At 39.0% G+C, this 72089-nt stretch overlaps 1 protein-coding gene across 1 annotated transcript; it reads left to right on the top strand.

Annotated features, from left to right (window-relative positions):
• Positions 1-33949: 33949 nt before the first annotated feature.
• BARHL1 (BarH like homeobox 1) lies at positions 33950-62537 on the top strand. Its single transcript, XM_044057785.1, has 3 exons — positions 33950-34977; positions 41773-41995; positions 60324-62537. Exons 1-3 carry the CDS (start codon positions 34524-34526, stop codon positions 60616-60618), a joined length of 972 nt encoding a protein of 323 aa, XP_043913720.1. The 5' UTR covers positions 33950-34523; the 3' UTR covers positions 60619-62537.
• Positions 62538-72089: the final 9552 nt, after the last annotated feature.

Raw genomic sequence — 72089 nt, 5'->3', positions numbered from 1 at the left:
ATTTATTTCCTATGACTGACTCATATTGGTAATTGTGATCTAATGACCCTGAGTGAATGTGTAATGTGGCAGATCCTAGCCCCTGAAAAGCAAATGACCGTAACATTCTCCTTACTCAGCCTGGTAAGAGGGACATCAGTGTGTCTTACAATGGAGTCTCCATTGACTAGAATGTTGGATTGTGTGGTGACTTGCTTTATGGGTTTAGAGGTAAAGGCTCCATGAGATGTATTTCTATGTGTTGATGTGGGTGTTGTTTTGAAAGAGTGTGTTTGGGGCTGCTGAGGGTATTTCTTATGTGTACTTCATCTAGGAGGTCTTTTTGGTTTAGGAAGGTTACATGTAAGTGCCTCAGCATATGCGGGTCTATATGTCTGCTTTGAATTTTGTGTGATGGGTGCAGCATGTGTACTTCTGACAACCTTATTGACATTAGGAGTACTTTTATGTGAGAACTTTGTCTACAGAGACGTTGTGTAAATACATCTCTCACATACCATATCAGTTTGCTTGAGAATTAACTGGTTGGCAGTAATCATGAAGAAATTTCTACATTGCCACAGGATGTCCATATCCACTAAGCCAGTAATGGAGACAGTAGGAAAGTTCATATCCATGGCAACAGATTATTTTTATTGATTAGACAGTTGGAGTGAGAATATCAATTGTTGTCAGGAGTATCCAGTTTGCAACTATGTGGACAGTGCTTATCACGGCAAACTAGTTGTCCTGTGTGCAACTAGGTATTGGAGAAATTTTAATTGTGCTTTTATAGGAAAAATGTCAACTCAGTGCGTCTAAGTGTATACAGAGACTGCCAAACACTTGAGGGGAAACTAATACATAGACCCTGAAAATTTAAGGATGAAGTATTTAGGCAGATATTCTGAAGTTAGAAAGAAATCAAGAGGTGCTTACTGAAAAATAAAGAATTAGCTTGTCAAGAATGATGAAAAAAGGGGAGTCGCATGAATGGCTACTGCCTGGCTACTACTAATGCTGGTCTCAGCACAGCTTCACTCTGTTTAATTTCTGAATACTGATAGTGTGACCCCAAGTAATCATTTCCTGATCACACACCCCTAACACCTTGCACCCAGACCAGCTGACCCCCTTTGCCCCACCCTAGCTAAGCCTCTGATATGAGTTTAATAAGATGCTGACTGCCCAGAAACCTTCCAGAGGTTGGCAGATTGTATCCCAACAGGAAATAAGGGCTATACATTTGATCAGCTAAATAAAATTGCAGTCTACAGCCAGTCCTGGCAAGAACATGTTCGACATTTTGGGGAGGTATCAGGCAAACTAAAAAAAATGGAATGGTTAACTGTTAAAGTCAGCATTTATTAGGAATGGAAGAGGTGTCTTATCTGAGACATACAGTGGGTGGTAGCAAAATTCAGATAGAGCCCACCAATGTGGAGGCCATTCAAACATGATCTATCCCTGTTACTAAGAAACAAGTGAGGGCATTTCTAGGACAGTGAGCTACTACAGAAGGTTTCTACTCCACTATTAGCATGATGGCCATTCCTTACAGACCATATCACAAAGAACAGATGATATAAGGGTATCTAAATTCCAGGCTGAGAGCAGACATTCTAAATGTTTAAAGAGGCCTTGAGTTAAACCCCTGTGCTAGCCAAGCCAGACTACAAGGAAGTATGTATTGTGAAGTAAATGTTTCAAACCACAGGGTTGGGGTTGTCCTTAGCCAGGTTTCTTAAAAGTACCAAGACGACCACATAACGTATCTTATCTGCAGGCTTCAGCCCAAGGACAAATCCCATGCAGTTCTAGAAGGGCTGTTTCTAGGCATTATTTGGACTCTACAAAAGCTTCAACCCTACTTTCATGGTAGAACGTTAACTGTGGTTACAGACCTCTTTAAAGTGGTTACACAGGGTAAGCAGGCAAATGAAAGCTTCTTAGATGGAGCTTAGCACTGCAGTCCTATAACATGAATGTCCAACATTAGAACAGCACGACTAATTCCAATGTGATGGCCTGTCAGAAAAGGGAATGGGTCAGTATACCAAAAGGGTGCAAGAGAATCTCAAGTACAATTTTCTTGCAAGAGAATCTCAAGTACAATTTTCAAAGTGTCTTAAGAAAACTAGTTTGAGATCTAGATGGGGAGAAGATGTTGTTCTAAGGTCAAAGCCTGCCACTGTTTCCACTGTTTTCCGAGTCATATTATAATAGATGTGTGAGCTTCCCTTCAACCTGATAAGAGATGTAGCAGGTAAACTAAAATATGCAACATATATCTTAAATTTGTGTTTTCCTGTGACATGAAAACATTTATGAACTTGTGATCTTTTTATACGCAATATATAAAAATGTACTGGATATTAGTAACTGAAGTTTATAACTGTGGCTTCTACTGTGAAATATGGCAATTTTATATATATAATAGATAATGTATGGCAGACATATGAACTAGGAACTGTAATTATGCTGCCCACTGATTACAAGATCTATGACTATTCCTAAGATAGAAAGCTAAAGAACTGCAAAAGTACAATTAAAAGATTATTTAAAAAGAGAACTTATCAAAATCAAGTAAACAATGCCATTAGTATATAACTGTGAAGCAATGATATGTTGCATATGTAGTCTATATGAAAATATATAAATCAAATACCTGATGAACAGAAAGGAAAGGAAAAGACAGACAGAGAGGCAAAGAAGAAAAAATCAAGAAAAAGCACTACTATGGGCTTGTGAGCTGTAAGTTTTGTATTTTACCCTTGTATTTATGCCTGAAAATTCAGCTACTGGGACTTCCAAGATGGATACACATTGAGTAACAGCTTAATTCTGGCCCTCCTAGTCTGAAAACAGAAACTTCTCAGAGAAAGCCAATGGACCTAGATTTCTGGGTAAATTTAGGCAAGTGATTATTAAGTGCACTGCCTGGATGCCAGGAAAAAACAAATATAAAGGTCCTAGAGGAAAATCAGATACAAACGCTGAGAAAAAAACATAAACTGGGAGAAGTACTGCAGTTGTTCAGAAAGAAGCAGTGCACGCTCCCAACATGACTTCCAGCAACCTAGAGGAAACTATAAAGCAGCTGCACACAGGCCTGGTTAAAATAAATGAAACACTGATGGAGTATATCAACACAAACAATAAAAAGCTGGAAAACTGGAAGAAACTTTAAAAAAGAAGTTATGTCTTACCATAACGTTCCATCTGTGTTGTAGATCTTTATTCATTCTTTACAGTTAGGACCTCGTTTCCATCCTCAGAACCAATAGGGCCGTTTCCCAGCTCTCGCAAGCCAAAAACTCTCAGCTAAGAACCTACCCATGATGCCCCTCTCTTAGATACTCCAGATCGAGTTTGCCCACCCTAAATAAAGATGTAGTAATAGGAAAAAAGTAGGAGGCTCTGTCTGAGCAAATACTCTAACCAGGAGTACCTGAAGTCCGCCAGGAGTCTAGGCAGGGGGAAGGAGGGCAGGAAGTAAAGAATGAATAAAGATCTACAACTCAGATGGAATGTTATGGTAAGACATAACTTCTTTTTCTGAAGCTGTAAATCTTTATTCATTCTTTACAGTTAGGACCGAGTCTCCAGCTACTTGAGTCCTGGGTGGCCCTAAGGAAGGATATTCCTGAGCACCATAGAACCAAAAGATGCTCGTCCCCTGGAGGCCAAATCCAATTTGTAATGAGATATGAAGGTATGAGGTCTTGCCCATGTGACTGCTGGGCATATGTCATCCATAGAGGCTCTGGAATTAAAAGCTACAGAGGTAGTCATAGATCTGGTAGAATGAGCCTTTATTCTGGAAGGTAAGGATAGCTTATTCTGTTGGTAGATAAAGGTAATGACGTTTCTAAGCCAAGAGGATAAAGTCACTTTGGAAACAGGTTTACCCAATCTGGGTCTTGCAAAGGCCACAAACAATTGGTCTATTTTCCTGAAAGATTTAATCCTGTCCAAATAACAACAAAGCTGTTGGTGCACATCAAGGGTGTGCAAAAGGTACTCCCCTCTATTAGAATGCCTTGGGAAGAAAACCGGCAGGTCACTAGATTGATTAATAGAAAAAACAGAAATCACCATGGGCAAGAAGGAAGGGTCAGTACGAAGGGACACCCTATCCATGTGGAAGATCATGTAGGGACTCTTGACACTCAAGTCCTGCAGCTCAGATACTCTTCTCACTGAGGTAAGCACTGCTAGAAGTAAGGTTTTCCAAGACAAAAATTTCAATCACATGAATCAAAGGGCTCAAAGGGAGAGTCTGTAAGAGATTGAAGCACCAGAGTCAAGTCCCAGGGATCTAAGGGAGGCTTGACCAGAGGTTTAACATGTAATTCTCCCTTAAAAAAGTCTTGCATAGGTGGTGTGACATAATTGAAGAATTTTCAAGACCATTATAAAAATTGGCGATAGCTGCTAAATGTACAGTGATCATTAAAGCTGAGGATCCTGCATGCAGGAGAGTAGTCAGGTATTGCAGAATCTTTTGAATAGGCATAGAGAAAGGGTCTAAGTTCTGGTCTTTGGCCCAAATAGAGAACCTAGTCCATTTACTAGAATAAACCTTTCTAGTGGAAGGTTTGTGTGAGGCCAGAAGAATTTCATGAACAGGAGATGGGATGTCAGGCAGTCTGGCAATCACTGGAAGTGGAAGAACCAGGCTGTGGGCTTGAGACTGTGCAGGTTCAGATGAATCAATCCCTGAGGATGAGATAACAGGCCCTGGGAATGATCCAGGATCCACAGGCTGTGAATCAGATGAGGCCATAGAAACGGGATCCAGACTTGACTTGGCCAGTAGGGAGCAATGAGGATCACTTTGCTTTTCAACCTATGAGCTTTCTGGAGAAATTTTAGAATGAGAGGAAATGGGGGAAAGGCATACAGAAGACCCAGGGGCCAATCGTGCATTAGAGCATCCCTCAGTGGTTCCCCCTGAGGGGGGAACAAGGCAAAATAGCTCCTGCATTTGTAATTCAGGGGGGAAGTAAACAGGTCACAGCAAAGCTTGCCCCAATGTTGGAAGATCCGAGCTGCTATTACAAGATTGAGGGACCATTCGTGAGGCATCAGAATGTTCCTGCTCAGATTGTCCGCAATAAGACTGGAACTCCCGGGAATGTGCGTTGCTATAAGAAACCGATTGGAAGCTATCGCCCAGTGCCAAATCCTCATGGCTTCCTGACAGAGGGGGTAAGATCTGGTTCCATCTTGCTTGTTGATATACCAGACAACTGACATGTTGTCTGACTGGATTGCAATGGTCCCCGAAAGCAGGGATGCATGGAACGCTTGCAATGCTAAGAGAACTGCCCTCAGTTCCAGGACATTTATGTGCAAGTTGGCCTCGAGGGGGAGGTCCAGGTGCCTTGGACAGTCTTTCCCTAGAAATGCCTCCCCACCCTAATAGTGAAGTGTCCATGGTCACCGTGGCCGTGGGCTGGGGAAGACAGAACGTTCAACACCAAAGATTCTTTTGTGGCTCCATCCACCATAGCATTTCCTCTTTTCAATGGTTCATAAGGCGTATCATGTGGTTGAGTGGGTGTGTTAACAATGACCATTGTGCAGAGAGGAGCCACTGCAGGATTCTCATGTGCAGTCTCACCAGTGGTATCAAAGTAATGGCAGCTGCCATGGAGCCCAAGAGTTGCAGTACAAGATGTGCTGGTACAAACATGTGAGGAACAAAGTCTTGAATTTGGTGTCTTATTTTCAAAAGCCTGTGAGGGGGGAGAGAAGCTTGACAGGATGTTGTGTTGAAGACCGCTCCAATAAATTCAAGTGTCTTCATTGGAGACATCCGAGATTTGTCTTTGTTGATTATAATCCCTAAGCAGAGAGCAAGATCTTGAGTGTAAGAGAGGCTGCGGACTAGGAGATTCCTGGTTGGAGTGGTAAGGAGCCAGTCATCTAGATAGGGAAATACCTGGAATCCTTGTAGTCGAAGATGAGCTACCACAACTGCCATACATTTGGTGAATACTCGGGGGGGGGGGTTGCTGACAGACTGAATGGCAGTGCCCTGAACTGGTAGTGATTGACTCCCAGCCGGAAGCGGAGAAACCTCTGGGAGCGGTGATCCATTTTTATGTGGTAGTACACATCCTGTAGGTCTATAGAACACATCCTATAGAACACATCCAATTGTCCCTCCCTAGGAAGGGAAGAATGGACTGTACTGTGCCACCCAGAATTTTTGAGGTTTGATAAATTTGTTCAGTAGGTTGCGATCCAGGATTGGTCTCCAACCCCCTGTCTTTTTTGGCACTAAAAAGAACCTCGAGTAAAACCCGAATCCTGTCTGTTCTGGTGGGACTGGTTGGATGACTCTTTTTCTTAGCAATTTTTCTATTTCTAAGGCTGATAATCCCCTCTGGGTGGTACATCGGGGATTCATTTGACGGATCTGGGAGTTAGGTTGAAAGGTATTTGGTAGCCTCTGGATATTATTCTCTGCGCCCAAATATCGGTAGTAATAAGATGCCAGGCTGGTAGATGCAGAGAGAAACAACCCCCGGCTGCTTCCAGAGGAAAGCAATCAGGCAGCTGCTTAGGAGCACTGGTACGGTCTGCCGGAGAAAGAATATCTGGCTCCCTGGTTACGCGGACCCACTCTACCCCGAAAGGGGCATCTTCCATATGAGTAGCCCCCTCTGCCCTGGGGGGATTGCTCACCATGAGTGTCATGAAAGGATCCTTGGGATTTCTTGAACCATATCTTTCTCCCCTTCTGGTTCCTGGAGAAGGGCCTCTGGGGGTTGGAAAAGCATATGCCCACAGCAGACAAGGTATTTCCGTCTTTCTCACTACGTGCAAGTGTGTCATGTACCTTGGATCTAAAAAGTGCAGATTCGTCGACAGGTGCATTAATGAAGGAAGATTTAAAGGGGGTCTGTGAAATCACACAACCGCATCCAAGCATTACGTCTCATGACAACACCAGATGGGCAGCTTGAACTGCCCCCTCAGTGGTGTGAGATATCAGACACATTGAGGAGTTCGAGATGGATTCAAGGGTAGCTAGCTGTGAGGTGACAGTGTCACACACCTCATCAGGCAGTACCCCCACCAAAGAGGAAGACATTTCAAAAATCCGGTCTCTTTAGAGGCGAGTAAAGTGCGCCAGATAATTCAGCGACCGAATGGCGAAGGTCACTGAAGCATAGGTATGCTTCCCTAGTCTGTCCATGGTCTGGGAATCCCTGTTTGGAGTATGGACAGTGGAACTATCTTCTGCCAGTTCCCTCTTAGTGGCCGCTGCCATGACCATAGAATCAACTGTCAGCTGCTTGGACCAGTGGGGCTGGTCTTCAGGTGTAGATAAAATTTTGTCCGGCCTCCGGGGGACAAGTTCTACATTGTCCGGTGCCTTCCAGGCATGCTACCCAATTAGTTTAACAAGATCATCTATCTGATGGTGGGGTCACCCAGGAAGTAGATGGCCGGGAACGGAAGGCCTGCAGAAACACTGATTCCTCAGAAGAAGGGTTAGAGGACTTCCATTCCCCCTGCTGTTTGAGGATTTTGAGAATGTCTACAAATTAAACGTCATCTGGGGAGAATGAGGGGACCTTTCCCCTTCATCACAATCAGTGTCTTCTGTGAGGGGTTTGGGAGGGTGGCCTAATGGTTAAGGTGTTTGCCTTACAAATACAAGGTGCAGGGTTTGAGTCTCATAGGGAATAATTGGTTAGGCTTAAAATGGCTCGCAAGGGCAGTTAGCTTAGTACTAACCTATGAACCTATGAACCTATAGATTCCTCCAGGGAGTCAAGGTGCTTTCTCTTGCACTGTTTCTTCTGGGGTGGCTCTCCAGTGGGATCTTCTGAGGAGGACTCTGGAGAAGGGGTTTCCTTCATAGGGGGTTCTGATACTGGTGTCCTAGGGGCTGGTTGTGAGCCTTCAGAGTGAAGGGCCCTATCCATCACCTGTACAGCAGGTGCAGCCAAGCCGGGTTAGGAGAGAACTGGGAGCCATCGGAACCATGGACATAGATGGTGCCAGTGAGAAAATAGGCACTGGATTAGGTACCAAGGTACAGACAGTTCAAGCACTGCTCTGAGAAAGCATTGGCTCCATCGTAGCAGATGCTGCAAGGGTGGTGGGTGCTGACAGGGGAGGCACTGCTGTCGGAGCCGAGACAGTATGTACTGAAGCAGGTGCTGGGGGAGGATAAACAGGGGAAGATGAGATAGAAGATTCTGAGCCAGGAGGGATGGAAGGTCTAGCTGCAATGGACAATCCCCTAGCTACCAGAAGCTGGTCCACAACCCGCACTAGGTCTAACTCAGAAAAACTCCTAGTGGATCTAAAAGAGGCTGCAGAAGGGGAATCGAGTCTTTCTGAAAAGGACTAAACCTCTGTCCCAAGAAAGGGTCATAAGTAGGAGAATATCTTGTCCTTGGCAGTTAATCGAATTTTGGAGCCAATGGAGCAGAAGAAACTGTCGGCACCATGGCCGGGGATGGTGCCAAGACATGTACAGTAATCGGAGCCCATGGAGCTGAAGAAGCTGTCGGCACCATGAACAGGGATGGTGCCGAGGCATGTACAGTCATTGGAGCCCATGGAGCCGAGAAAACTATCGGCACCATGGACGGGGATGGTTCTGAGGTAGGTACAGTCATCAGAGCCCATGGAGCCTAGGAAACTGTTGGCACCATGGACAGGGATGGAGCCGAGGCATGAACAGTCATCGGAGCTGATGTAGGAGCCAAAGACAACACCAAAGTCAGTGATGCTGTGTTTGGGAGTGAATACCATGGTCAGCACCAAGGAAGAGGGCACAGATCCTGGTGCCAAAGAGGTCTGTGCTGAGGGCGCCAGTGAAGCACGGAGCCGACTTGGTTCCGTAACTGACAGAGATGCAGGAACTGAGTGACTCCATTTTCCTTATATGTTTTGGTCTTAGGAGGTGAGACCTCCGACCCAGATAGAGCAACTGAGAAAGTTGTCTTGAGAAAACCTTTTAAAATAAGTTTATTCTTATGTTCTGCTAGTGTCCAATTAGAAAAACCAGCACAAACGTCACAATCAGCTTTCAAATGATCCACACCCAAACAGTAGACAGAATGAACATGTGGATCTGAGTTAGGCATCTTACATCCACACCTGTCACACTGATTAAAACCCAACTTAGCATTGTCTGACATGGTAAATGAAACAATGCTATCCTGTAGAAAAAATTAAGGAAGAAATACCAGTAGAGTTATGTTAAGGAATACCGCTAGTAAAAGGGGCCTGTCAAAGACAGGAGAGCGGGACAGTCAAAAGAGGTAAAAAATTAAATTACCAATAAAAAGGATAGGGAATAGGCCTAGGTTATAGGTGACAGTGATAAAAGACTAATCTGACTAAAAATGTTGAAATTCAGAAGAAAAACTGTCATAAAAACAACAAATTACTACTTAGCTTGAGAGAGATGGCTAACACATCTGACTAGGAATGTGGCAAATGAGATCTGGAGTATCTAAGAGAGGGGCATTGTGGGTAGGGTCTTAGCTGAGAGTTTTTGGCTTGCACAAGCTGGGAAACGGCCGTATCAGTTCTGAGGACAGAACCAAGGTCCTAACTGTAAAGAATGAATAAAGATTTACAACTTCAAATCAGATATTCAGATAAGGTGACAGAAGATTTACAACTTCAGATCAGATACTCAGATAAGGTGACAGAACTGCAAAACTCAGAGGATGAAATTAAGAAAAGGCTGGCTGACTATGAGACTGCACAAGAAGATATGTTTAAAAAAATAGAATTAGAGGACAGAGCATGTAGGGAAAACCTTGGATTTTCTGCTGTACCAGAGAAGATGGAAGGAACAGGCTGTATTCATTTTATTAGAGTACAAATAAGCACCTGGACTGGTATTTCACAACAAGAATTGTTAATTGAAAGGGCACATCCCTCCAAACCTGGCTATGAGAAAACAACTTAGATCTTTAACAGTAAAAATGCAATCTTACCAGCAGAAAGAGTGGATTCTGAAAAAACTGTGACATAAGGACAAAGCACTAAAAGTAGGAGACAGCAGAGTGTTTGTGGAAAATGACTACTCGTTGCACACCAGGCAAAAGAGGAATAAATGTATTCCATTATATAGGGCATGCCAAAAAGCAGGTGTGAGATTCAAACTGCTGTACCCAGCTATCCTCAAAATATTTTCCCTGGAGGAATAAAAACATTTTTGATGAAGTACATGCTAAGGAGGAAATATAAAAGCTTGTCCAGCAAAAAGTGAAATGTGAAATAGTAGGAGTTTCTGCTTCTTGTTCTTCTGATAATAAAGACCACAGAGAGACTGTGTCAGTGAAACCTTTCTTAGTGTTTCAACAGAAAATGAGAGAGAGAGAAAAAAAGCATAGAGGTTGACTAGAAGAATCAGGAGTGCACTGAAGATGAAGCAGAGACAGGGGTTTGGAAGATGGAGATGAACAGTAATAGAACAAAAGAATCTGGAAATATTACACTTTCTTGGACTTTGTTAAACTTGTAGGGGACTCTAAAGCATATGCCCTACTTCATGACATTAATGTTTGGAGACTAAAATCAGTAACCTGGAAACTGATAAATGTGGAATTACAAAGTAATAATTATATTTGTGAAACGGGACAGAACAAGAAAATCTGGAACTATCAGACTTGTTTGGACTTTATTAAACTTGCAGTGGACTCTAAAGCATATGCTCTACTACACATCAATAATGTTCAGAAAAGTACTCAGGAGAAGGGAAGAGAAGGGAGAGTTAACTATAAGTAAAACATGTTTTTCTTAACAGTATTACTTATGTGGTGCATGATTTTCTCTGCACGTTATGAAGTTTTTTTTCAGTTATTTTTAAAGCGTAATGGGGATACTAATGTAAATACGTGCTTCTGTTTACTCTTTTTGTTTCTTTCTCCCTTCTGTCTTTCTCCTTGTTTAGTTTTAAGAAATGTAGGCACTGCAATGTAATAACAAAAAGGGAGTCTGGTTAAAAGATCATGACAAAAGAAAAAATAGTGTTCTTTTTTCTCATTCTTGCATAGGGGAATGACTGTGTTTAGACCTTTAGCTTTATATAGTAACAAGTTTTGACAGAAATCAAGTAAATGAAAAAGAATATTGAATATTATAAGGCTTTTTTCTAGTACACAGTCCTGTAAATGTTTCTCGTATCACTAGCAGACAATCTGATAAAAAGAAATTGCTTAGAGAAAAATTATCTCTGAAAGCATTCAAGTGTTTTCCCAGCTGGGAGAGCTATAAAGATAAGGCAAAACCAGACAGCACTTAATAGAATCACAGGCTCTACCATGCGTCTTAGCATAGATAAGCTTTCTTTCTTTTTACTTGAGCCTATGTGTGTGGCTGTCAGTTTGGAACTTTTGTTTCTATTAAGGGGGCAGATAGTTTTGTGTGTTATTATTAAGTTAGTAGGTTTTATGGGGTAGTGTGTGTGTGTGTGTGTGTGTGTGTGTGTGTGTGTGTGTGTGTGTGTGTGTGTGTGTGTGTGTGTGTGTGTGTGTGTGTGTGTGTGTGTGTTTTATTTGAGGATTTTCAATAAATCAAAAAATTCTGCAAGATGTGACTTAGGCTCAAATGGATATGACACTAAATAGTTGTATAAAAGATTAACCTGCCAAACAGCGCATATATGTAATACAAACGTTGGAACTAGACACTTAACAAAATGTTGTTATACATAAAAGGTGGGACTAATAATCCCTCAAGAATATAATTCTTTCTATAATGTCTTTAAATGTTAATGGTCTCACAGATACATCCAAAAAAAGAGTAGTGAACTATATTAAGAAATATAGAGTGCAAATAGATATGCTACAGGAGAGACATTTGGAAAGAACTGAACATATAAATCTGATAAAGAAAGGTTTTCAGGATGGTTATTCAGTGGAATACCTGAGGTAAAGGAAGACAGGGGTACTCATATTAACTGCAAGAGGAGATCTAATAGTAATGGAAGAGGAAAAAAGGCTGTAATCATCACGTTGTAGTACTAGGGTGCTACTGGTAAGAAAGGAGGAGGATTACACTGCCATGTACTTATATTCCACAGAAAACTGCTATTATAAAGTTAAAGAAAATTCTGGGATTAAATAATCAGCTTTCAGCAGGGAATATTACTTATAGATGGGAACTGTAATTTGATTTGCAACAGTGAAGATGTGTCTGGTGGGCCCAGAAAGATAAATATAAAAAAGGAGGGTAGATTGTTAAAGAAATTTAAGAAAATATTTGGCATGGAAGATGTGAATTCAGTACTGGGAGTTCAGACTGAATTTATATATTATTCCCCAAGATACAAAAAGTGAGCTAGGCCAGACAGAATTTACATTTCACAGGAACTTGTGCATTTAATTGAAGGTCTTGATATGCACCCAATAACTACTTCAAATCATGCGCCAATAGTAATCAAAATAAAAACACAGGGTGATTAAATAAAAATGAGACTCTAGTGCTTTCCCACCTATCTGCTGAAAAGAGAGGAATTTAAGGAATGATGTAGTGGAGATTATTCAGGATGCATTAGAGAGGATATGAACCCTTTCTGAAAATATAGCTAGAGAATGGAATAAAATTAAAATGGAATTTAAAAATAGGGTGGAGATGAACAGGAGATATGATTAAGAAGTAACAAAAATTATTTAGAGGGTTTGACAAATATTAAAGTGTTGCAAAATAGGGGGAATCTCACACAACAAGAAGAGGAGCAACTACAGAATACTAAACAGAAAATAAGGGATTACCTCGCTAATATGCATGAGTTTAGAATGATTGCTGTTAAGCAACTGTTTTTTTGATAATAACTCTAGAGCACAAAAACTTTTAGCACAACAACTCAGACAACAGAAAGTAGAAAGGGCTGTCACCAAGCTTAGGGAACCTCTTAAAAGGAAGATAACTAGGGATCTTGTAGAAGTATTAGAAATATTTTGGAAATTCTATAAAAGTCTGTATAAAGCAGATAAATATGGAAATCCAGAAAATGTACAAATGGAAATGTGTATGGAAATCATAAATATGCCAAGGTTAGAGGTAGAAGAGGTGATGAATCTATCCCTCCGTGTCGAGGTTTAAGTCTCCCGCCCTTGTGGCTCTGAGGGTGGCCTTGAGGATTGAGATGAAGCATGTTCATCAAATCTGGGTTGACATGGCCTTATGTCAGGCATAGGTCTCTTGTCTGAGCAGCGGTAGCAACTGAATATAACTGGAGTTCTTTCAGTCGGGCAGCATAAGACAGATTTTTTGAGACCCTTTATCGCTTTGGGAACTTTTTGTGGCCTCTCCAGCTGCTGCAAGTGTCGGGTCAGATACTGTCCGAATGAGGGCATTGTGCCTAGATATTGGTCCTTATCATGATGAGTATGGGGAGTCTATGACTTCCCTTGATGACTCTTGTGAATCCCTTCCTTGATAAGGTGGGCAATGTAGAAGGTCTTCTAACTACTTTAGCAATATGAGTGTCGAATGAAAGGGAGGCTACACTGTGTCAACCTGGGTTCCCAGGTCCCTAACACTTTCTTCTGTGTTCGAAGTTGCCACCTATATGGTAGCTAGGGGTAACCTTATTTTTCCCAAAGAATTTATGACTAACTAGGCTGTGGCATTTAACTTTAGGCCATGTGGCTCTGGCATACAGATATCCGTTTCTGTGAGACCCTTCAGAAGGATATCTGTGTGTTGGATGTGTTTTCAACTTCGACGCAGTTTTGCAGTCATCTGCAAACTTTTGTCAACTCATAACCCTCCTGTGTTTGCTTGTTGAGGTGAGACTAACTGTGAGTTTAATTCCTCGTTGAGTTCATTCCTCACACAGCCGAGAGGACACACAGCAGGTCCCCACCATGCTGTGTTCCTTGCCTTGGAGAAGGCTTGGTGAGAGACCTGGAAGTTGAGAGATGAGAGGGGGCTGGGGGCATTTGGTATAGATATCTATACTCTCCTTTAGGGAGGGGGAGGAGGACTGCACTGAACCTGTCAGCCAGTATGTTGGCAATGTGTGTAGGATCAGTAATCTTCATCATTTCCTTTTAATTCTGAGCCCTGAGCATATCTGGGAGCTGGGTAGTTTCTGACATAGCCAAAGAATGCCTTATGGTTGTCTTAGAGTCTTAGCTATTATTTTTTCTCAAAATTAGCTTTGGATGATTTAGCACCACAGGCAGCTTACTGTGATCTTCTCTTACTCAGTCTGGTGGCCGGGGCGTCAGTGTGTCTGACTATGGAGTCTAAATGACTCAGTGTGTCTGGCATTGTGTTTGGCCTAAGGCTGTGGCTGCTGACTTGACCTGGACTGTGTGGGTATGTGTTTGCGATTGTTTTGTCATTCTGAGGTTGTTGGTGTTTTGGGTGTCTTCTTTGGTGGCCTCCTGCTGTTTTGGTAGATTTTTGATCAGAGCCTCGGTATGTCTTTTGTGTGTTATGTGCTTATATTTGAGGTTGTGATGGTATTATGAGACTGGGGTCTATAGTGTGTGTGTAACCTTCTCCTCCTGTCTGGTCATGCCAGTCCTATGTTGAGAGCACACAAGAAAATGGGACAGAACAGAAACCAATATAAAGCCCAGGATCAGCAAAATCTGATCACTGATTTTTTGTTGGTCAAAGGGAGGGAGAATTAAGGATGTCAGCACTAGATTTAGGTCCCATTGAGGAGGGAGGACTCTGACAGGGAGGTTTAAGGAGAAAATCCTTTAGAAAGCAGATGCACGCTGCACAATAGGTGGCGACATGGAGGCGGGAAACCAAATTTGTCGAGGCCAATAGGGGCAAAAAAGTCATTTTGGCTCCTCTCAACGTGGCTTTCTGGGTACTTGTGGTGAATCAATGAAGGAGGGGAGGCAAGGTATAAAAGTCCCTGGGGCCAATCCTGGGTAGGCGGGGATGGCCTGGCAGAGAGAGAAGAGAGAGCTCAGCATGCTGTTTTGTTTGAGGTAGCAAAAAGTCGCAACATGGGCGGCCCCATTATAGAAAAATCTCCTCCACTATAGATTGTTTGAGAGACCACTGAGGGCTTGCAACTAAAAAAGCACTGCCTTATCATCTAGGGACATTGTGCAGGGTGGTATTCAATGGTTGCCACGCCCCATGAACCATCCTGTCCTGATACCCCCCCCCCCCACCTGATCAGAGAGGCCCGTGTGACCGCGGCTACCGGGCTGGGGATACAAAGGGTCTGCCCTGATGAACAGGACCAGTCTGGCTTGCACCTTTACATCCAAACAGTGTCTAAATTTGCAACAAGGAGGATTTTTCGTGAAGTTGATCAAATTCCTAACTGAGTGCAGAGATTTAGTGGTCCCTTGACGCCTCAGGTGAGCCATGACCACTGCCATACATTTGGTGAACACTCTGGGGCTGTGAAGGGCAGGGCAGAGCTCTGAATTGAAAATGACTGGACCCCTGAGCAGAGAGGAACCTTTCTGGGCGTCTGTGAAATTTTATGTGATTCTCCAATCTCCGTCTTTTGGGGACCAAAAGAACCTTGAGTAGATTCCGGCTCTGAATGGTCTGTTGTAACTGGCTGAATGGTCCTTTTTGTGTAGAAGCTTTGATACTTAACTTAACTTTGCGATTTTCCTGGTGGCGGTACATGGAAGGGAATTTTTTTTGTGAGTGAAGGGACTTCTAAAGGAATTTTGTAACCTTCTGTCCTTTGGGGTCTAAGGTCTAGAAGAAAAAACGGACCCCACGGCAGAAAGAGTCTTGCCGCCCTGCTCACACCTGGTCAATGTATCCTTCACATCCAGATTGACGCCTGAGAGCCACTCCTGTACCTAATGCATGGTGCAAAGGCTGAGGAGAAACATCCGCCACCATACCTGTCCATGGTCCTGATGGAATCAGGAGAAGCCACAAGATTACCTGCATGAGGGGGGGCCAAAGGCGGAGACACCCAGGAGGTGATTTATGGCTGGCCCCCCCTCTGTTTCAGGAGTTCTAGGATGTCTGAAAAGGAGACATCCTCAGAGGATCTTGGGGACCCCTCCCTCCTCCAAGTCGGGTATCCGAAGTAGTGGACCTCAGGGGAGTCCAGGTAGCGGAAGAGATATCAAAAGGAATAGACTGCTGACTGAGAGTCAGGGTTGAAGCACACCCTCACATCATCACCTCGAATCTCCCAGGGAGATCCTGAGAACCAGCATTCAAGAACAAGAAGACTCCCCGGCCCACTGAAAGGGGAAAGCTCCAAGGCAGATGTCGGAGCCGAGGCCTGGGCAAGGCCAAAGCTCCAAAAAGAAGAGGGGGGGACACAAGGTCGATGACCACTCACCCCATCGGAGCAGACCAGCCCAGCCAAGCCCAGCCACCCCTCCAAGGAAGGTCTCAAGGAGGAGATAAGTAACTATTTCCCCAGACTCAGCTCCAAACTCTGGGTGTTGAGATGTACTATGAAGCATTTGGGCTAGTGCCTGTGATTTTAACAATCTGCTTACCACGGTCTGACAACCTGAAGACCTAGATGATCGCCCAAAAGAAGAGGTGAGGCCGGGCGGCGTAGTATCCGTTCCAAACAGGAGACCTGGACCTCTTCAACCATCGGAGCCAAGACCCCAGATCAGACGGCGGGCCGATAACTTTCGGCTCCAAGTGTAGGTCCAGATGCATCCTCCAGCCGAGCCGATACAGGCAAAGAGGAACAATGGTGTTGCCAACACCATGGTGGTTGGAGCCAGTCAGAGCCGACACCAAAGTGACCACCGATAGCCATCGTGCCGAGGATCCAGTTAGTAGGATCGCCCACCACGAGCCAAAAGGTGAGGCTTAGTAACTGAAGCCTGGACCTTGGTAGTCCTAGAAGGCTTGCCCGAGCCGATTTGTCCGGGAGCCCTCCGGTTTAAGGAGACCCCTTAAAATAAGTTTATTTCTCCTTTCCTGCAGGACTCTCTGTTAAAAGAGGACAAATTGCACAGGAGTCCTGGAGAGGTCCGACCGCCTGTCAGAGACATCTTCTGACATGAAGCCTGAGACCCTCTGTTCTTTAGACATAGTGCTATACAAACAAACACTACACACACAGTCCCTAAATCAGACAAACTAAAGTTAAAGTATGTGAAGTAAAAACTCTCACACACACACACCCTGACAGGGGGGGGATGGGAGGTAATAAGGCCTGACTAAAAAGGTAAAGAAGGAAAAATAAAGTTAGTCAGAAAAAGCCTCGCAATTATCTAGGATTGATAGAAATCTATAGAAAAGAGAAATTTTTCTGATTGGGGGCTAAAAGTTTAGTAATAATAAACACTTACCAGGAGCTGGTAAAAGGAGGACCTCATCAGCGAAGCAGCAAACGAGATCTGGGTACTTACCGCCTTGCATCATGGGATATGGGGCTGCCTCGAGCTGGTAAAAGTGACTCTCGAGCTTAGCAAGTGCCGAGTCGGAGCTGAGGATCGGCTCCGAACCCATCAAGCAAGAATGAAGGCGAGATTGACAACTTAACATGAGGCTCAATTACTGACAGGATAGGAGGAGATGAGATAAAAATGGTGATGTATAACCAATCTACAGGAAAGTCCCCAGGAATAATGGTATTCCTGTGGAAGTCTGTAAGATAAGAAGGAAAATAAAGATCTGGAAGGTTTAGCTTAACAGTATTTTAACAGGAGGAGAAGCACCAACATGCTGGAAGAAAGCAGTGGTAGCTGTAATACCTAAAGAGGGTGAAGATCCATCAGATCCAGCTTCATACAGGCCCAATTCAATACTAAACCATGATTATAAAAAGTGTTTATATCTATAATGGCTAAAAGAATGGCAAAAGTGATTCCAAAATTGATAGATATGGATCAATGTAGTTTTGTGGAGGGGGGGCAAACATTTGACAACATAAACAGAACAGTGATAATCTAGAGGGAAGCAGAATGTAAGGAAATAACACTGTTGGTGGGTCTTGATGCAGAGAAAGCATTTGACAGAGTAAGCTGTAATTTTATGGGCAGAGCAACAGAAGCATTTGCATTCCCTGATAAAATTATAAGGTTGATTAAGAGGAAATATGAAGGATCAGAGGTGACAATTAAAGTGGGTCAGGTTATCTCTGATAATTTCTGCTTGAGCAGGGGAGCCAGGCAGGGATGTCCTCTCTCTCCTTTCTTATTTGCATTATATTTAGAACCACTGGCAAAAAAAAATAAGGGACTCGGAAATTAAAGGTTATAATTAGTATGGTAGTCCAGAAAAGCTGGCTCTGTTTGCAGATGACATTATTTTATAACTGACAAAACCAGAAAGTGACATTACAGTTTTGTGGAACATAATGAAACAGTTCCATACCTTTTCAGGATACAAAATGAATGAAGCAAAAACAAAAGCAATAGGGGGTAAATGATGTACCCACATCCAAACTAGTGTGGCAATATCCATAGTTATGGGGACATGGTAAAATGAAGTATAAACAAAAGATAATACAAAAACTGAGAAAGTGAAAGCTTTGTTATATGGCTATGGATAATAAGATACAAGCAGTCAAAATGTTTTTACTCCCTTTAGTATTATACACAGTCAGGCATATTTTTATCAACCAGAGGATAAGTTGCAGATAGCAATTAATAAAGAGCTGATGGATTTTATCTGTAGGGGAAGATGGCAAGAGTCAGGTGGGATAAGCTGATTCTTCCTACAGAGTAGGTCAGATTGGGATTACCCAAGTTGAAGGGGTATTTCAGAGCAACACCGTTATGGCTCCTATACATAGCACAAACTGAAAACTATAATTCAAAGGGGAAAGAGATGATGAAGAAATGGGGGGGTTAAGTAATAGGGAGAGAGTGGGATTTGGGATGCAGACCTTTAAGGAGAACAACAATAATCATACAGAATATTATATTCATAAAGTAGCAGAAGGTCTTCTAAGAACTAAGCCAACACGGGAATGGAGAAAGGAGATTCTGCCAATAGGGATGACTGCAATTAGAGATACAGACAATAGACAAGAGGGGGTGGGAATATGTTGGAGAAAACTGGCAGAGGAACCAAGATATTGGGAGCAAATAACTAGAGAGGGAAAGATAACAGAATGGGAAGATGCCAATAATGTATTTGGTCTGCAGATTAGAGATTGCCTTCCATATCAAGGATTGATATCAGAGTACAGGCAAAGAGAAAGAAATAGGGGTCCTAAATGAAAGACCAGCATTGGTAGAGTTTTTAGAAGAATCTAGAACAGAAGTTTCCATTAAGAAAGGAATAATTAGTAGAGCATATAAAATATTGCATGATAACTATAAGAATCAATCTGACGAGGTTAGGAAGGACTGCGAAGAGAGATTAGATAAGCAATTTACAAAGACAAAATCGGGGGATATATGTATGTCTCCCAAATACGCAACAAAATCTAGAAGATTTTGGATCTTTGCCTGGAAGTGTTTGTATAGGTATTTTTATACCCCAAGCAGACTTCAAGGAATTTTTCCTCAGATAGACAACAAATATCAGAGATGTGATGGGGCAGAAAGAGGTAACTGTGAACATATTTATTATATTTATTATAGCTACCTATGTCCTACTCCTAAATAGCATCTACTGTAGAGCACATCATCCAGTCTATATCAAATTCCATAGCTCAAGAAACTATCATTATGGGTGGCTTTAATATAGACTGGGCAAATTGTAATTCACATAACCCTAGCAGTCACATCAACCTCTGTGGCTTCACACAGCTCATTCAAGCTCCTGCATGGACAGATAAAAACTTCAGCCGTCAGTCTATATTGGATTGGACACTAACCAATAAACCTCAGAATTATGCTTACCCAACAGCCTTAGTGACCATATACCAACCTGTCTATTGAGAAAAAACATCAATAGTGTCAAGCTCACAGCCTTCTGCCAAATCTGCAGTAAAAAAAACTTTAACTCCCAAGACTTAATCAATACCCTAAAAAATTTAACTCTTCTCTACTAAAAAACTTGCCCCTCGATACTGCAATAGATTATCTCAACAATACCTTCCTTGAAATTCTAAATAAATTGCCCCCCCAGGTCGATTTGTATTAAGGCCAAATACACAGCATGGCTAACTAATGACAACAGAATGCTCCTTAGGAAAAGAGACAAAGCTTGATAAACGTGGCTCACCTGTAAAACCCAAATCAACCGCATCACATTCCAGCAAAGTAGAAACAAGGCTAAACAACAAACCAACCTAGATAAAAAGAACTTCTACTATAACTTGCAACATAAACACCAGCATAACCCCCCCCCCAAAAATTTTGGAATACCATAAATGCTATTCTCCACCCAGGACATCCCACTATCCCTCTCCCCAACTTACCACACTCTCCTTCCACCGTTGCAGAAGAATTCAATAAATACTTCACTGAAAGTGTACTATTTCTAATTAAAAGTAATTCCACAGAACTGTGACTAACCTCCAAACTTCTCAATATTAATTTCAACTCCTTCTTCTTTCAGCCTGTTCCCACAGCTACCATTACGAAACTACTCAAAAAACTCAAACCCTCTTCAATAGCAGCTGACAAGTTACTTACTGAATATTTAAAACTAGCATCTGAAGCCATATCTGATCCAGTGACTATCCTTATTAACAGGTCTATAGCAGAACAACATGTCCCAGCAATATGGAAAATCGTACACATTATCCCCTTACACAAAGGTGGAAATTCCACAGAACTGCCCAACTACAGACTGATCGCCATTCTCTCTCCATTATCTAAACTCCTTGAAAGATGTATCCACTCCCAAATGATTCATTATCTTACCATCAACAACCTTCTAGCAATATGTCAACATGGTTTTAGGCCCCATTATAGTACCACAACTGCACTCCTCAATTTCACCAATACCATCAACCAACTCAGAAACAATTGTAAAATAGTCTCTGCAGTCTTTTTAGACATGTCCAAGGCCTTTGATATGGTCTCCCACCCCAAACTTTTAAATACACTCTCCAAACTGAACCTCAGCCACTCTCCACTTCAGTAGTTCTGAAGCTATCTACAGGACCACCAACAATCTGTAACAATGGCTTAATGTACTCTCCACCTTGTTTCCTGTCACACTAGGAGTACCTCAAGGCTCAATTCTTGGGCCTCTACTCTTCACTATTTTTACAAACAACCTTCATAGTGCTACTCCATTGGCTTCAACTATCCAATATGCAGACAACACAACACTTACATGCACTGCTAATAACCTACAACACCTTCATGATATAACCCGAAAATCATTCCCTGATACTGAGTTATGACTTTCTAACCATCAACTCATACTCAGCCCCAATGAAACAAAACTCATGATCTTCCAACCCCCAAGATCCTGTCCACCCACAGCACCATCTACAACTTCTATCCTATAACCAATTAATCTTGGCATACAAACTAGTATATCAACTTGAAAGAATCCTGGCCTTCTAAATATTCTCCAGTCTCATACCACAAACTGAAGTCTTTGTGCAACAATGAAATCTCTACTACAGGTGTCTAAATCCACTAATATGGCAGGGGATTCCCTATTTTCTCATCATGTAGTAACAAGGTGGGATTCACTGCCTCACAACATCAGAACCAACAAAAATACCAACCAATTCAAAAAGATTCTTAAAAAGTATCTTAATGACCCCTGGCTTTGCTCTTGTACTACTCCAGGCTAACTAGTTTTAATACTTCTGGTCATATTTTTTTCTTCTTCCCTAACCACCTCATAATCTATGCTCTCTCTTGTGTCTAGATAACCTCTAACCTCATCCTTTTCTGTCCAGTTTCCCCCCTACAAACCCCTTCCTTGGCTTACTTTGAGAAACTACAATGTCTACACTACAATAAGGAATTATAGCAGATGATTGTGTAATACAAATATCAGCTATAATAGCACATAATGTAATTTCTGGTGTACTGTATGTCTTGTATATTTTTGTATAATTTCTTGTATAAGTTTTCTATAATTTCTTGTATAAGTTTTGTATAATCTGTATAAGTGGAGCTTTTCTCCCCTGGCCTCCAATGAAAATGGATCTTATCCCAGTCAGACTTTCCTGATAAACAAATGTAAAAGAAAAATAAAATAAATAAATATTTTCTGGGGGTGTAATGAGTTGGTAGACTTTAAAGATTCCCTGTAGACTGCTCTGTTAGAGATGCTGGGTGAGCAAGCTGGAGTGACTAGGGAAATTATTTTTGAGCTATGATAGAAACTCAGAATTGCCTAGACATAGTAAGGCCTTGCTGAGTCTAATTATGATGACTGAGTCTAATTATGATGGCTGTCAAAAAAAGCAATTACTAGAAAATGGAAATTAAAGTATAGACCAACTTTACTAGAAGTAGTAAAGATAGTAACAGAGTTAAAACAACTGGAACTGGGATCTTTAGAAAAGGTAGGATCAAATTACATAGGAAAAATGGGAATTGTGGGATCGATACATGCAGAGGAGGAACGAGGTTTAAAAGAGGGCAGTATTTGAATGGCCTATGTAATGTTTGACTAATAATGACTGGATATGTTACAAGTGATGTATAATGTTTGTAGCTACAGTTGTGTCAGGACAGTTTGGAATGTATAATATTTGCAACTGAGACTGTGCCGCTATGGTTTATTGTCATTTTTATAAACGTAACATGGCCTATGTCATACATGATAATTTAATAAAGATGTTTTTTGTTTAAAATAAAAGGAAAATTCAACTACTGCAGCTTATGACTCAGTAATTCTTTCATTTATGAATACCTACGAAAACATTTAACTATAGACAGATATTGTTCTTTACAGATATTTTTTGTTTTGTTTTAAAGACTTTCTAGATGGTTATCTATTTACTTATTCATTGATTGATCAGAGAGTTTCAGTTGCTAAATGATGACAAGCTGCCGGCATCAACCTCTAATATGACTGACTACTCTTCTGCACACTATAATGTGTGCTCAAAATTATGTGGTTTATTAACAAGAGTGAATCAGTAACTGGAAGTGCCCAAGCCAAGTAACCCAGAGTTTTGGTGGTTTACTACATTGGGTCAGGACAGAATACTGCTTTGTTGGAGGATATCACAAGCCTTCCCTGGAAATCGATATGTGTGTGTGTGTGTGTGTGTGTGTGTGTGTGTGTGTGTGTGTGTGTGTGTGTGTGTGTGTGTGTGTGTGTGTGTGTGCAAGACTTCAGAGTACAGTTACTGCATGCCACTGAACACTGGAAGGCACTGAAACCCTAGGAGAGTGTCAAGAAAGGGGTCTTGTGCGCTGGGCCAAAGACCTTACTTGGCTGGTGTTCAGTATGAAGCATATTTCTAGGCTGTGAATGGTGTAGGCCTATACCTACAATGACAGTGCATACTTTCTACATGATATTATGACCAAGATGCACTTAATGAACTGCTTATTTATATTTGTGTCTTTTGCTTGTTTATTTATATTTGTGTGCCGTTTAATATTTAAACTGTTTAGTGTCAGAGGTTTGACTCAAGAAACCATGCCCCCAGTGGCCATCAGGTTTTAACATTTTAATTGTTTAGCTGAAAGATGCATTTAGTTCTGGGCAGTAGAGTAGATCCGCCGTTTCTTATTTGTACACCTCTCACTATTCTTTATCATATTCTCCTCTGTAAACAAGCACATCCTACTCTTTAACATGAAATAAGCATATGAAGCAGTAAACAGTTTAAAGATATCTAGTGATCCTAGCTCTGATTATACCCCAGAATTTTATAAAACTCTGAAAACCTGAAATAGCCACAAACAATTTATACTAATTTTCAGGGTTTCTTTTTTTTTTTTTTTTTGATTATTTTTTATACCTCTGAGTCATCCGAATTATAATTTGACCTAGAAGTGTTCTGGTTAAATATCCCTAATGTTAAGTTGGATTTTGATTTTATTGTAAATGCTTATTGATAGGCATTAAACTCTGAATAAATAAATAATATATTTAACCACATATATACATAAAGAGGGAATTAAAGATCCTTAAATATATCAGTCATGAACTTTCTTCTAAAACCAAATTCAGACTTGGTCTTGATCATTAATCACAGGCCAAGCTCTTTAATTTTATTATTAAACTAATGACAATTACACTTGCCAAAATATGTCAACCTGTAGCCGAATATATGATATCAGAATTCTAAGCAGACGTTATACAAGGATGCCAAGTTCTAGATAGTCTGATGTATAAGAATTTATCCTTAATTATGGAAAACATGATCCCAAGCAGCAAGCAGTTTTTCTCTAAATGCCAGCAAGCCATTTGATAGGGTTACTATTCTCTATTCATTCACATTTAAAAAATATTGCAGTTTCATCCAAAGTTCAGGTAATCGTTCAAATGCTTCACAACTCAGATTCCACAATTCCCTGTGTTAACAATTTGATATTATATTCAATAAATAAACATTGCTATGTTTCAATGCTAGTATCTTTCCTCCTTCATATTTATCATTTCTTAGAGCCATTTTTCTTCACAGTTATTAAATGCAACCTGAAAATGGATTCTGTTTTGCTGGTATAGCCACAAATAGCATATTTTGGGAATCACATTCTGATTTATCTAGACATTTTACTGACCTTTAAATACACTGAAATAATAGACAATTCCAGCAAAGATATTAATTACAAACTGAATTTAAATAAATTAACTCTGTCTCCATTTTTGCATCAAAACACCATCTTAACTGCCAGTATCATATTGCAAATGAATGTCTCAATAGATTAATTAAAATATACTAATATAAATTACACAACAGACCCTAAAGACCAAATCAAAATAAACTATGAGAAAATAATTTATCTAATAAAATATGGTTTTGATAGATGGGTAAATGAAAATTAAAAAATGTATCTATTCACCAACCCCTTGATAATAAAAACAAGCATGTTATAAAGTTTTCTTCTCCTACAATAATTCAATAACTAAAATGTCTATCTGCTATTTCCAAAAAAAATGGAATCCTTAATAAATTAATTTCTTTGAAATAGAAAGGTTGAAGAACTCTCAGATCATAATTCCAAATGTGATTTTAAATTCTGTGACCTAAGCTTCTACAACAGTCTATCTCAGCCAGGATATCAGGGCATACATATTAGTTGAATGATGCTGTACCAGCCTGGATCACATATATAAGATCCCTTATTCTGATGAATAACTTTAACCTTTTTTCATTGCCATTTTACATTAATTTACCAAAAGCGTACAAAGATCTTCCAAAAGTGCTCATATCTTTAAAGTTGATACAGCCTTTATTAGGAAGCCTTAACGCCACTCTTAACAATTGCCCATTAAAACATAATGAATGTCCGTCCTTTGAACAGAAATAGCTATTGTAAATTTTGAATGATGGCAATCTAGCCTCTACTGGAGATCACATTAAGATATGGTATTAAATCAGTAGCCTACTTACTGTGAATTTACTTTGTTCAGCGGTATCTAAGCAACTTCAGTTAGTTTCAATAAAGTGCCATATGTTAGACAAAACTGCGGTGGTGGTGCTGCGGTAGCGTTGTCACCTCACAGTAAGACGTTGTCACATTCGATTCTCAGCTAAAGCGTCTTCTCTGTGGAGACATGCGTGAATGGGTGTACCATCGTTGAAGGTTATGCGTCAGGGCTGGCAACTCAGTACGTAAAAATCTACTGCCAATCATTAGCGGACTGGAGTTCCGCTGTGGTGACCCCTAACCAGGAAAAGCCAAAAGATACAACAACATGTTAGACAAGGTAAATTCATGTTTCTTCTTGCTATCTAGAAAGCATCCAATTTCCCTCCTATGGTTTTCTGGCAAATTAGTAGTAAATCATTAAAGACTGAAGTTAGAAAATAATGACAGACCTTTGAGTTTCAAACTCCCTATCCTTCAAAAAAATTGTGTTAATGCAAAACCTGTTGTTCTATCAACTTTCTAAGTTTGTAAGAGCAATATTTAAAAATGTTTCCCTATTTTGAGCCTTTGACCCACTTTTATGTATGGCTTTGTCCAGATTTCTTGCTCTGAGAGGTAAGTTGGGTGGCTATTTTTGCCTCGATTTTTGCTTTTTTAGATTTGGATTAGTCACTTGTGTTTTTTTGTTTAATTCAGTGATGGGGGTCTATGATTCTATGTATTGCTCTACTTACTTTTATCCAACAATCTCTTCCTTTTATTGTAAAGCTTATTGATATTAAAGTTCTACAGTGGGGGGTGGATCTATGTCCTTTGTTTGTTTCTTCCAGGTACATGCTGGTATAGTTTTGTGGTGTATGTTTCCATATATTCAGTAGAGTTAAATGTGGCTGTCCCAAGATGTTAACAAATGTGTTACACATTTCTCATTTGAATTCCTGCAACCTTAACATATCCACTAATTCACTGTTTGCTATTTGACTAGAAATCCCAGCAGCTCTCTTGCAGTTTAAAGGGGTTGCTAGATGCATTTTCAGTATATGGAACTTTCAAGGGAAGGGACATTTACTGTTGCACATGCTAAGTCTAATTTCAGTGTCACAGTATTTGATCTGCATAGCAAATGGCTGTTTGTGTTTTCACTGGAAATTTTGAAATCAAAGTTTTAAATTAAATTGAAATCTCTGATCAGTGCAAAACAGGTGTCATGATGCACTTTTTTTCTCGTGTCACTGTGTCACAAATGTATCTGTGTCATTCTTCCTGTTCTGTTGTATTATTAGTCACCAGCTTGATTTGTCACACTGTATATGTCCTATACAGCTCCCCAGCTAGCTAGTGTGCCCCTATTGTACCCCACCAAGAAAGGAAAGCTAGAGCTACCATTGCCCTTCAAATATTTTTTTTGCAGATGCACTAGTACTGCATAAAAGGTCAAGATAGAATGAAAAGCAAGTTACCCACATCACCATTCTTTTGAGGGCACTTTATTAAAAGCTATCATTCCAATACCTACAGTCATGCCTCCTTGGTGAAGCCTCTAAATAACAAACAGCACAATTCTCAGCCTCCTACCCTTCAAAATCAGGAATTTCAACAAAAATAATCATGGAGAAAGATTTTAAATCAAGGACTCTTATCTAAAATATTTGTATGTACTGACTTCAAAAGTTCCCATAATAAGAGGAATTGAATCAATCTGCAATTTCCTAAAACAAAAGTATAAATCTGTAATAACCGGCATTATTTGTTGCGTGAAACCCACCTCTGTTTCACAAAATAAAATAAAATAAAATAAAATAAATCACCGGTTGTACGTGGAACAGAAAATCACATTACAGTATAATCGGGAAAAAATAAAATCAATTAAGTGACCAACAAAAAAAAAAACACAAGCAGATCTGCTAAACGGAAGATAATCGAAAAACTTATTTTGGTAGTTCATGACCGCAGCGTTCATATTCAAATCCAAGACTAAAGTTTCCGGAATGCATTACTATGCCAAGTTTCAAATAACTTAAGTCTTTTTTTCTAATTATTCTACGGATCCTTAAATTTGTAAGTAGAATTCAAGCACAAACGGATATCAGTGCAGTATATAATGCAGTTACTGCAGTCAGACTGAACCGGCTAATCCCACCCAGAAAAAGTATGTGTGTGTGTGTGTGTGTGTGTGTGTGTGTGTGTGTGTGTGTGTGTGTGTGTGTTTTTCTGACAAATTATTGGCAAGTCATTAAAGATTGAAGACATAAATTAATGACAGACATTTGAGTTTCAGACTTGATACGTTTCGTTAATTTCATGCTAAAGCAAAATCTGTTATTCAATTAACTTAATAAGTTTGTAAGAGCAATATTTAAAAATGTTCCCTATTTTTGTGCTGTTGCCCCCACCCCCACCCCCATTATTGTTGGCTTTGTCCAGATTTCTTGCTCTAACATGTTGAGAAGTGTGATAGATAAATACACATATAAATAGCGTGAGAAAAGGGAGAACTCGCTGTGGAATGGATACAGAATGATATTTCTGCATTGTATAGCTGTTCCAACTATGTTTTCTACTTCTGATACCTTGCTTGCACTGGTCTGTTAATCATTAGCTATTCAGTATGTTATAAGGCTATATACACTATTACACCACTGCGAAGTAAAGAATACAGATGGTGAAACAACCAAAACTTTTTATGCTGTTTCATAAAACAAAGTCAAATTTTGTGGCCTATTCAGTTGTGATCAGAAATCTAAGTAGCAGATGACTTCAATGTTGTTAAGTTGCCAGCTATTTTCCCCTTAACCACATACTTTATCTTTACTGGCAGCTATTAATTCCTTTCGTCTGTCCTTAAACCTGAATGCCAAAATTAGTTGTATTATTGCATAACTGTCAACCTTGCATCTCCAAAATGTGGAACATCACCTCTCCTAATGTGGAACAAAAGGGCAACGTGTGGATCACGTAATAAAGCTTCATCTATGAAACTCACAGCATGGTTACCATGTGTTACTGTATACTTAACAGATACATATTGTGATGAGTAAGTAATATGATTTAGTAGTATTACCATAATAAATGTTTTAAAAATTAACAATGAATATGTGACAGACACTTTCAATGTGGAACAAGGTGTAACACTGATTTTTAAGACACAAAATGAGAACATTTTCTCACAATGAGATATAGTTGAGATGTACGTATTTTTGAACTTATCTTAGTTTGAGAAATGTTCTGTATCATTTATTTATCAAACTTCAGTGGGGAAACAACAGTAACCCCCCCCCCCCACACACACACACACACACACACCAGCTTTGCCTTCCTTTTTGAGCACGAAAACAATTCCTATAAGAAAGCTATCATGAGTTTGATTAATTACTTGCTGGTACGCAGTAGGTGCATTTTACAGTTTTAAGTTTCTCCTAAAACAGATCCAAAGGGAAGCTGCATGTCTGAGATGCACTGTGTTTGAAATCAAGAGCCAAGTTTGCAGCTTTAGGTCACTTCCAGCTCCTGACATCCCCTCTGAGAGCAGTCAGTAGACAGTTAAGTCTACAGGGTGGCCAGCCAGACCCTGCTCCAAAGTGCTGCGTCCTTCCATTCTCTACGTGTCATCCATCTGTCTGGACAGCTTATTCACTGTAACAGGCCATTTGACAGCGACAGGCTTTTCTGCAGAGCCATTTATGCCTTATGCAGGTCTATTCATCTTTGCAGAAGCAAAGGGGACCGACAGCAGTGCGAGTTTTGCTGACGACATCCACATAATGCCATATAGAACAGTAAAAAAAGCAGAACGAGGAAATTCCCATTTCTAAGTTATGAATAATAGTCGTTAATGACAATATACCATTGTATTAAAACGGAAAATGTGATATATTTACTTTATTCCAAACACTGCATCCAAATTGATATATATATATATATATATATATATATATATATATATATATATATATATATATATATATATATGAAAATGTGATATATTTACTTTATTCCAAACACTGCACCCAAATGGATAAGCACTGACATATATCTGTAGTAGTGACAACAGTAAAAACGACAAATGTTGCTGATAACTATATTATGTAATGTTGCCCAGTCCGGTGTTCTTGGCTTCCTTCTATAGGTGCAGCAGATTATACCCATGCTTAAAGATGTGGGAAGTTTAGAGAATAACTGCATGTTGCTGATATTCTGTAGTAAATATTGTAAAATTGCTGTGTTGTGCGTCTACTGCAAAGTTCTGTGATAAAACTATAGAAGATAAAGATGACATATATTTGGGCTTCGTTCACTTTTGGTAATAAGTGTATTAAGAAAATAAAAATAAAATTAAAACATATAACAGATAAATGTGTTTCCAGCTAGTCTGACTCTGGTGAATTATGTGGTCTCCCGTAGGACAGTGTTTTAAACTCGTAAATGAAGCAAAACCAGAGGTTATACTATTTTATGTTACCTAATTGCTAATAGACTAACCAGCTATTTGCTTTTCTGGTCACTGTAGATACCAGTTGGGGTAGTGGGGGGGGGGCAGTGATTGGATAGATATGTTGTGGTAAAAACCCGTTTCTTTGTCTTGTCATTGAAGCAGTTTGCTCTGAAATGTCTCTAATTTCGAAGAATGTCCCTTATTGTTTGCCTCATGTTTTTGGTCTCTTGTTATTTTCCTAGCAAATCGATGAGGACTGCAGTCACTAAATGATGACAGATATTTGTATTTAGGATCCCGATGTTCAAAAATGAATGCTGCTGGAAAACCTATTATTCTGAGAACTGTTTTAAGCATGTGACAGCAATATTTAAAATCTTTTCACTCGATGTATTTGTCCCCTGTAATTGTTTGGCTTTGCCCTTAATTCTTAAGCTAATATGTTGAGTGGTATGCATCCAAGTCTAACTTTCAGGACTAACTGGGAATTAAAGTGTCAACCTGCAGTTGTCTATCCTCACAGCAAGATAAAGTAGACAGATGGGCAGACAGACAGACAAACAGATAGACAAATCCATAAACAGAGAGACATGTGGATATTTGCCCTCAGCCAAAACAGACAAGTAAAGCTTCCCATGTTTATCATTAGGCTAGAAATTATGACAGCCACAAATTTCCTCCCATTACAAAAAGCACTAGGAGGAGAAGAAAAAAGTAAATACATTGAGTGTGGCAAGAGTTATCCCACATAATGTCTTGTTGCGTTGTAGGTAGCTCCACAAAAACAATTAAGATTAAGGGGAATTAATTTGTAATCAGGTGAATGCAGATCTGTATTTTTGCATTGATCTTATTTTCGGATGTTAGTATAATGATGCTTCTCGTTTATAAAGTTCTGTAAATTAGTTATCACGTCCTTCATCGAACATGTCCAAACGACCTGGTGTCACTTATTTATTATTTATTTATTTTACATCTGTTGGTGTCACTTAACTTCTTTACAGACATTTCCTTACAGATAAAGACCCGAATTTGTGTGTGTGTGTGTGTGTGTGCGTGTGTGCGTGCGTGCGTGCGTGCGTGTGTGTGTGTGTGTGTTATTTATGTAAATTCTCTTTGGGACTTCCACAGTTCTTGTTATTATTCAAAATTCACACTGAATGTTACCACTAAAATAACGAAGAGTTCCCTTGGAAAAATATCAGCTCTTTTTACGGGAGAACAAGATGTAGATGTGGTTTACTAAACACTGTAAATTTATAGCATCATTCTAACCATGCTATTAATAAAAAGAAAAAAAGTTCCAGTCATCAATATTTTCTTTAAAACTTATTTCTAAAAGTTCCACACATCACTGTTTACCATGAAATTTTAAGTGTTCTGCCCATTCTAACTGATTTATACGGTTTTAAACAATGTTGGCCAATAACAAAATTACTGTCATTATTCACAAATGCGTACTATTACTGATGTTACATTGCGTTTTTTAACCAAGCTACTCGAATGCAAATATTTTTGTCACTCGACAGCATTTGTTGCTGGCTTCAAAAACATATATTGTATTTTGTTTACTGTTTTATTTTTAATAAAAGGTATATTTTTGTTATTATTAAATTAGATGCATAGGAGACACTGAACCAGCGACGGAGACAATAATGTTTGCATTATGACAGTGCGAATTTTAGAAATTAGTGTATGAATTTATGGAATTATAAATATAATTCTTTTGCTGAGTTTTACTTCTATTTTTATTAAAGTTCTATAACACAGGAAAAGTATTCACACCATTCCAGCAATCATATACCTATATCAGATGGTGCATCTTGGTGGTATTTATGGAGTAGTTTATTTCGGATGTCCTTGTGTCTTCAGACTTTTACTTTATTTACTTAAGTGACTTAAAATTACTACAGGGGACAGAGTCTTGCAAAGCCAAAAGTAACTGACTTAAAAACTGCCAGTAAACATGAAGGGGAAAAAGTGAAATGTTATAAATTAAAATCGTGAAGCTGGGAACATTTTGATGAGAGTTGTAGCTGAAATATCTCTTGCCCTTGTGTTGTTAGCTGCGTTTCACGTCAATAGTTACAACTATAAGAAAAGAAACCAAATACTGTCTTCAATAATTTGTGAAACTGCTCGTCTTGTTCTGATTTAAATGCCCTTGCTGAGAGATTGAGAGGCAGGGAGGGTTATTAAGGGTATTTCAATATTTCAGTTTCAGGTTACAGCTATTTGATTAACTTTTTATGAGATAAACGTGTCTTCCTAATACAGTGAGCTTGCAGGAACCTAATTCTGCAACGCTGCATTTACCTTTAACCCCCGGTGAGTAACGTCTGCTGGGAAAAACAGTTACTGAGTTCATAAAAACAGATACACTAAAGGTGCAAACAATAAAGGAAGATGCGGAAGTTGACAATGAGAGTGTTATAACTTACTTGGAGCATTGCAGTCAAGTAAGAAACGTGTATGGCAATGCAATATATAAAGGACTGTTTTGTCTTCCAACAGGAAGGTACAAACAAGTTCTGTCTGCTTCCCTTTTCTGTCTCCCGCCCCTGACAGCTTGCAGTCGGGACCTTCCCTCTGGGACCCTTCTTCTCATCAACCTCCCGGTGTTTCTACACTGACCGTCTCCAAGCTGCTCTCACTGCAAAGAAGTTGCAAATGCAAAACAGCAGAGATCCTCACAATGGAGAAAAAAGAAGAAGGGTGTAAAATAATATACAGAAGAACGTTACACACGGATGTGCTTATTTTTGCACCAGGGCATACATAACCAATCATAATGTTCATCCCGAGACAAAAGACAACCTTTCTAAGAAGAATTAATGCACCTCAAAACGCCCATAACTGCACCTGGCTATTCAGTAAAACACCCCCACTCTTTTCGTTGTCAGCGTTGTTCACTTTGTGCCTAATGGGGAAGTTAAAATTCAGGTTTAAGCTCCTTTCTTCTTTAAAAGGTTATTATACAACAACTGTTAGTTGAATCTGGAGTCTGCCTTGGTGTTTCACCATGTCGGCCTTTTGTGAGGCAGGAAAAATGAAAACGCCAAGAGATGCAACTGCGAACATTCCTCTCAACATTAAAAATCATAGCCATGGCTTTTAAAATTTGTAGCAGAGGGCAAGAAAGAAGGACATTTTTATTAGAAGATCTGATACTAGACCCCTAAACTTAGTTGTAAGGAGTCTTTATATTGCCTCAGTTCACTTGTTTAATAAAACAAATTGTCTCAAGCACGTCTACTTTACTTAAAAAAAAAAACAGGTGAAAAAAAGATAAAATTTTGCTCTGCTTAAATCATACTATTTTATGAGATAGTTTGGTTTCTGCTTTTTAACACACATATTCGTGGAACCATTCCTCTTCAGCCCTGTTCTATGCACCTCACAACGAGACACAAAGGCATAACTAGTTTTGTCAGTTATGTTTTACAATGTGTGCTGCACTTTGCATCATCATCATAATTAATCTTAAATGCATCGCATCACCACTCTCAAATCTAAGTAATAGAAAACTTGCATGTATTTAATAATCTAACTTATCTGTAATACCACAATCATGCACAGCTTTATTTTACAAGCAAGGCGTTGCTTAATAATCTAAAACATTGCAACAGTCTGCATCATCTCTAAATAAACCCTGGATAACTGTGTAAGGGTGTAAACTTATTCTAAATGGATGCAGAATACATTTGGAAACACCAAGAGCACTGCATTATACACTTTTAGGATGAAAATCAAAATTTGACGAATCACTCAGATACGTCTTCCAAGATGTAGAGTAATAAGCCTTGTCTAAGTGTATCCCAGACTAAACAAATTTTACTTCTTAAGATTGGAAATGTAAACTACTGCACTATTCTGGAGGGCACTGCAATCACAAATCACGAAAGAATGGGAACTTCAAAAATGAAAAGACCTACCCCCTATTGATAATAACCGCATTATAAGCTTCATCAATGATGTAATGAAAGCAAACAGTGTGAAAATTGCCTGTAAACAGTTGGATCTGTGCTGTAATTAATTCGGTGTCTGTTTTAATCAAACTGAAAAGAGATCAAGTTCCTAGTCACCCCGCGACGTCATGGACACGGGGCAGCCAATCGGAACCGAGCCCCTGCAAACACGTGGCTCAAGTGCCTTTAAAACCAAACATAGTGACACAAGTTCATTTTTTAAGGAAAAATGTCATTTGGAAGGTTGGATCTGATAAGTTGTTTAACCTGTCACTGATAGCCCTCTGTCTAAGGTGCTAATTTGAATTCAGCCTCTGTCCGGGTGCTGAAATCTGCTGTCAGTGAAAATTCTGCTCCAAGCACCATCAAACCATGGTAAACTGGGCTGCTGTCAGATGCCCTCTGGCCATTCGTTTATGGCTTTTTAATCAGCTCTTGTCCAAGATACTAACATCGTTTTGGCTGCTATAGACAAAAGGGTACTAAGCCGTCCATCTCAATATCGATATTTGCATTATTAGCTCTTCAAATGTTTCAGGCAACATTGATTTGGGGTATAAATACCAGCATGCCAGCAGTGACACTATAAACCTTTGTTGTACTTTAACCTGCTTCTAAATAAAAGTTTATGCTTGTGACTGCATGAATGCAATCTGTCACCTAATGCTGGTTCTTCAGTAGAAGTGATTTTTTTCCCGATTTTGATCTTAAAGGATTGATCCGGTGCAACTGATCGTTCTGCTTAGGCTGGTTAGAAGTCTTCGAGTGCCCGTGTTGAACAGAAACGGGCTGGCAATGGAAGGATCTAACGGTTTTGGAATTGACTCTATTTTATCTCACAGACCTGGAAGTCCTGTTGCACCGAAAGGGGATACGTTGATGGGTGAGTGCAGGTCCCCCCTGGAACTTAGCCCCTGCTCAGATGTTGGTAGCGGATGCTCTTCTCCCAGTTCACCTGGAACGGAATGTGTGGACACCATTGTGCAGAGACCAGGAGTCTCGGCTGGGTTGGACTCTCATCCTCAATTGGGGCAGGGATCAGCGCCTTCCCAGTCTCGGACTGTCACATCTTCTTTTCTTATTAGGGACATATTAGCAGACTGCAAGCCCCTAGCAGCATGCGCGCCCTATTCGAGCAATGGGCAGTCTGCCCACGACACTGGGCGCATCCCTTCTAAAACTGGAGAAGACTTTAAAGACAAACTGGAGAAAAGTAGTAGCAATGTTTCCTCAGACTCTGAATATAAAGGTAAGAAGGGATGTATTCACATTGATTATTTCCTTATAACTGCAGTACATCACATTCCAAGTTAATTTGCTCAACTATGCTTAATTAAGGGGCTTGTAAAATGCATTTATCTTCAGTCGTCAGAATGCACATTTAAACGCACAGCAACTGTTATTTCCTGAGAAGTCTATTTTACTTCAGATTGTCATGTTCAATTCTTGTCCATGCGTTGTTTGTATGATCCTAACTAAACATCTGTGAACACAGACTTACAAAACACCAGCGTTTAACGTGCACTTAAGCATTTTCTGGAAGTTGACAGAATGCATTCACAAACTAATATTTTTGAACTGAAAAGTTACCTTTTTGATGGACGCATGTAACACATTGTGACCAATTAAAGAGTGAATATTTCATTCTTATGTTAAAATGTATTTCTCTGTCTTAAGTATAGTGAAAACATGATTTGTTTATGTAACGACAGTTAATAAGTAAAGCGAATAAAATCTTAGGAAAGCAATACTTTGGCAAGAAAAGAAATTGAATGCTGGTGTTTAAATATACTTAAAATAATACACATTTCTAATGTCTCACAAATTCTTAAATATCTTATACGCATACACATAATAAAAAAGATACAATTAAATGTGTGTGTATATAGAGGGCATCTCTTCAGCTCTTCTTTGATATATTTAACTTAACTGTACTTTCATTTCTGTTCTGGCAGATTTTTTCTCCCTTTGCTAATTAAATATGTCACGTCAAACTTAAATTTATTTATTCGGTTATCTGACATTCTCAGCTCCTGACCCAGATGGCTGGGGAAATTAACCTTCCTCTTGAGCAAGACATACAAATGCACTTGGAAATATTTTGCTACAAATTTTATGCAAAAGTAATGTAGAAACCACAAACATGTACTTGAATTTGACAGATTAGACAGACAGATAGATGTGTTATGGCATTAAGAAACCCTTAAAAGCTGTAATGTTTTCGCTGCCGCCCTCTGAAATGAATGACTAGTTGTTCAAACTTTACGATCGAGCACTAATGCATCCCGTATTGTGTGTTTTGTGTAGCATAACTTTGTTTTGGAGAAAATGCAACACATACAAACACTCACACATATTTAACAATGAATCCCCTTCCTAGTTTGAATTAAATCATCACTTCTAGGCTTTCAAAGGGTACTCACCAACATAAAGATAGACAGATGGATAGATAGACAGATAGATAGATAGATAGATAGATAGATAGATAGATAGATAGATAGATAGAATTATACACACGCACACACACACGTATAGATATGCAGAGTGTGTGTGTGGCAAGCGAGAGAAATGACCGACTTTAATCTCTGCAAATTATATTTACAATTATTCACAGTTATAAAACAATTAATTTAATAAGTTATAGTTTCAATAGTGTTCAGAGACAACAAGAAGGCAAAAGCCGCAGGCGTGCAAAAAAAATTGCGAAACCAGATTGCTTTAAAAATAGTCAGTTTGATAACAGCAATACAAATTATAACAAACTTGTATTATGATAATTGGTTCTTATCGAAAAATTAGCACGCATACCACTCAGATGTCCAGATTTTTCGCAGAATATCCGGATTCTGCCTCTCATTTTTGGTCTGTTCTTTATCATTTTTTTGGCAAATCACAAAGAGTTGAAGTTATTAAATAATGATATACATCTGAGTATCTGACTTTATATCCTTCAGAAAAAAATGCACGCTAGAAAACCCTGTTTTTCTGGCAACTTTTTAAACTTAAAAGAGCAATATTTAGAACATGTCCATATCTTGGGCGCTTGGTCCCCATTATTTTAGTTTTTTTATCTGGATTTCTTGTGCTAAGAGGTTTAGAGGTATGGTTTAGAGTTATAGGCTGCCATTTTAAACAATGTTTTCTAATGCCAGAGTATAACTCGAGTAATATGAGCTATATAAACAAATATCTAGCTAGCTATCCATCTATCTATAGACACATATAGATATAGACATATATATATATATACATGCCCATATCTGATATGTCTGTTTATTTCACCAACTTATGTTGTTAGTGAGCTGACATTTTACTTATTTTCTGTGCTGCATTGTGAAACGCATAGGTTTCAATTAATTTTGCTGCCTGTAAGAGGCTCACAATTTTGGCATTCTGTAACTGTTAAATTTGTTGTTCACGGGTTCTCTTTAAAAGTTTTTGTCCCAAGATCACTTCAGTAAATGGGAATTGTGTAGTAGTAAATGGATAGATAGATAGATAGATAGATAGATAGATAGATAGATAGATAGATAGATAGATAGATAGATAGATAGATAGATAGATAGATAGTGTGACAAACAAGAATATTGATTACATTAATCTGGATAATGATACTGTTTTACAAATACAAATGTATACAGTTGTGTGGGCCGAAAGGCCAGGATTTAGTAGGAACCTACTTTTAAAGAGGTGATGACTGTGTGTGTGTGTGTGTGTGTGTGTGTGTGTGTGTGTGTGTGAGAGAGAGAGAGAGAGAGAGAGAGGGGGGAGACTGTGTTTCCCTGTGTGTGTCAGCGTTTGTGGTGCTGTTGTCAAACTTTTACAAAGGTTGGGTTTAAGCTACTACACCAATGGTCGACGCAAGGAATGTGGATAAGGGTGTACCTACGTATAGTCGATGTACTCGTATTAATTAAATTTTTCTGATTATCTTGTGGAAACCTTATTAACTAAAAGAGCAAAGAATTATAGTTGTCTAAATAAATGTTTACAGTATGGAGCTACACTAACCTGCTTATTTTATATGAAGGAGCCTCTAAAATAAGGCAGTTAAGATTATAAGTGGCAACAGCTGAAAAATAACGTCTCTCTTTCATATGTGTCTTGGGGCAAAATTGTGTGAGTTGTGTACTTTTTAAATGATAGGTGATTGGTAGAGATGTTGGAGTTCAAAATAGACATTTCTGGCTATACCTTTGTATGTGGAATAAAACATGCATACATAAAGGACATTTCTGTTATGAACTGATGACAGATACGAAAGCAAAGAGCAAGAAACCAATAGTCCAACATTTACACATTTTCAGGGATATCCATGTTGTATTTGCCTTCTGTGTTAGCTATCAACTTCATGCATTTTTTCACAATTGGTTGCATTTTATTTTTTTTAAAAAGTACATCACTATATTAAAAAGTGCTGCTGAAACTATTTTAAATACCCCTTCCATGCCTTATTTTCTTTAACATCTCCGTTTTATCCGTCATAAATAAACTTTGTGAAATAATGTACATAAATATCTCCAAATTCATTTTCTAATAGCATAAAAATAAACAAAGAGAAACAAAGTTAAAGTAATTCTTAATATTGTTCAAATATTTTAACAAATGTTCCACACGTTACTTTTACCCTGAAATATTAAGTGCTCAGCCAGTTCATGTCTTAATTTAGGAAGCAAGGTGCTAAGAAGTGTAAACTCCAAGAAACAGTTAACCTATTTCAGTATACAGTATAACGATAAAAAACGTGAGGGGCCGTTATCCGAAATTAATGTTAAAACTACAAGACCCCCGAGCGAACCACATCTCCCTGCTACTTAATACAATTATTCCTGATGTTGCTACCGTTCAGGGAAAAGGCAAAAAAATGGTTTTGCAGAAAAGAAGACTGCTTCTCTCATTTCTTTCACTACATTCGGGGGAAACCCAAGAAAGGCAAATTTAATATGTTTGAAGTTGTCCGATCCGAGCACTTCCATATTGCAGAAGCCGCATCTCTCGTGTTGTCCAACTTTATTAAATGTCCAGCGATGTAATAAACACACTATATTATCCATATATACCACTAATAACACGAGGAAATCGCAAAATAATCGCAACTGATTCGGCGAGTGTTAGGATTAGGACTCCGCTAATATTGACTTTATACTTCTCAACCGTCCAGATTTTCGCAGAATGTCCAGATTTTTGCCTCATATTTTGGTCTATTCCTCATAAAATGTGTGGTTTTCTGGCAAATAATGGAGGACTGAAGTCACTAAATAATGGCATTTATTTCAGTTTCAGACTTTATATCATTCAGAAATGCATGTTAATACAAAAACAGTTATTCTAGTAATGTTCTAAGTTTATGAGCAATATTTAAAATATGTCCCTAATTTTGAGACTTTGTCCTGCAATTATTTTTGTCTTTTTTCCAGATTTCATGTGTGTAGAAGTTAAGAGGTATGCTTGAGATTGCTCCCCTGTTTTTCACTGGATGTTGTCAACTCTGCCCAGGACAAAATTCTGTGTGGGGTGCACCCTTACCCCCCCCACACACACACACACACACACAACTATCCTCCGGGTAGCACCATTTGTGGCCAAAGGAAGACAAGTTAGGCAAGTCATTATATTTGCAGTCACTTTTTAAATGATCAGCAAATACCTTAGTCTTTCTTAAACTTATTCATAGCGTTCAGTCAGCAGCATAGAATAAAATTCCTTATCTGATGAACAATTTTCAGGATAAGCGTAGACATGTTTTCGTCTGTTTTACTTTACTGAAAGAATGCAACTTGAATGTTTCCATCTAAAATATAATTTACCCGTAACACCAATTAAGCAGGTCTAATAAGTAATTTTAAAACTGTATTCTTACTGTGGCCATAACCAGTGTTATAATACTAAGCAGGGCATGATACTCTGTGCGTCTGTAGTACATTATAGCTATACTTCTTAACTCTCCAGATTTTCGCAGAATGCCCAGATTTTTACCTTATATTTCTGGTCTGTCTGTATTTGTGGTTTTCTGGGAAATCGCCGAGGCTTGATGTCACTATATAATGGCACACGTTTGAATTTCAGACTTCATAACGTTCAGAAAAAAATGCATGCTTTATACAACACCTTTTATTCTCTAGCAGCTTTCGAAGTTTATGAGTACTTTTTAAAATGGGTCCCTATATTTGGCAACTTGTTCCCCAATTATGTTTAGCTTTGTCCAGATTTCTTGTACTAAGAGGATCAGATGTATGTTTTTACCTCATATTTCTGGTCTGTCCCTCACAACATTTGTGGTTTTCTGGCAAATCGCTGAGGTTTGATGCCACTAAATAATGACACACATTTGAATTTCAGAGTTCTTATCCTTCAGAAGCTTTATGCAACACCTTTTATTCTAGCAACTGTTGGGAGTTTATGAGTAATATTTAAAATGTGTCACTATTTTTGGTCATTTCTCCCCCGATTATGTTTAGCTTTGTCCAGATTTCGTGGGCTAAGAGATAGAGAGGTGTGATTTCTAGCTCCTGTCTGGTCTGAAGATTCCGAATTACTGCTTGAAGGATTTAGTTCCCCGGTGACTCAATTAGCCGGATTATTGTCTTCCTACAGAGACGAATCAACTGAAATTTAAGTACAGTCTTGTCACCTTTAAATCATGTACGGTGAAATGCACCATAAAGCCATGTCATCACCTAATGCACCCAGCTTACATACACTATGGCTCAGTTTTTTATGCATAACGAGATTAGTGGTTTATTTATGTTCTACCCCCTTTCTGCACAGTACAGTAGTTTGTAAGTATAGCAAATCTTAACATTCACCACTAATTAACCATGGTTATGATTTGTTCGGCTTCATTCCTTGTTTCCTTGCGGCTTTGAGGTGCATATGTCAAAGTTAAGCATCAGTAAAATTCTGCAGACTGACTTGTTCACTGTAAAAATAGAATGTCACTACCACCAATCTATCACCTACAACACACACACACACACACACACACACACACACACACACACACACACACACACATTAAAGAGCACCTTATCATTTAGCTTTAACATAGAAGGATAACCGGATTTGCATATATAACATGTATATAATACCCGGAAGGGACTTCTCCATCAATTAAGATTAGCAGTTAATTATGCCACCACACAGAGACATCCAAACACACTAAAAAACGCAAAACTTGGAGAGGTGAGCAATGGACGTTTAAATACGGTGGTCCATGAATGGGTTACTTGAATTATAATAACCAATACATGGACATTTCCCCCTTCCACATATGTACAGCATTCATTTAGTTGTTAAATAGATAAACCTATGAACCTATAAATGTATGTCTACACACACACACACACACACACACACACACACACACACACACACACATCTATATAATTAACAACACAATCAGTTCATTATACATATATATAGAGAGAGCGAGAGATCTACTTCAGTAGAGTGAACATTACAAGTTCGAAACACATATGGCAGAGACTATATATATATATATATATATATATATATATATATATATATATATATATATATATATATATATATATATATATATATATATATACCCCCACATACACATACATAGTTACCGAGAAATTATTATACTTGTTACTGGATCTGTGGCACATAACCTAACTTTGCGAGGAATGAGATTACTGACTCGTAATTTTTGCTAAATGATAGATATTTTTAAGGCATGTCTAAACTATCAGGAAAATAATAAATGCATATTTACTAGTCACATTCTCTCTCTCTCTCGTATCTGTTAATAATGAACAATAAGTGTGCAGTGAGGCAGACTTAGATCTGCTTCCTACTAATAATCACAAGATCGATTTTCAGTTTCTTTTTCAGTCCACAACTAGTACAATCAATAACATGTCAGAAGAAATGCAACTCCAAGCCTCGCGGGTTTATATGTTGATATGATTGATTCATTCATTCCCCTTTAAGTTACATGTTGGCTGTTTTCACCTTCTGTCACGTCTCCCTTTGATCGACAGTTTACCCTTTGATTTTTTTCTTTTTCGTTATATAGTAAAAGAAGAAGGAGACAGAGAAATTTCCAGTAGTCGAGACAGTCCACCTGTGCGATTGAAGAAGCCCCGAAAAGCCCGGACAGCCTTCACTGACCATCAGTTGGCCCAGTTGGAAAGGAGTTTTGAAAGACAGAAATATCTAAGTGTGCAAGACAGGATGGAACTTGCTGCATCTCTGAACCTTACTGACACCCAGGTCAAAACGTGGTACCAAAACAGGAGGTAGGTGTCTGTCTGTCCATCTGTGTCCGTGTTCTGTGTTCTGACTCGCATACCTCTCAACTGTACAGATTTTTTTGCAGAATGTCTGGATTTTTGCCTCCAACTTTTCCCGTTTCTAAAAAAAAACTATGGTTTTCTGGCAAATCACTGCCAAATCATTGAGGATTGAAGTAAGAAAATAATGGCTAACATTTGAGTTTCAGACTTCATATCATTCAGAAAATTCATGTTAATGCAAATCATATTATTCTATCAACTTTATAAGTTTGAAAGAGCAATATTTAGAAAGTGCCCCTATTTCTAGACATTTGCCCCCCCCCCCCCCCCCCATTATTTGTGGCTTGGTCCAGGTTTCTTGCTCTAAGAAGTTGAGAGGCATGGTTCTGAGTTTAATAAATATCTACCTCAACTCAAGACTCTCTCTCCCTCTGTCTGTATAGATAGATGCATGCATACATACGTGGAAACATATATACATACTTACACACGTGCATACTACATACATATATGCACGCATGCATACCCTTAGGCATTTGTGCTGGAGTCTGATAAACTAATTAAGGTGTCTAAAAACCTTGAAAAGTGCTTAAGAGCTGTTCCCAAAGTTCAGAACTTGTGGTTTCCAAGATAATAAATATGCGTTTTCATCTTTCTAACTATAATACACACATGCGTTCCAGAAAGGAAGCACTAAACAACATGTCAGCTGTTCAGCCATATTACCCTACAGATGAGAAGCAAAATTGTAAAATCAGTGTTGAGACACACGATTTATTAAAAATAACACACAACTTACTTTCTACGTGCAACAAAACGCAAATCTATTTTCAAATAGTGTGCGAAAGTATGCATGAACCTTTAGGACAGTAGCTTTACAAAGCATCCCAGTAATATCCTCAGCTCAGCACCCAAGGGTTAAACGTCTCCACCCCTACATTTTCGTCCTTCGTGGTAATGTGAGAGTCCTTGTGCCCATTCTCAATAGACGCAAATAAATGCCCTCGACTCGCAAATGCCAACCCTTCTGATATTTATGAACATTTGAAAGAGCCAACTAACACTTTCCTATAGGGCAACCAGTTTCTTTCTTTAGTCTGTGATTTGACTTCCTTGCTCTCCCAGCCTCCACTGGCCTGACTGCAAGTCACTTAACCGGACAGTGCTCAAAAGGCACTTGCCATTAGTGGGCTTGTCCAACGACTAAAACAAACACATGCATATACACGTACAGAAAATAAATAAATAAAACAAAATAAAATAAATACATAAATAAATAAAAATAAAAAGAGGCTGTGGATCCAAATAAACAACTCTACCCCTCCTCAATGAACTACAGATGCATTGAAAATGACACCCGACTATATTCCTAAACTAAATGATGACGGTCTGCTTCACTCTTTTCATGTGTCCAATTACATGAATCAATAACTATTTTCAAAAATGGTTTAAACATTACCATTTTCGAGTAAGTGAAGAAACACTGCAACCTCCGTGTCTGCAACAGATATCACTTTTCAACTGTCCAGAATTTTGCAGAACGTCACTGTTTTTTGCCTCATATTTTTGTCTTGTCCCTCATATATTTTTTTCTGGCAAATCACTGAGGATTAGTCAGTAAATAATGCCAGACATTAAAGTTTCTTACTTCTTATAGTTCAGAAAACGCACGTAAGTTTTTAAGTGAAATAGAATAATATCTAAAAATGTCAATTATTTTGAGCTTTTGGCCCCCATTATGTTTTGGCTTTGTCTTGATTAAACAAGTAGAGAGGTGTGTTCCAAAGCTTTCTATTGAATTAACATTTCCCTCCATTCCCTTCCAACTATTTATTTTTCATGCAATCAAAATGTTTGTAATCAGCCAGTTATTCGGCTATTCAACAAATAATAATTAGAAAGTTGATATGAATTTGTGCCGTAAAACGGAATGCAGCCCTCAATACCCCTAGCCTAAATGTTTAGAGGCATCCAGTTCCTAGAAAGTTATAGGACACATTTAAACGGTAATAATCAATTATTTAGGATAGAAGTCAGATTACCATAAGGCCTTTAACCTTATATAATGCAACATAAAATCCAGTGCGTCAGGTAAAAAGGGATCCTTTGACTAATTAGGAAATTAAGGTTATTTGGAAATCAAGTCTGAAACACTCCAACAATGGATTACAATTTTAAATACTTTGCAAATCAGAGGATGGAACAAGTCAGTAAACTGTTAGTGTTCGTGAAATCTGTAAAACTGCATGCTTTAGCCACAGGCCTCCCAGTACAGTAGTATTTCAGCCAAATAAAACAAGCGTGCATGTAAGTCTGTCAATATAGTTATTTGGGTTAGTGCATTAAAAAGAAATACATTAAAAAAAAACGAAGCAATCACTTAGGGATTAAAGTGGTTAACTGCAAGAAAAAGTAAGTCTGAAATAGTGGAAAAAATCTAAGAAATATATTAGATAAATGTACCAGGGAGGCTGAGTAAACAAGTCATAGTTTTAAAATAAGGTCGTGTAAAGTATTTTAGATGTTCGCAAATATCAGGTGAGGTTGCACCTTAATTGTGGGCAGAAAAAATTGGTAATACTTTTCATGTACTAATAACTACTAAGATGATAATAAAACGCGGTTTTAATAATGTATTATAAATATAATTAAAAGACACAGTGACAAAATAAATGTACCAAAACGTTGTAGCTTGCAGAAACGCGTCTTTATCGTGAGGGTATACAGTATGTAACAGCTGACATTTTGTAGTCTACATATATAACTGCATAATGTATTATGGTCAGAATCGATTCGCACCGAATAAGACCACGGAAGGCAATTACTGACCACTTCACTACAACTTGCAACAACTTCGAATTTACTTTGTTGCCTGAGCAGGAATCTAATAAGCACCGGTTAAGTACTGCAGCAGTACCTGCACAAAATAAAATGATATAAAAAGGAAGGAAGTAGGTGATATCTCTAGGGTTAATAAAAAGGAACAGAACCGTGTGTGCGCTTAGGAGGTGTCAGAGCTGGTATACCATGCCTTCAAATTACTGGGGTCCATACATAAATCTCACCTGAAAAATGCAAACGTCAATACGCAAGCATAACACAACAGAACATCAATAATAAATACAGATTGCTGCACTGCCCACAAATAATTAACACCACTTACAGTAATTACATAATTATAATTCTGAATAGCTGGCTGCTAGGATAAATCACGCATTCAAATGCCGTTTGACAATAGTAAGATAGGGGCAACGCCCGCTGTAGTAACAACGTTGGAAATTCTCTTAAAATGTGGGTGCATACAAAGTGCTATTTTTGGATAATTCGCCTGGAAAAGTTGTTGTTTCCAGTTTGGAACATAAATGTTCTGTCTCTGGAAGGAAGACCTAAACGAAGAACTGGTGCAGGTTAAGAGGAACTTACTTACACTGTCCCGCTTTACCGGGAATGCAATAGGAAAGGCTGTGATAGAGATTGTGTTTACCCTTTAAATTCAGATTCGGCAAATAAGTTTAGTGTTCCAGACAAGTCCACTAATAGTGCAAATCAAGAAGAAATGCATATACACATACATGCATATGTAGGCCTATGTACAAATAAATTACTTGCTGAAGCGTCGAACACATATATTCCTATGAACATTTTGGGACACAACCACTCTTGGTCAACAGTGAGCCTTACACACGCGCGCGCGCACACACACGCACACACACACACACACACACACACACGCACGCACGCACACACACACACACGCACACACCTGGCCACGTGTTCGGTGGTTATGTATTTCATTTGCATAGTTCCGTATAACAAGGAAAGCCAGCATTGCACATCTGCAGCTCCTAATAAAATGTTTATATCGATATAGTTGTCATCTATCCCAGACTTTCATGGACATCCCTGATTTTTCCTCAGGATTTTGCGTTGTCTCTCATAAAATGTGTAATTTTGTCAATACAATAATGAAGAATGAAATCAAGAAACAATACGTGGATTTGAATTTATATACATTGTAGTGTTCAAGAAAACGCATGCACGTGAGCATTCACTTATTCTAACAGCTTTCCAAATGCAAAATACCAATGAATAAAGAGACCCCGACACTGGGTCTTAATCTCTTACTATTTTGGACTTTGTCCTGATTTTTGAGTGAAGAGGTTGAGAGTTATGTCCGTAGACAAGGCCTTGATAGCGATTATCCTCATCAGGTTCAAACCTAATTGGGTTATTCTGTGCTAAAGATTACAGGATATTGTGTTTATGATAATATGCTACATTCTGCATTTATTCCTTTATTGGAGTAATGCACTGATCGCAATGGTCCATTTCCGGGCACGGTTGAGACAAATTACAATGATTACTGATCAAACAGATAGACAAAGATATTAAAACAGTCTTGGGCACTTGTATGAAGCATATATACAATATTTACAAATAGAATGCTCTAGTCTGTAAATATGTGATTCAGACAAATTTGTGAATGAGAAAGGAACAAATGGCAGTGGGCCTAAAGTCTGGGAGAGGAACAGAGAAGAAGGAAGAGATTGAGAGGCAGGGAAATAATATGAAAAAGAAGATCGAAGGCATAAGAGAGGATAGATGATGCACACGCCTCTCAACCTATATGTACAAGAAATGGTGACAAAGCTAAAACAGTGGCGGTACAAAGACCCAAAATCAGGCCTAGATTTATCAATCTTAAACGCTTAGAACGCTGCTAGAACAACAGGTTTTGCACTGACCTCACTCGGTCCTCAATGATTTGCCAGAAAACCACACATTTTATTAAGAATAGCTTAGATGCTGTAGAGGTAGCAGCACAGATGCTGTAGAGGTACATTGCTTTGATTGTAGTGCACAGCATCCTGGGTACCTGGGTTCAATACTGAAAATGCGAGGCAAAAATATGGACGTTCTGCAAAAATCTGGACAATTGAAAGATATGGTGATGTGTCTTGCCACTGAGTACATAAATTGGGCTTATTGCAATAGACAATCTTTAAACAGTGGTCTGAGTCTGGACAAAGAGGATAAGTCTTTTTTTTTGGGGGGGGGGGTCATTATTTAGGAGGTTGAGAAGAGAAGCCGTGGTTTTATGCAATATGGTTAAGTTTTTTTGGGCTTGGTGAGATCAACAACAACAAAAAGGGTCCCTGTAGGTTACCTTTGTTTGGAATAACTAATTAGTATGGATCCATAGCACAGTCAGAGTGCGCTGTCCTGTATAGAACGCCTTTCGCTTTAAGAAAAAAAAGTGGGCATTGTTGAGTTGCACGTAAATGATCTTTTCAAGTATTTTTCCAGTTGTGTGTAGGATGGAAATGGGACAAAATTGGGATGCATTTTCAGGTTTGGGTTGTTTTAGATAAGGTTTGATTTAGTCTGTTTTCCAGATGTTGAGCATAAATAATATTTTTCTTTATACAATGGCGTAGGTGAGTGTTGGGGATTCTTTGCAGTAGAATATACAGTTAGGTTATCAGCACCAATTAGGGTATCTAGGGAAATTTGTTTTAAGCGAAGATTGATGTATTTTGTATTTTATTTATTTAAAGTAAAACAGTGGACTGAATGGTGGGGAAAGATGGATGGATAGAAGGTGGAGAGTCATTGGGTTGAGCTGAGGCAGGTTGCTGAATTCATACAGGAAGTCTGAAGAGGATAATTAGCCTTGTGAAAATGGATGGCATCTTAGCTAGTTGTGTTGTTATGATGGCTTTTAGATATAATGATAAGGTTTACATTCAAAACTGTTTAGGTTTGCCGAGGAGGGAGATTTATTTTGTTTTGAAGCAGGTTCGTAGGTTGTTACTAGCCTAACGACCACTAGAGTCCTTACGAGTCTAGCTGCACACCCCAAACCATTCGGGTGGGTCCTGAATAACATGGGCATCTGTGGGGTATATTAATAGGGAGGTAACTAAGGGATCTGTAGAGGGAGTTAGGGGTGTTAGTTAGCATGACACTGTTCTTATTCACGGCCTCGTGGTGGCCAGACCTGGAGTGAATATACGATTCCCCATCCAGATATCAAGGTTTTGTTTGAATAGGGTCAGAAATGAATTCTGTTTTACATGGATGGGGAGCCTGTTCCAAAGCACAGTGATCCTTTCCAACATATTTCTATAAGTCCAGCCACATTATGTTACGATGTTCTGATCCCTGGATCTAGTGTTTCTGGTGCTGTTTGTTTTGAGCATGCGCAACAGACTCATCAGGGCTAGGTGTGAGGAAGCCCTGTAAGCCAGCAAAGATCCCCTCTCAGCAGCTTGTAGGAGACTGAATACAGAGAGAGCATTTAGGCGATCAATGAAGAATAGGATATTCATGCCCTGAATTCTCCTGCTGAGAAACCTTTGGGCGTTCCATTTGATGCAGGTTATCTGGTAACTTAACATGCTAAAGGGGCATCGTCTTACTCTGATAAAAGCCGAGTGCAGTGATACTATAACTTCCTTGGACCAGGATGTCATACCTGTACCTATAAGTTGGATGACACTGAATGATGTTCTTCCTATGTCCACCAAACCTGGTTGGTGTAACTTGTTTAGAGAGGTTATGTAATGTAATGTAATGAAATGTAACCTAGAATCGGGCTGGAGTTTTGTATGAGGTTTTGTCAGGTTTCATCTCTTACTTTTAGAGGTTCTGGGTTAGCATTTCTGCAGCAGAGCTGAGGTCCTAAAAAGACAATATGGCAGTCAGTCTATGGAGAAGAGGTGGGACTTAAGTATGGCAATGCTGGATGAATATTTTGTAAGATATGAAGTGATTACTGTAAGTGGATGTAAACTGGATATGGAGGAGACAATGGATCGATTGTTAATAATTATAAGATTAAGGGGAGACTGGTAGTTGGATTGTGGGTTAGATTTTGTGTGTCTAGTATGTAAGAACTTTTGCAATGTCACTGGAGCGGGTCCTGGGTTGGTAAGATTAGAATCCCCAAGAATGACAGTGTTGTTATCGATTTTTTAACAGGAGTGACTGGGATGTTAAGATATTACATTACTTGTTATATACTTTTAAGACGAAATCATTTTACTAAAGATTATTGACAGAAAAAAATAAAGTTTAGAGACGATATGAATCGTTTGAGGCTGAATGCTATTGAGGAAGTGACCTCCAAGACCTCACTATTTTTTATTTATTTTTTTTTTTGCAGCTCTCCACTTCATCGATGTTTCTCCAAGTGATAATTTCTCGCGTGACTTCTATTTGTTGTTCAATGTTTCTTTGTGTCAGGTGCTCCACTAACACATCAACATTTTTGAAGGGTGCAGAACTGTAAACCAAACCTAAACACGCAGATGTGTGCGTGTACCACCCCCCCCCCCCCCACACACACACACATTTAAGTACGTTTCAATTTTATTTCATGTCTTGATGCAGTTAGCGTTTGTACATGTTTTTCAGTCTTCTTTACACGTGTCCCCATATATAGATTATTACTTATTCCTTCCACACATTTGCTGTACATCCCTAGCCTCCATCTATTAACCTCCACGCTCCACCATCGTTATCCATTTCACTCCAGTTCTCCACTGATCCCCCTTAACATATCCATCCCAATATCTTCTCACAGTCCTTCACTGTGCTGGCCACATAGAACGCGAATCCATACCTCTCAACTGTTAACATTTTCGCAAACTGTCCATATTGTTGCCTCATATTTTTGGTCTGTTCCTTAAAAAATGTGGTTTTATGGCAACTCATTCAAGACTGAAGTCACTAAATAATGGCAAGCATTCGAGTTTTAGACTTCATATCCTTCAGAAAATGCATGCCAACACAAAACCTGTATTATAGCAACTTCCTAAGTTTATAAGGGCAATATTTAAAATCTGCCCATATCTGGGCTGGGCTTTTTCCTCCCATTGTTTTAGGCTTTGTCCAGATTTCTTGCGCTGAGAAGTTGATGAGATGCATACTTCTCAACTGTCCAGATTTTCACAAAATGGCCAGATTTTTGCCTCATATTTTTTGGTTTGTTCCGAATAAAATGTGTGATTTTCTGGTAAATCACTAAGGACTGAATTCTCTAAATAGTTTCGCGCATTTGAGCTTCAGACAGTCTGAAGCTCAGACTTCAGACCCTTCAGAAAATACATGCTAATATACATCCTGTCATTCTCAGTACCTCCTCGGACAGTCCGCGTTGATGTGGGCGTGGCATGTGGGCGTGACTTGCATGATTAACGCGTGTCCTGCACACAGTTTACCCTTCCATACCTCTCAACTGAACAGATTATCGCAGAATGTCCACATTTTCGCCTCCTATGTTAGGTCCGTTATTCATAAAATTGTGGTTTTCTAGCAAATTAGTGGCAAATCATTAAAGACTGAAGTTGGGAAATAATAGACTTCATACCATTCAGAAAATTCATACTAATGCAAAACCTGTTATTCTATCAACTTTCTAAGTTAGTAAGAGCGATATCTAAAATGTGTCCCTATTTTGGGGCCTTCGTCCCACTGTTATTTATGGCTTTGACTAGATTTCTTGCACTAATGTTGACCATATGGCTTATGCCTGTCTACTGGACACTTCTAGCGTTTTCTGTCTTTAAGCTGGTTTCTACACAGTAGACCGACTTTTTTTCTGGTTGAAGTAGTTCGGGACATACTTCTGTACATGTTTTACTAGATGTGGAATACATGCTGTAAATTGGGAAGAACGCTTTAAATGTCTTAATGTGAATTTTTCCAAGTTCTATCAAACTTTGATGCTGCAACAACACAAGCGCTTTTTTGCACATATATGTTTGTCTTCTCTCCTTTTGTGTAGGTGCAGGTGTTATTCAGAGCACCTGTGCTACTTTAGTAGCTCAGGAATGGTCTGGATGTATCATTAATTTCTCCTTATTCTGCCTCTATCATTGGTTTGGATATGACCTTGGCTCTATGGATTTGGCAAAAGACACACCTATTTTCCCCGCATAGCTTTTCCCAGTCTAGGTTGATACAGGCAGTTTGACCTGGATTAAAGTCAGGCAAGAGGTAAACTGAACACCTTAGTGGTTATATTTTGTGTTTAATATTTATATTCTGTCTGTTCAATTTGCGTTTGAATGCTGGTGTCCCACAATTCCATCAGAGTGGCGGGGTTACATAATTGTGTATGTACATTTTATGTTAATGATGGTACAAATTTATGGCCAGTTGTACCTATTTTTCGTGGGCCTTTGTCTAGATTTTTGATGTTTACAGGTTGAGAGGTATTGCTCTAACAGGTTGAGAGGTATACCCTTTTCCTCAGTGTAGTGCGATCTTACAGCAGTTGGTATATTTAATTTGCAGGAGGTGTGGGGGTGCAGTGGGCTTGCCCCCCGTAAAAACAAAAATACATTAGGTAATTGTAGTGCCCTTGCAGCTAACGTACCAAATACTCCATGAATATTCATATGGATGGTGAAGATATCAACATGAATAATCAGGATTTAGGCGGAACTTGCTACTGCACACCCAGGGAGGTACGCAGGTAACAGATCGCCTTCCTAAGTTAATAAAAGCAATATTTAAAATATATCCCTAGTGGGGGTGGGGCTTTGTCCACCCATTATTTTAGGCTTTGTCCAGTTTTCTTGTGCTAAAAAGTTGGGAGGTATGATGAGCTGTAAATGAATAAAGACTCGTTTAACTAATGCTCCCGAGCAAATAGCTCGAGACATATCTGCTCCCTGCAGTTTGCTGTAAAAAGAAAGTGCTGAAACTCCCACTAATCAGATCCTCTGTTTATATGAACATACCCCCCCCCCCCCCCAACACTCAACTCTATAAAACTATATAGCCCTAACTACACCCTAAAACACATACTTACATCCCAGGCCAAGTCCACGCTCCCTTATCCCGGCTTAAACTTCAACGTCCCTTTCCTAACTAAGGTTGCCATCTTTTCAAATGCCCAAAGTGGGACAATTTTTGGAGAAAAGTGAGATTTTGTAGGCAAAACCACACCCACGACCAGTGCAAAGGACAGCGCTTCACCCTTTTGCCAAAATGTAATCTTATTCTTGTAACACTTAAGTGGTTTGGGCTGTTTAATATAGTGAATGAGTGTTTCAGATATAAAATAATTGTTTTATAAAACTATTAAAGAAAACTTTGGATTTCTTTTTATCCAAAACTCTCTGGGCGTTTGCCATTTTTCCCCGTGGGAGTCGGGACACAACTGTCAAATAGGGACTGTCATTCGCAAAGAGGGACAGGTAGCAATCCTAAGTCCCCCACCGCTCCCTAAACTTAAAATTCATTTTCCGCTCCTTAACCTTAAAACTTCCTTCCCTTTCCCTAACCCTAAAATCCCTCCTGAACCCTCCCGGGGCTGCTTGCCCGAACTAATATTGGGGTCCAAACTCGAGCAGCAACCCACACGAGGGACAAAGCGCTCGCGTCCCTGACTCTAACGCATTCTGGGCACTTGGAACTCGAGTGCCTGTAGTGCTCCCGGTCAGAAACTGGCCACCATTAATACTTGGCGTATCTTGTTTTTTCCCTGTATCACTAGGTCGTACTTCTGCGCTGTCCAGATTTTCGCACAATGTTCAGATTTTTGCCTCATATTTTCGGTCTGTCCCTCATAAAAGTTATTGTTGTGTTTTTTTTTTAAACGATCGAAGATTGAAATAACTAAATAATGACAAACATTTGAGTTACAAACTTCATATCCATCAGAAAATGCAAAATGCAAAACCTGTTATTCTATCAACTTCCTAATTCTATAGGAGCAATATTCAAATCTGTGCCTATTTGGGCCTTTGTCCCCATTATATACGCCTTTATTCAAATTTATGGTGCCAAGAATTTAGAGGCAAGATCATTGTGTCTGCCTCTCTCTCTCTCTCATATACACACGCACGCAAGATATTAGAGAAAAAAATCAAAATCAGATAAAATAACACGAAGAGGTAAAACAGAGCAAACGAAGTGTAAGGAAGACGAGTCCAAAGTTTTAGTGGTTTCTGAGCTGCTGGACACAGTACAAAAATTGAGTTAATCTGGTGAGTGTGTGACAGATGGAAGTAAAACGTTTTATAAAGTGCAGAGCATTCATGTAGGCGATCTGTTATTATAACAGAAACGTAGACCCCGTATTTATTCCCGAAGCTTGTCCCCATGGTCAGGGATGACCCCAGTTTTTGACAAAATGAGGATTATATCACTTTAAACACGATCGCGGAATTATAGGCTGGTTTTCTTTCAAACCGTCTCAGTAGACATAATCTTATTCCATAGTTTGCAAGAAAACCAGGGACAAATCCAGAAATAATCGGGGGCAATTAAAAATACTACTATTAACGTGAGACATTGACAGTATAAGCGAATGTGAATTAATGTATATTTTTTGAAGTAAAAGAAGTCTACAACTGTAATTATTGTCATTATTTAAGTGTAATCCCCACCCCTTCTCTAAAAAGTCACCAATTTTTGGAAGGATTATGAGGGACACAGCTAAATTGTGAGTCAAAATCAGTGACAGTTGAGAGGGATGCCTTATTCTATCATCTTGAACCACATGTATGAAGCGACTTTAATTCTGAATGGAGTCATTGTCAGTGGTCATTTTTGTTTAATCGAAGTGGTGGGTTTTAATGATGCACCAAAAACTTAAACTGACACAACAGAGCAGTTTCGTTTGGCTTTTCGCAGTTAATTCGTTTTTTATTTAACTTCTTGCAAAATACCAGCACTGAATAAGTAAATTCTTCATGTGGTGATTATTATTAATGAAAGATATATATTAGTCGTTTTATTAACTACTGTGTTCGATAAACATTTTGAGGGAATGAACACTATTTACAACAATTTAACATGTGCCTACAGAAATTGTATCTAGTTTTATACCCAACCATGGACAGCTATTTGGAAAATTAATACAAATGTATAATAATAACAAATAGTATATTGGTTAACTGACACTTTAAGACTGTTCTAAACTGGTGGCTTGGAATATGCAAATAACACGATGAAATGTGTTTAGCAAACTTTCTTTATGAGGACCATTTTTGTGAGAATTGCTGATATTCTGTTCTGTCCAGCTTTATTTTTATTTTTTATTTATTTTTATTATTATTTAATTATTTTTTTATTTTTCTGCTAGACTGTGCATTTGATCTCAGCATTCCAGCTATGTCCTAGTCTCCCTCATTCTTCCCAGCTGCCTTCCATTACTTCTTTTTTATCTAGGTACCAACATATTAATATATATATATATATATATATATATATATATATATATATATATATATATATATATATAATGATTGTCACACTACATTCAATCACTTGTGAAGATGACAGCTACCTTAATATCCGTTAACGTATGCAGATCTTTCCACACCTAGCAAATTGCTGTATAGTGTGCTGATATATTGGCTAATTTGTCTTTATATGTAAGATGGCTTTGGCTGGTAATTCAATCAGAAAACACAATTAAAAAATGTACACATAATGTAGCAAATATATAAAAGTTAATCATGATGTTATTTCTCAGGCCTGTATGCCTACTATATTTTAAGTGTCATTTCTAACAAATGATACTCAGGGATTCCATAATTTCTTATTACAATCACTCAGCAGCACTTCTCAAAGTAAAATGTTTAGGCGGCTTCGTTCAAAATACCGCATCTACAAATCTAGAAGGTCCAAATCTGGCTGAGTTAGTAGTAGAGACTTGAGGGTGTTCCTGATTTTGTCTCAGATATTACAATTATAGACTTCAAAGTTCCAGAAAATAAATGTAGTCACAAATACAAACGCTTCAATCATCTTTTTGAAGAATATTTACATTTTGAAATATGTCCCGGAATTTGGGACTTTAGTCTCACATCAGATGTATCTTTTCTCCTTAATTGTTGATTGACGGGGTTGAGAGACTTGGTTCGTTTACACGTTTTTATTTTACTTTATTCTGAATTTGTTAACTGGGGTTGAACATCGATCCAATTAGACCAAGTTCAGGCTCAGTGCGGGGTAAACACAACAGATAAATGACATTATATACAAAGTGAATGGCAAAACTCAATTTATAGCGTTGGTCTAGGGCTACAAAGACAATATATACATGACATTATATATTACATAGTGGCTGACAAAACATAAACTATGTATACACGGATGATATACATAGTGGATATCAGAGTTTGTATGTTGAAAGAACCACGTTGAAAAATAGTCAGGAGAAGGGAAGTAGGTTAGGAAAAGATTAATTTATATGACCAGAAAGGGAGAGGTGTTGCATTTTTTCAAGTCTTGTAATGTGTGTTTTTGTTCTGATCAGAAAATACAGTAAGAGGAACGATTTTTAAGAAAACAGTGGACAAGTTCTACCAGTTTGTGACCAAGGACTGAGAAGACATGATCTGCCGAAGCCTAGTTTTGTGTGTGTGTGTGTGTGTGTGTGTGTGTGTGTGTGTGTGTGTGTGTGTGTGTTGGCGGGTATATATCAGAGATTCCATGCCACCTCTCATGAAAAATTATAGAAGCCTTTATTAATAGCATGTCCGATTAAAACGTATCCGAATTTATTGACAGACTGTAGTATAACTTTTCTAGGTGTTCAGAACATGAGTATGTTGCATTTACATGATTTCTTACAACAGCTTAAAGATATAGAAGATTGAATTACATCCAAAAGAGATTAAAAGCAGTGACCTTAGAACACAAATCCTAAGAACAGAAACTGATAAATAAAATCTGACCATTCAGTGTGATGACTGCCTTTAATTCCTTACTACCTTTACGGGTTAAACTGTTTACAGGAAAATAATGAATACCGATCTTATAATCTCATATTCAATATTAATGCCTCGTGGATCACTCTAAAAAGTTGGAATTGCTTTTTTTTTATTATTTTGTAATATCTCTATATAACCACAGCGGCAGCAGTATTTCTATAATTCTGCTTCTAGCCAAGGCTGTTTTTTTTTCAAACTGACTTTCCATCTTCTTCACTGTCCTGTACCTGTCATCTTAAACAAAAGTGAAATCGTATCTCACTCATCTGTCCAGATTTTCGCAGAATGTCCAGATTTTTCCCCTCGTTTTTCTGGTCTGTTCCACCTAAAATTTGTGGTTTTCTGACAAATCACAGAGGACTGCAGTTCCTAAATAATGAGAAACGCTTGAGTTTCAACCTTCATATCCTTCAGTAAATGCATGTTAACACAAATCCTGTTATTGCAGCAACGTACTAAATATATTATTTTGGGACCTTTGCCCCCTCCCCCCAATTATTTTAGGTTTTGTCCACATTCCTGAAGTTAAGAGGTTGAGAGATAGAAGTAAAATTAATTAGCGTGCTGTCTCAATAGACAACGTCACTAGATTTTTTCCCTAAATCATAATTCTCAACCTTCCATCTCCAAAATGTGGATCACTACATCCTCTTAACGTGGAGCAAAGGGGCAACATGTGGATTAAGTACTAAAGTTGCATCTTGGAAGCTCGCAGCGTGGTTAAATGTGTTACTTAATTGTGGTGAAGTAATATGATTTAGTATTATTTACTATGGATAGCAGTTAACATTCTTAACAATGAATGGGTTACAGAACCTTTCAATGTGGAATAGTGGCGGAACATTTACTTTTTAAGAATCGAAATCAAAATAAGGACTATTCCTCATAACAATAGGCATTTGAGAGGTACGGTTGCCAGTGGCGGAAAACGCAAACACAATGGACTTTTATATTTCTATATTTTGAGTTAGCAAATCTGATAAGATAATCTCCGGTGGAAAATATTATTTTTAGTTCCAGTGTGTCCCACATTCAACGAATTAACCAGTTATTTAATTTATATTTTATCTATACAAAAGACTATCTTTGAAATGTATCAGCGCCATATCTCCCAAACAGAATTTAGGGGTACCTTTCTTCTTATTCCTAAAGCAGTGGTCACTTAGGAGGACAGCTAGATAGAAAAAGAGTTCGACAGAAAGGGGGAGGTATAGGCCTGAAAGGAAATTGTTAGCTGCATGTAGCAGACACTCAATGCCACAGCCAGAGGTGTAAGGTTTCCTGTCATCCATACCTGTGTTGCCCACCTTACAACTGACAGAGCTTGATGAGATGGGTCACATGATCTGTCAAATGCAAAATGACGCGAAATCTCAAAGAAATCCAAAATGGTGTGCTAATAAGGACGAAGAACCAGCAGAATGCAAACGGCATATAACCGATTATGTCCTGCTTTTTTGCTGTGAGGTGCAGTAGGGTCCGTAAGGGATTACAGGGTAAGCATTTTTGATTATATAATCCTGAATTCTTCATTTCGTTTTTCTTCAAGCCACCCCCCACCCCCAATAAAATAAAACAGAAGTTAAATTTTGACCCAAGTTAAGTTGTAATACCAGTGCTGTTATGGATCTGTGTCTTTTATTTAATTAGTAGGCCTGTCTGTCTGATATAATGTTGGTCCAGTTTATTGGACCCAGCATGTACCAAACAGCATTGCGGTATATATGTGATGTCTTGACACGAATGTCCCGGGAAGATGATGATGATGATGATTTGAAGAGAAATATTTCATGCTATTCCTTTGGCAAGTAACTGCTGACTTTTGTACTTGTATGGAGAAGGATGTTTGCTGCAGTAGTATTCAGCGGACTACTGACTAGACCATGTTTTTTTTTTCATTAGGCCAGTGGTAATTATAACGCAGCAAGATCGCTTTCTTTCATCGCCTGCACAAAATGTAACGTTGTTAATGCTAAAATAAAAATCAGAGAATTTACGGAAAATCAGTTCTAGCACATCCTTCTATCTCACCTTCTGTCTGTCTGTCTATCGATGTATCTGTGTGGCTTCCACAGCCTTTGCTTTCTGTCTAGATAGTGTGGGGGTACTTACTATCTTCGAAGGAAAAAGAAAAGACATTGGTTCGGATGTTGTGAATCTTCACAGTTTAGACAACCACAAACAATCTTTATCCCAAAGTTGTAAAGGTGACCTTTCAGTTCAGATCGCCTGTGTTTAATTTGTATAGGGCGTTTTTACAGCAAACTTTTTAAAACTATTTTATTCCAAAAATATTGCATTAATGCGTACTTATCGGGGTGAAACATCTAACACAGTAGCACGTCTCGGGAATTAATGCAAGCTCTTGGTGGTGATTTCAGCCTAACTAGATATAAATGTGTATCTCATTAACCAGATCGTCAATTGTAAATTCGGAGTGTCCAAGCGAACAGGCTATTTCAATGGCAGCATACGCATTCAGTGATGCGCAGTTTTCAGTTATCCCCGGATTTTGCAGTAGGCCCCTTACTTTGCCACTTATTTTTGCCTTGAAACTAATATTATTTCCTGGTCTATCACCGAATATTGCACGCACTCAATGCAAGACATTTAAAATGTCACACGTCTTATTCTTCAGAAAATGCGTGTTGATACACAACCCTGCTGCTCTATTAACTTTCTGCTAGTTATTGTAATATTTAAAAACGTCCCTGATTTTGGGTATCTGTCTCTTGTATGTTTGGCTTTGTCTCTCATTCTTGAACTTAAGATATTGAGACTATGCCGTGATGTTGCACTATTGCTGTCTCCAACGTGATGTTTCTTGCACCAGTGATGGCAGGTGTTTAGATTTAGTGGTCATTGTGACCTGTTTTATTTTGCCACGTCTGTATATGTAATGAGGTTGTACGCCCCCCCCCAGTTGTTATGCAAGCCATAGAGAGGTGCCGCACTTGGATACAGTGGTGCTGCGGTAGCGTTGTCGCTTCACAGCAAGACGTTGTCCCGTTCGATTCTCAGCTAGAGCGTCTTCTGTGTGGAGGCATGCGTGAATGGGCGTACCTTCGTTGAAGGTTGTGCGTCAGGGCTGGTTACTCGGCACGTAAAAATCCACTACCAAACATTAGCGGACCAGAGTTCCGCTGTGGCGACCCCTAACCGGGATAAGGCGAAAGACACAACAACATATACATTTGGGTTGGTATGCATATGGCCCAGCGCTATGCACTTTGGACTTTTTCTTTGCCGATTTGCCTGTTAGGCCTCTGACCTTACATGTGACAACCATCAGTCGATACCTCTTTGTTATCTGTTCCTACATTATAAATTATAATTCTCCTACACAGAAATGTACTTAAACTATAATCATGCTACACGGGAATTGAGCGTTTTATGTTCATTCAAAATAATAGGATGTGTGTTGCTATACCTCGCAGTGTGTGTGCGTGTGTGAGTGAATGAGTGAGTACGTGTGTGCGCGCGTGTGTGTGTGCGCGCGCGCGACCGCGACTGAGTCAATGAATATTTGTGTGAGAGTGAGTGTGTATGTGAGAGTGAATGAGTGAGTGCATGTGTGTGTGTGTGTGCGTGTGTAACTTTGTGTGTGTGTCGGGAGGGACAGACTGACGGAATCTAAAGGAGTGTGTGTGGGGGGTAAAATAAGAACATTTTAAGTACAATCAGACAGCATCCTTCGTGAGGGAAAAAAGTGAAAACATCAGAGCACAGTCTGAAAACACCCAGAGCGGGAAATGGGAGACTGAGGGTCGTGAGAGGATACAGGAGGGTGGTGTGTACATGAAACATCCTTCTCAAATAGATTGTGGAATGAAAAGCGGCGAGGGAATTCACCCATTAGTGGGACTTCAGTAAGGCTCCTCTGCTCAACAAATAATCATGCCTTTCAACTGCCCCTGATTTTGCAGGATGTTCCCGATTCTGGCTCATGGTTTTGCCCCATCCTTTGCAAATATTTTCATTTTCAGGTAAAATGCTGCAAGTGCTCAGTCAACATTGGAGTTTCATTTCGCTTATTGTTCTTAAAGGGCACATTGATTCAACACATGTTGTTCTATTAACTTTTTTAAGAATTAAATAAATATTTAAAAAAAAAACATGCCTCTGACTTTGGGGTGTTTGTACCCCCGTTATTTTTGGCTTTGTCCAGAATTCTTGAGCAAGAAAGTTGAGAACTAGCTTATACTATAGATCGGAAAGGCAGAAAACTAAGAGCCAGTTAGTAAGTTATCCTTAGGTGGAGTCAAAATATAATTGTATGTGTCTGTACTTTCCACTGGATTACAGTATTGTAAATGTGTTTGTTCTTTTCTTTCTTTTATAGCAGTGTCTAGTTTTGTGCCGTGTAACTTTATCTTGGATTTCAGCGAGATAATTAAGTGTGGACACAGTACATGTACTATCTTTCTTGCATCAAGTTCTCCACTATCATTTAAAATATATTGTAATTGCCGCATATGATGGACCATGTTTATACTTTGTTGATTTGTCCAGTGTAAAGTAAGCAATCTGAACATTTACACACAATTACTTTATGAATTGTTTGGTAATCTTACTGATCTGTTTTCTTGCAGGACTAAATGGAAGAGGCAGACAGCAGTGGGACTGGAACTTCTGGCCGAAGCTGGAAACTATTCGGCTCTGCAGCGGATGTTCCCATCGCCTTATTTCTATCCACAAAGCCTAGTCTCAAACTTAGATCCTGGAGCTGCTCTGTATCTGTACAGGGGACCTAGTGCCCCACCCCCGGCCTTGCAGAGGCCACTGGTGCCACGGCTACTTATCCACGGATTACAGGGGAGCACCGAACCGCCCCCTCCTCTGCCACCGCTCGCAGGCGTCCTACCCCGTGCTGCGCAACCGCGGTGAGTTTTACCGATGGTCATGCAGAAGGGGAGCTCCGGGGATAACAAGGCAAACAAAACTGCCCAGCCAAAGGTCATCTAAGACTACTAAGCCAAGTGCCCCTAAAGTCCAGGTTAACTCCTCTCCTACTTACAAGAGATGTTCATAAAGTGCACAGATTTCTACAAATAAGGGGACAATGCACATCAACGTGTCTGTAATTCACAACATGCTTACAATATTCACAAGATAAAATCAGGTTAACGTCTGTTGTTGACGAAGCAAAAGAATGCGTTATCTACTCAGGAGATACAAAATCCACACGATTCAAGAGCTTCAGATAACCGAATGAACTTTGAAATTACTCAAATAGATAATATGGATTTGAAAAGAACTGACTGTGACACAGTATGGAGTTGTTACACAAACTTGACAAAAAGACGCATTTCACATACGTGGATCTGATTTTATGTCCGGCTCCTGAGTCTCATGTACCAATAAGAGAAACATTAAATATCATTAGCCCTTGTGTGTATTTTTTAAATTTAAGCTGAGCCTGCGGCTGCCAAAGGGCTGTGAATAACAATATAAAAGGGAATTTCTTCCTTGGGGATTAAAGAGATATGTGGTCAATTATTCCAGTGGTTCAAAGTGCAACCCTTGGGATGATGATCTTGGATTGTGCGCAAAGACAGGTAATACGGGGTATTTCTGCCCTTTCAGTCTGGGACAGACAATAACAAGAATGGGTCTTCCTATGAGATGGGAGTCGTGGTAAGTGGGCGATGGCAAGTTACGAAGACATCACAGAAATAAACGTTCTTGGTGTGTCCGTGCAAGTACTGTTGTATTTCTGGAAACCGTGCTGTCAGACATATTAACGACTTCTTTCATTCATAATTCTAGCCAAATGGCTAAATGCATTTAAGAAGAAATTAAAGTTGAAAAAAATGACAGCCACCAATCCCCTCAATAGTTAGCAGTTTTGGTAATTAAATAAATTCAGAACTGTATTTTTGTAATTCGGTTTAAAGCTGAAGATACATGTATTGCCCATGTTTTACTTAATATGACTGTTTTAAAATCTGGAAATTGGTTAATTTGGCTGGACATCCACTCCACATCACAGCCAATTTATGCAAGCTATTTATTTGGTTTCCAGTCCTGTCATACTGCAAACGTATCCTAGTGTCGTTTTGCACTTGTTATTCTAGCATTCGCACAGGCATTCTGGTTATATGCAGTCATCTTAAATCAACTGCATCCTCTACATTTGTACTTGCAAATAATTATGCAGATTCTAAATATATGGAAACAGAACGTATAATGCCAGCAAATGATTCAACCACAGTGTCAAACACCTCATGAAGGTGCCCAAATAAAAAGTGCCCACTTTACCCACAACTAAATGTAATGGTGTAGAAAAGCTTTATATTTATCTTTATTTTGTTTTATTTTTACGAAAATATTTTTTAACAAGACAGCTCTGTGACGTTGGTGACTTACCGATATGACGTAATTATTGCAATTCTTCCAGAATGAGTCCCCTGAAATAGAGCCCTCTTTATGCACTGTTGCTCCACTCTTTTATCGAATCAATGTAAGTGTTAAAAATAAAAGGGGCTGTTACTACGTTCGTTAATATATCCTCACTTTATAACACCAGGAATGCAACCTTTTGGGCTGCTTTGTAAATTAGCTGTAAGAACTGCAAAATGTTTGTATAATGTTGTAAATATACTGTGGAAATGTATATGACATTATTTATTTGTGAAGCTCTGGTACTGTGAAGTGATACATCTTGTACATGTATATTTAGTCCCCTTCTCACAGGGTGATGATTGGGGAACGCAGGGACAGATAGAAACAAATGAAATTGAATTATTCTTATTTTAAGAAGTAAATTCTTTTTTAATGTTTAAATAAACTTCATATAAACCATATGGTCAGCTTCCAACCTCTCCAGCTGTTATTGTTCTAGTAAGACACAAGACATTTTGGTGTATGAGAATGAATGACAACATATCTAAAACTTACCAGTGTAAGTAATGTTTTGCCAAGTTTACATATGGGGAAAGATCTCCAATTATTGCTTTAAGGCAAGCTTGCAGCCTCTATAAGAAGTGTTTTCTCTTTCCAGCTGACACGTTTATTAATTCCCCATGTATGACATCACAGCAGGGTTACTTGTGTTAGCTTTTGTAAAGATGAACCTCACACCTCTGGAAGAAAATGTTGCTATTGTTTTGACAAACAATGACGCTGATACAGTAATACGAGTAGTAAGTGTATAATTGCCTAAGTGCTTTAAATGGTCGCTTTCAAATGGGAATGTCCCCCTCCTTAAAAGTGGCCGTGAGCCTGGTTACTGCCAGCCAGAAAGCAGCTGGTAACCGTGACGCAGTGCGAACAGCACCCTACCTAGCTCAGGAAGCCGACAGATGGACAGCAGGATTTAGCTTCAGCACTACAAATGCAGCCCTAAATATTCACATTGACAGAAACAGTGACACTACAATGGCAAATGCAGCAACGCCGAGATGAGAATATATTACTTGTCTGCATACAGCCCCCCCCCCCCCCCCCACACACACACACACACACTCTCCTCTGTGACACTGACCTTCCTCCTAACACACGTTCTCTGTTTACTATACTTGACTTGTTTCTGTTTCACTGTTTTTTTGGAGAAAAGGTGCAAAGTTGCAATTAACATTACACCATTGTTATGTGCCATGTAAGGTGTACAATGTGGGCACCACCAAACCATCACCGGATCTGATACAAAAGCCACTTACGTTCATAACAAGGTTATTCTTTATTTGCAGTTAACACACAAAAAAAAGTTAAACGTTCTCAGATTTATGGCTATAGGATACACATTATTGCGCCTGCTGAATTTAAGCACAGTCTGTATAAAATAGTCATGTTTAGTTAAAAACGGTAATTTCTGGTTTAAGCTGATATTATCAGGATTTAGCTGGTTAAAAAGAAACCATCTTCATTTTACCTGCATCATTCATTACTTAGTACTGGTTAAAAAACGCGTTGGTTTCATCTTGTAGAGTTAGCCGAGAAACGTGTGTGTTTGTGTGTGTCTCTGTGTACTGCAACGAACGTGTGTGTATGCTGAGATACGCAAGTTTGGCAACTGGGGAGGGGCAATGACATTCTGAAACAAAAACAGTAAACTTGGGGGAAATATTAACTGTTTTGCTATCTGTATGCAGGTGTCCAGTTCATACCTCTGAACTCATAAGTGCAAGAAATTATGGACAGATTTTAAGCATTCCTCTTACAAACCTATGAAGAAAATAAAAGGTTTGTCATTGAAATCCTTTTCTGAAGGGCATGAAGTCTCAAACTCAAATGTCTGTCATTAGTTAGTGACTTGTCCTCAATCATTTGTCATAAAACTACTAATTTTATAAGGAACAGAGAAAAAATATATAAGGCGAAAATCTGGACAACTGAGAGGTATGCTCCAGTCTCACTAATGTAAGCGCTCTGAGTGGTGACTCTTCCCCAGATACGATGAAGTAAGAAAAAGCTACCCTTTTCACACGCAAAGTAATGTCCAGTGAAGGTAAGTTGAACATGTGGAATCCTGCTCCTCCTTCAGTAAAACACTAATTTCTCATAACCGTCAGACTCATGCCTCTCAACTGTACAGATTTTCGCCGAATGTCCAGATTTTTTTACTCATATTTTTAGTCTGTTTTTCATAAAATTGTGGTTTTCTGCCAAATTAGTGGCAAATAATTAAAGATTCAAGTTAGAAAATAATGACAGAATCTGAGTTTCAGACTTCAAACCCTTCATGAAATCCATGCAAATGCAAAACCTGTTATTCTATCAACTTTCTAAGTTTGTAAAAGCAATATTTAAAAAAATGTCCCTATTTTTGGCCTCTGTCCTACTTTTATTGTTTGCTTTGTCCAGATTTCTTGCTCTAAGAGGTTGAGAGGTATGCCGAAAGTTCTCTTTCTTGAGCATGATACCGTGCTGTGCATTCGGGGCAGAATCTTAGGTTGGGGGGAAACAAATCTAAGGTTCTTTAAGTCTCGCCATCTAAATGCCTCTCGCCTGCACCTTGCTGGGTAATATTAACAGTTTCCAAAGTCTGAAAAAAATTCAGTAGATTTGCCGTCCGGTAAAACTACATTTTATATTGCAGAGGCAGCGTCAACACCCATGTGTTTGTTACCCCACACGACACCGCCCAACACACAGACACTAATGGATTTGTTAAAATATCACATTTGTGTAAATTAAGCTACCACATTTTCACTATCACAACTGCTAGCATAATCAAGTAATTTAAAATGTTTTCCCGAAGTTTCAGTAAGATTAATATGATATGCACCGCCCAAAAAGCCTCAGTAAATTGCTTTGCAGACGTAAATGTGATTTATTTCTACTTCATGTTATTTCCTAGCAACATTTTATCCTGTTCGGCTCCTCTCACGGAACACGTTATGGTGTATTTCTTTTCTTTGGCCAGAAACACGTTATGTCTTGTTTTGCAAAATGCACAGCGTCTAATTAAGTCAAGATGGACGGCTGCTTTGTTGCAGCCTGGGATTGTTTGCATGTGAAAGGAATTTGGTGAATCCCCCCAGCTCCGGCTGGAGATTGTCCCCGACTCAGGGATGGGTTAATGAAGTGCAGAAGGAGTCCCTTAGAGCAGCAGGCAAACAAAACATACACAACAAAACCTCCTAACCCAAATCCGACAGGGGTCAACTTAGACCAGGGGGATAAGTGCCTTAAATTAATCTCATTGCATAAGAAAGAAATCCAAACAAAACTCTTTAAAATCATATTAAAAACCTATCAAAGGACAACTTGCTCTGGGTTTGCCTTTATTATGAAAGAGCAACACGGAATAGAACAAAGTTGTGTTTTATTCCATTCACCGTAAAATAAGTATAGTTGTAGTATAGATGAAATATAAATTAAACAACTAGTTAATTCGTTGAATGTGGGACACAATGGAACTAGAAAAGTATCTTTCCCCGGAGATCATCTTATCACATTTGCTAACTCAAAAAGCAGAGATATATAATTAACTGTGGTTGTCCTTTGGCACCAGTGACAACTCTGCCTCTCAACTGCGCGTTGTTATAAGGAATATTCCTAGTTTTGATTTTTAAAAAAGTCTATGTTCTGCCACTGCTCCACTTTGAAATGCTTTGTAACATATCCAGTGTTAAGACATTTTAACTAACACCCATTGTAAACAATATAAAATCATATTACTTCATCCCAATAAGTATTTGTTAACTCTGCAGTAACACGTTAACTATGCTGCGAGGATCTTAGCTGAAGCTTTAGTAAGTGTTCCACACCAGGACAGGTGGTTTTCCACATTTTGAAGATGGAAAGTTGAGAGCAGCGTTCACACAAACTGCTCTATCTGTGAACATTAAAATCATAGCAGAGGAAAAAGTGTTATTTTATGTTTCAGAATGAAAAGTTTTCAGTTACTAGACTCCATACGGTTGGTAATAAGGAATATTTGTGTTAGCTTAATTTCATTACTTAATGAAGTATGTAACCATGTCTGAGCTTATGAAGGAAAGCAATTCATCTAGAAGGAGCAAGGCCTGGCGAAATCAGGAAGCAAAACATCATAGCAATTGAGAGGTAGTACACAGGAGCCTATAAAAAAGGTAAGTGTGTGTGTGTGTGTGGGGGGGGGGGGGCGTATGTACTGATTACTCACTGAACCCACAGTACCCCAGAACTGCAAGAAAGTATTTATAGCAAAGCATCTTCCGTCTTAATCTGCATCTTATAAAACACAAGATTACTAGATAAACTAAAAAGTCCTTCCCTTTATTGGAAGAACACAATGTCAAACTAGACATGGTGTGGGACCCATTTTTTTAGTTCTTGTAAAACTTCAGCTCAACAAGGAAGTCACTTATTAGAGCTCGCTGGGAAGTAATAATCGCAATGAAATCGGCTAGGTAAGGGGGCAGCTTCTAACTTTGCTCTGATGGGTTACTATAGAACTAAGAATGCAAAGCGTAAAGGTTTTCTTTACTGCGCGATTAAAAGTCCATTAAAAGAGTAATAAATAATACTTAGTTGTGGCTTTCTGGCAAATCATTAAGGGCTAAAGTTAGAAAATTATGACATTTGAGTTTCAGACTATATACCCTTTAGAAAAATCCATGCTAATAAAAAGCATATTATATTACCTTTCTAAATTGCTAACGGCAATATTGTTGTAAACATTCTCCCCATTTCTGGGCCTTTGCCCCCCCCCCCCACACCACACACACACACACACACACACATTATTTCTGACTGTATCCAGATTCTTGCACCAAGAGGCTGAGAGGTACAATCACTGTCTTTTAGCAGTGTTACGTACACACCTCTGCAATACTGCTCTGTTCCATGACTGACTTTTGAAATGTCCACTTGGCTACCAACAAGTCACTTAATTAGTGTTCCTTTCGTGCCAGTGGGAATGTGCAGTTAACAAGTGGAAAAAAAGACAGAGAGAAAAAAATGAACATTATACTGCTACAGTCTGTAACAGAACCCGTTCATTTTCAAACGTTATCTTTTTTTATTACATTTCTGTAATAAATTTTAAGTCCACACATCCACGTGATATACACGACTCAAAATAAACCATACATTACGGATAATTTCAGATTTACTACAAACTGCATTACCCATGCATAGCTTTCAACCTTACATCTGCAAAATGAGGAAAAATGCCTGTCATAATGTGGAGCAAATGCGCAAAATGTGGAACACTTACTATTAACATCTTAAACTAGGTAGCTCATAAGATGGTTAAATGTGGTACTTTGACTTATAGAATAGTTCTTTTGATGAAACAATATGTTCAGTTCTATTTGCTAACACTAAATGTGCGGAAAGCCTTTCAATGTGTAACTTCGAGGAACATGAACGTTTTAAGACCCCAAATGAAACACGTTCCTCGAAATGAGGTACACTTCAGAGGTACGCTATCCGGTTTACAACTTCTCTCCCCAAACTTTAAACTTCAATGTCGAAGACAACTATTATACGGGTATGTGTGCGTGTACGTCTACGTGCGTGTACGCGCGTCTGTCCGCCTGTGCGTGCTGAACAGGCCTTGCTGTTCACCAAGTTTTGTTAAGAGAAAGCGCGTATTAGGAAGCGGGAAGCGCTGTTTTAAACTTGGTGTGAACAGTCCAACACGCAACTATTTTAAACTGCATGTACTGTTTCAATTATCATACTCAGGAAATGATAATCACATTTGAAATAATGTATATACATTTTTGGATAACTTGTTGTAGGACAAATCCTGAAACCGCAATCCAATGCTTATAAACAGTGACTTTTGCAGTGTAAGATGGATCATCATCACAAGCAGCTGTGGTTCAGGAAAGATAATAAAAGTCTCAGAAGGGGTTCAAGAAAGGTATCCTCACAGAATAGGTAAAGCCTACTGCTGTAGTTAGAAATTTGAACTTTACCATTTGATTGAAAGTAATAGTTCAATGACAACCGAAAGACTTAATAGACCATTTAACTTTCAGATGCTATAACAACTAACGAAAACGTCACTTGAAATCCTTTACACTTAAAGCTGTGGCAGTCAGAAGCCAGCTTCATATCATAAATGGAAGCTGCAGAACCCCGATTACACCTTAGGTGAGATGGAATCAGTTAGAGATCCACTCTGTTCATAAATTCTTTCTGCGAACTGCCCAAAAAAAGAACAAACGGGGATACTTGGGATTAACATGGCTAGGCTTGTAAAGGCTCTAGGGCCGCTAGCTAGTAACTTCCTAGCAACCTATGATTCAGACCTGACTGGGAAGGGGTGGCACACAGCCACCAAGGTTGGCTGGCTGGCCTATCCAGAAGGAAGAGTTGGTCCCAGTCCAACTGTAGGAGAGACACCTGTTGGCCAAACTGCAGAAGTGCTCTCCATGCAGACGGGGGTCAAGACTTATGGAAAATCGGTATACAGAGACAGACACCTATACTGGGCCTAGCACAGCACGTAGAGCACTATACTTCCTGACCAACAAGAAGAGGGCATTAGGAACGTTGAATATTTTCCTGTCTCCCTGATGGATGATGACCACAGTCCCCATCTCTTTGCCCCTTTACCCAGCATCCCTAGGCACCAAGAAAGCCAAGAAATGAATTGACCAGTGAGAGATGGGTGTCTTGATGGTCACATAGATAGTGGGTTGGAACAAAAACACTTCAAAATAATGGCAGTCAGTCCCACTCAGTACGTATAATGGATATAAAAAGTTTACATGTCCCTGTTAAAATGCCAGGTTTTGTGATATAAAAATGAGACCACAATAAATCATTTCAAAATCTTTCCCGCCTTTAATGTGACCTATAACTTGTACAATTCAATTGAAAAACAAACAAATCTGTTAGGGTAAAAATATAAAACATTAAACTAATACTTTGTTGTGTGTGCACACCCTTAAACTAATACTTTGTTGAAGCACCATTTGATTTAATTACAACATTCAGTCTTCTTGGGTACACATCTGCCATCAATTAAAGAGACTCTGATTAACCCCAAATAAAGTTCAGCTGTCCTAGTGGTGAAGGTGGATGAGTTTAAATACTTGGGATCAATAGTTCAGAGTAATGGTGAGTCTGGAAGAGAGGTGAAGAAGAGAGTACAGGCAGGATGGACTGGGTGGAGAAGAGTGTCAGGAGTGATTTGTGACAGATGAGTACCAGTAAGAGTGAAAGGGAAGGTCTACAAGAGGGTAGTGAGACCAACTATGTTATATGGGTTGGAGACAGTGGCATTGACAAAAAGGGAGGAGTTAGAGCTGAATGTGGCAGAGTTAAAGATGTTAAGATTTGCACTGGATGTGACGAGGGTGGACAGGATTAGAAATAAGTATATTAGAGGGTCAGCCCAGGTTGGAAGGTTTGGAGACAAAGCCAGAAAGGCAAGATTACGTTGGTTTGGACATGTGCTGAGGAGTGATGCTGAGTATATTGGGGAAAAAGATGCTAAGGATGAAGCTTCCAGGTAACAGGAAAAGAGGAAGGCCTAAGATAAGGTTTATGGATGTGGTGACAGAGGACATGCAGGTGGTTGATGTGACAGAGCAAGATACAGAGGCTAGGAAGAAATGGAAACAGATGATCCACTGGGGCGACCCCTAATGGGAATAGCCAAAAGATGATGATGATGAAAGTTCAGCTGTCCTAGTAGGAATTTCCTGACATTTACTCAGTTCCCTGCTACAGCAAAAGCCATGGTTCACAGAGAGCTTACAAAGCATCAAAGGGATCTCATTAAAAGGTGTCAATCAGGAGAAGGGTACAAAAATATTTCCACAGCATTGGATATACCATGGAACACAGTGAAGACAGTCATCAAAAAGTGGAGAAAATATAGGACAATAGTAATGTTGCAAAGAACTGGATGTCCCTCCAAAATTGATGAAAAGACAAGATGAAAACTGGTCAGGGAGGCTGCCAAGAGACCAACAGCAACACTGAAGGATCTGCAGGAATTTCTGGCAAGTACTGGTTGTATACTACATGTGACAACAATCTCCCATGTTCTCCATATGTCTGGACTATGGAGTAGGGTTGCAAGACAGAAGCCTTTTCTTACACAGAAAATCATCCAGGCCCAGCTAAAATTTGCCAAAAAATATATCAAGTCTCCCAAAAGCATGTGGGAAAACATGTTATGGTCTGATGAGACCAAGGCTGAACTTTTTGGCCACAATTACAAAAGGTACGTTTGGCACAAAAACAATAATTTGCATCACCAAAAGAACACCATCCCCATAGTGAAGCATGGTGATGGCAGTAACATGCTTTGGGGTTGCTTTTCTTCAGCTGGAAGTGGGGCTTTAGTCAAGGTGGAGGGAATTATGAACAGTCCCAAATACCAGTCACTTTGGCCCAAAACCTTCAGGTGTCTGCTAGAAAGCTAAAGATGAAGAGGAATGTCACCTTTCAACATGACAATGACCCCAAGCATATATCCAAATCAACAAAAGAATGGCTTAATTTGAAGAAAATTAAAGTTTTGGAATGGCCCAGCCAGAGCCCAGACCTAAATCCAATAGAAAATATATGGGGTGACCTGAAGTGGGCTGTGCACAAGAGATGTCCTCACAATCTGACAGATTTGGAGTGCTTTTGCAAGGAGGAGTGGGCAAATATTGCCAAGTCAAGATGTGCCATGCTGATAGACTCCTACCCAAGAAGACTGAATGCTGTAATTAAATCAAAAGGTGCTTCAACAAAGTATTAGTTTAAGGGTGTGCACACTTTTGCAACCAGAGTATTGTACGTTTTTTATTTCATAAACTACAGTGGACAAGCAAATTGAATACAAACAAAATGTGTGAAGATAGCAACATATCAATAACAGTAATAATAAAAAAGTACACAGTTTCAGGGACAATAAGAAGGGATGGCTAATGGAGAGAGGGAAGAAAAAGCAGAGAGTGAACTAGTGGAGGGATAGAGCACAAGGTGTAAAAGATAGCAAAAGTAAGGTAAGGGCACACGAAAACGAACTATATACAATATATACAACGTGGAAGAAACGGCACACAAAAACGAACTATATACAATATATACAACGTGGAAGAAATAGGGCACACAAAAATGAACTATATACAATATATACAACGTGGAAGAAATAGGGCACACAAAAATGAACTATATACAATATATACAACGTGGAAGAAACGGCACATATGAACATTAATGTAGGAAGTTATTGTGAGGAAGACAAAGGTGCCTGACTGGTGAAGGGGAGAGTGGTGGATTAGGCAATGTGTCTGGAGAAAAAGCATTTGCAATTTGATTCAGAGCTGAGATAATGTTTAATCTGAGCATGGGATGAGGAGTACAAGGTGAGTTATTTTTTAAACATTTACTGAATTATCATTTAAGACACAAACACACATTTATATAAAATAAAACATACCATGCTAACACGTTAACATTTATATATCCATCAATTCAACATTACATAAATTGTTCAATTCCTGCCTTCTGTTAAACCTCACTCCTCCTCCAAAACATTATTCTGCATATATTGTTCTCACAATTTCCATTTTTCTAGGTAATTTCCTCTTACATTTTCTAAAAATCTTACTCCCAGTTCTTTTATCTCTGTTACAATATTCACCACTTCAAATAACAGTTGGTTTAGACTTTGATTTCCATTTTCTAGTAATTGCTTTTTTGGCAGCCACCAGACAATTCAGATTCTGTATCCCAGCTCAAAAATAATTTCCTTAGTTACACTCACCCAATATTTCCTTCAGAGCAATCTGTGCACTCACCCTCTGTCAATCTGTACACTCACCCAATATTTCTAACAGAGCAATCTGTACACTCACCCTCTGTCAATCTGTACACTCACCCAATATTTCTGACAGATGAATTCTGTACACTCACCCAATATTTCTGACAGAGCAATCTGTACACTCACCCAATATTTCTGACAGAGC

The sequence above is a fragment of the Protopterus annectens genome, chromosome 16.part0 (genome assembly GCF_019279795.1).
Source record: "Protopterus annectens isolate FY-2018-M chromosome 16.part0, PAN1.0, whole genome shotgun sequence".
Classification (NCBI taxonomy): Eukaryota; Metazoa; Chordata; order Ceratodontiformes; family Protopteridae; genus Protopterus; species Protopterus annectens.
The sequence above is the reverse complement of the archived record's forward strand: the minus strand, read 5'-3'. Positions and strand labels throughout refer to the sequence as shown.

Coding starts and splice junctions, on each gene's coding strand:
- BARHL1 (XM_044057785.1), top strand. CDS start 34,524: ATGGAAGGATCTAACGGTTTTGGAATTGACTCTATTTTATCTCACAGA. Junction 34,978..41,772: donor CTCAGACTCTGAATATAAAG/GTAAGAAGGGAT, acceptor TTCGTTATATAG/TAAAAGAAGAAGGAGACAGA. Junction 41,996..60,323: donor ACGTGGTACCAAAACAGGAG/GTAGGTGTCTGT, acceptor GTTTTCTTGCAG/GACTAAATGGAAGAGGCAGA.